Here is a 71,450-nt window from a genome sequence, read left to right as displayed (position 1 = left end):
ACAATATCAGAGTATGCAATACAGATCAGCTATGCAAATGAGGAGTCATAGAGAGCCAAATATCAGATGTCAAGGGTACAATGCAATATGTAAATCCTGTTAAGTCCATCTAGGCCATATAAGTACAGAAAATATAAAAACTCAAAATGTCATATGCCTACGAATGCAATATGCGATGCAAATGAAATGACCAAGCTGGAGTGTGAGGTCGGGATGACAGTACGTAGTATCACAGGCTACGGGGTCCATTACAAGTGACTTCTATCCAAACCAGTCCCATACCTAAATTTGGATAGTCAGACTCAATGTGGTAAACTCCTAATCTCAGGTTAGTCGCACGCCCAACTGAAATCCTGGCTATGCGAAGGTATACATAACAAATAGTTGCGCACCACCAGCGCGAGTGAATAGTGAATGAATGAGTATGCAATTCCTGCTCAATAAGTCCACATATCAGTACGGTTCCTCTCTGGGATCATCAACGGGGTGTAATACACTCCACACTGACTGTCGCCTCCCTAGCCGCACAGCCCAGCAAGCGGAATAGACCACACTATCTGCCTGATCAGTAATCTGCTAATACCTATCCGGCTCATCAATAGCGGACCCATTTGCGTGCTGGTTAAACTCAGCCTAGCTTACAGCCCCCTCACTTGGGCGTATAAGGCCACACCCCCTCCTAACCGACCACGACACAGTGGGAGACGCAGCCTACTGGTATTTGGCACTCATGTATTCACTCGATTTAGACGTTGGGGCGTCTCTTGGCCTCGGAGGTTTAGGGACTTTCACCCATGAACATCTTAAGTGTTCAGATGCTCGAACTAAACATTTTCGATGTCCCATCTGGCCATCCACGACATGCCTGTGGAGGCTACGGCCCTGATGTCGATAGGGCGTACAACGATCATGTCACACATATGCGAGATGCATGAGTCACACCGTCCAGTCATGCAGCAATCCTGCGCATACCACGCGCTTATGTGGGTAACTCCTATCAATGAGTCCCATAAATAATCTGCCCAATGGCATATGCTATGATCAGTCACTACTCATATCAAGCATATATATCATGTATATGGCATGAGTCATAGAATTATACTAAGCATGTTATATGGTAATGAACTATCCTCACAACGAAGATGGGCCTAGACGGCCTACACACAACAAGTATGGGCCTATCAATGGGCCCTAGGGAGAGTCATAATGCGAACATTTAACCAACATTATTCTTACAATGTGGACGTCAAACCATCATTGCTCCCAAGGCATGGCCCACCATAAACATCATTACATAAACCATGGTGGAATCGCACATTACAATGGACCTTATATGCATCTCATTGGGCCTTAACCCATGGGCCTCAAATATATCAAATGAGTCGTATCACATGGGCCTCATATATATCAAGGTGGGCCTCAACGGATGGGCCACAAATACATCAAGATGGGCCTCATCACATCCCAAAAAGAATCATATTGAAGGATCATTTGAACCATACCTTAAATAGTAGTGGGGATAATAATTCCCACTGTTAAACAAATCACAAGGCCCACTATAAAGTTTATTTTCCACCCAATCTAATCATAAGGTCTTAAGGACCTAGATTAAGAGGGAAAACAAATCTCATATTGATCCAAAACTTACATGGCCCCAAAGGGTTTCAATGGTAGACGTTCAAATCCCACTATTTCTTTACGGTGTGGTCCACCTGATTAAAGGGCTGGACACATCACGGTGTGGCCCGCCATGATGTATTTGAGATCCAACCTATTCATAAGTTAGCATAGTGATAGATGAAGTGAAAAAAATATCGGCTTTATTGGAAACTACTATGGCCCTTAGAAGTTTGAACGGTGGATGTCACTGTCCACATTGATGGCGGGTCCACCTGATCCTAGATCTGTCTTATTTTTAGTCTCAAGCCTTGAAATGAGCTTTCAAAATGGTTGGACAGTTTGGATGCAATACATGCATCATGGTGGGTCCCATAGATGGATGGCGTGGATGAAACAGGTGGGACCCATGGAACTTGGTGACGCCACTACAACAGCTATGTAGCTGGAGTGAGGTACACCAGCCGTCCCACCTCCACACACAGGGACGGTGTGGGTAAAACCCTGACATCAGTGGGTCCCACGTGGGGCCCACCATGATGTTTATCTGCCATCCAATCTGTTAACAAGGTCACACAAACCTGGATAAAGAGGAAAAACAAATTTCATAATGATCCAAAACTTCTGTGACAACCCAAAAGGGTTCCAATGGTAGACGTTTAATCCCTCACTGTTTCCTGCCATGTGGGCCACCTGAGTTCCACATGCGGCTGATTTTTGGGGTGGCCCACTGCCCTAAGGGGGCCTACCAAATGCACGGTGTTGATGTCCAACACACCTCACGGTGGGGCCTACGCATGGGACCCACGTCCCTGCCCTTCTTCATGTCCCAGCGCAGCAGGACGCTGTTGCGAGTCCTCTCGACGTCAGCAGCAGCACCTGCTGCTTGTTGTTTTTTTTTTAATGGATTTTTTTACGATTTTTCATAGGTGGGGTCCACATCTAGAGAATCTGACCCAACCGTTGGATTCTATGGCTCAAGACAGCCTGAATGAGCCTAATATTCGATGTGTTTTGGTATATAGAAACATCAAAGTGAATTTTAACAGTAAAAACTACTGTTTTCTATGCTATGGCCCGCTTGAGAATCAGATTAGCTTCATTTCTCGGCTCAACGCCTAAAATGAGCTGGGGAATGGAATGAACGGTGTGGATTAAATCCATACATCATGGTGGGGCCTGTATGAGCAGTCCACCCAAGTCTTGGAATCCAACTGATATTTTTATTTCACTGGACGGTACACCACACCGTCAGTCACACTTTACTGACATCCAGCGTCCAGGGACGCTGGACGGTTTTGGATACAACACATATTAAGGTGGGCCCCACCTTCAGACGTGTTGCCCAAGTGGGCCACCATATGCACGGATGGTGTGGATAAGACATACACCAAGGTGGGGTCCATCGGAGTGGGCCACACGGCCACATCATCACACAAAGAAAAATGGAAAAGAGAGGGAGGGAGGGAGAGAGAGAGAAAGAAGGAAGTGATGGAGGGACCCCGGCACTATGGACCCTTCCTTTCCATGCATTCAATCATACATCAAGTGGGTCCCAATACATGTGGGCCCACCAAATCAAAGATCAACGGTGGAGATTCCTTCTCCACCAAAATGGAAGGTCTAGATGACCTCTTTCAAACTAGAAATTAAACATCATGATGGGGTCCATGGAGATTGGCCCCATCATGAAATTATCATGAGAATCATAGTGGGCCATCGGCCACATCTAGGGTCCAAAGTGAAATTCATACCATCAATCGGTGGGCCCCACTTGACTCATCATCAAAAGAATGAAATTTAAGCCTATAGACACATCCACTATTCGATCTTCTTGGTCCGATGGAATACCAATCTTCTGTGTCCCTCTTTGATGGAAGATGATGAGAAATGAAGGGCTAGGATGGTGGATCTTAAGATAGGAAGTGGGCCACACACATCACACTTTTCTCTCCATAGAAGAGCTTGAACGTCCGCCATTTTTTGTTGCTTGGAAATTGTGAAGAGAAAGAGAGAAAGAATGGATGGTTGTAAGAGAGGTGATGGATGTGAGGTGATAGTTGTACTTGACATGTATAGGTGTGTAAGAGAGGGAGAGAGTTGACTTTGGGGTTGCTCTTGTACTTGATATGAGGTGATTGATTGATGGGACATGATGTAGAGATTCTCTTGGGATTGCAAACACGCGGTGTTTTTCTCAAACTGAACGCGGGCCCACATCTCCTGGCCAGGGTATCGGATCGGTATGCAAGACACGACGTTAGAACCGCAGCGACGGTGCGGTTGCAATGATACAGGTCTCAGATTGAGCTGACTCATATCTACGGGATACGACTTAGGGTCGCATGCAAATGTTGATTATAGGTCGCAGGTTGCCGAAATTCGACGGGAATGATCGCGGGAGTCTACAAAATAGTACGGATTAAGATACGGGTCTTACAACTCTTCCCTCCTAATAAAAATTTCATCCTTGAAATTTAAAATAGAACGTGACCAATACAGATCTCACTAAGGTGGGAAATCCTATCAGAACACAACATCCCAACATAGTCAAACACCTAAGAGATGGGGACAACGCCCATGAATCTCAGCCTCATGCTCCCAAGACGCCTCATCAACACTACGATGACCTCATTGAACCTCAGATCTTGGATTAAAAATGATCAAAACTAGAATACTATACAGCCTCATAATCTCAAAGGTAAGGAGCTATATCAGAAATTCTCTAAGTTATTCAAACTCGGTGATCTAACCATTCTAAGTTCTCAACAATCATAGAGTGAAGGGTAGCTATCAGCAGATATGTGATGTTATCTTCAAGTATTCCCAAGTTATGCTATGATACTATACAGCCTCATTGTGACACCCTGTCACTATTGCACATGTGGGCAGGCACACATGGGTGGACGCTGATGTGGGTGGGGCCGAAGGGCCTGGGCGAGCTACCAGTAGTTGGCAAGCTATTGTGCTGGCAGGCTATTGTGTATGCAGTGAGGGTTGAACTTGTCCCATATCGGAAGAGTCGTAGGAAGTTGTGGTGGTTATATGTGGGGTTCGCATCTTAAGGATACAACGTGTTTTGGGGGCAACCTTGAGAACAAAGTCATGAGCCCTCTGCGCAAAGTGGACAATATTGTGTCCTTGGGTGGGTTGTTTCATTAATGCATTTATCTCGTCGCTTTAGTCGAATCAATTGAGAAGGAATAACGGTGGGGAATGTACATATACAAAAGCATTAATTGTTAGGGGAAGAATGTTTGAGCAAGAGAAAATAAAATCACGATCGAGGTCTATGTCGAATAACAATGTCAAGTTCAAGTGCTGGAATTATGAAAAGTTTGGGCATTTGAAGAAGGATTGTCGGAACCTCAAAACTTATAAGGGAGATAAATCAAATGATTCACCGAGAGAGGCCAATGCAACAGAATCCAGTGAGGATCGTCATTCTTTGTGACATTAATTAATGATTTATCCATAAATGTGTGGGTTTATTTTCTGAAAAATAAATTATATGTTTACGCCACTTTCAAGATGTGGAAGGTGATGGCAGAAAAACAATCAAGGCGGAAGTTGAAAATGTCGAGGACAAACAATGGTAGAGAATTTACTTATATTGAATTCAATTAATTTTACAAATATAAGGGGATAGTAAGGCATAATACAGTAAAGCATACATCGGAGCAAAACGGTGTGGCAGAACGAATGAATCAGACTATCTTGGAGAGAGCCCAATATATGTTAAGCAATGTTGTATTAGGGGGAGGAGCTATGGACTAAGGTTGTCAATACAGCTTGTTATTTAGTGAATCGGTCCCAGTTTACAGCCATAAATTATAAATTTTCAAAAGTGCGGAGTGGTCATAATGTAGACTACTTAGGGCTGAGGGTATTCAGTTATGATGATTACTCTCATGTACTGTCAGTTGAGAAGGATAAGCAAGACCAAAGAGAGAATAATTGTATTTTTATTGGTTATGGAAATGGTGTAAAGGGATACAAACTGTATGACCGAGCCACATGGAAAATCACAATGAGTCGTGACATTAGGTTTAATGAGGATTCATTGTTCTGTAAGGATGAACACCATAAACAGAAAAGTCAGTGGTAATTGATGTTGAAATAGAAAAATGTGAAACATAGGTAGAAGTTGAGTCGCATGAAGAGGTACAGGAGTAGGTGGAGCAGCCACGTGAGGAGAAATCCATCGAGAGATCATAGATTACCAATAATATATAGAGATGACTCGAATATTGCATTTGCTCTTATTATGGATGAGGGAGATCCGTTTACCTTAAGAAAGTACTGGAAGACATGAATGCTTAGAAGTGGATGGCGACGATGCATGACGAGATGGAATCTTTATACAAGAATGAGATGTGAGAGCTTGCGGAGCTTCCCGTTGAGCGTAAAGTGATCGGATGTAAATCAAAAGAAACACGATAGATACAAGGCCAAACTAGTATTAAAGGGTTACGCACAAGAGGATGTCGACTTTAGTGAGATTTTCGCACCTGTTGTCAAGCAGGTATCTATCAGATTTGTGTTGGTGCTAGTTGCTCAATACAATATGAAACTGAAAACTGGAACAAATGTATGTAAAGACTGCTTTCCTATATGAGGAATTGGAAGATAAGATTTATAGGTTAAGGAAGTCGTCGTACGACCTGAAATAATTACCCAAGTAGTTGTATAAGAAATTCGATTCTTTCATGGTGAATCAGCGGTTTACCAAAAGTTAATATGATCATTGTGTTTACTTCAAGGGCACTGAGTGATGAAGAATTCATTGTCTTGGTAGTGTATGTTGATGGCATGCTTATCGCCAGTCATAGCATATATGAGATTAACATATTGAAGGCTTAAAGAGATGAAAGATATGTTGGCTGCAAAGAGAATTCTCGTCATTGATATATGCAGAGATAGGGAGAGGAGCAGAGTACAGTTGTCTCAGACAATACCCTGAGAAAGTATTGGTCAAGTTTAGGATGGACAAGGGTAATTGGTTAGCACACCCCATGCTGCTCACTTCTGACTTTCTTCATATAAATGTCCTATTACAATATAAAGAAAGCAATTTATGTCTTGTGTGTCCTACTTGAGTGTAGTTGGTAGTTTGATGTATGTCATTGTTCATACGAGATCGGATATTTCACATACAGTTGGTGTTGTGAGCAGATAAATGTCAAACCCCATCATGCAACATTGGAAGGCAGTAAAATGGCTACCTTGTTACATATGAGGTACAAAGGACTACGTCTTGACATTTGAGAAATTATTGGAGAAATTTGTACGATATGTGGATTATGATTACGTGGTAAACATGGACAACAGAAGGTTGACTTCCAGTTACTCGGTTGTATTAACGGGTAGGGCAATCAGTTGGATGTCGAAGTCGAATATATGACAATGACAAAGGTTCGAGAAAGGTGTTTGGTTTTGAGGAATGGTGAGCGAGCTTGAGCTTTGTAGGAGGCCTTCCCGATAAATTATGACAGCGAAAGCGTAATCAATTTGGCAAATAATTTGGTATATCATTCTTATACTAAACGTATTGATGTTCATCGTCATTTTATTCGATAGGTGCTTGAGAAATGCAGTGTTACTCTTGAGAAGATCCACACGAGCGTGAATCCGGTGAATATGCTTACAAAGGTGGTTTTGATAGAGAAGTTCAGGTTTTGTTCAACTTCTTTGAGCTTGGCAGAAGGATGAATGAAGACGGAATGTGCATGAAAAATGATGATGATGTTGATACTATGATGAAGATGATCAGTGATGGAGCTTGTAGCTGTGGATCATAATGATTGAAGCCATGATGGATATTGTTAATTGTATATCTTCAATATGTGCAGAAACCAAGGGGTTTTGATCGAGTAAACAAGTTGCTCGATCAATCGAGAGAATCCCAGATTAAACAGATTGGTTTCTGGACAGTTTTGGACAAGTTCAATCGGTTGAACTTGGAAGATCAATTGTTTGAATTAATTTGAAAAAATCAAGCTAACTCTCTGAATACTTTTGAACATGTTTGATTGATCAAACATGGTGGCTCAATCGATTGAAGCTTAGATTGACAGCATGCGCGGTTTTGTGTTATATATATATATATATATATATATATATATATATATATATATATATATATATATATATATATATATATATATATATAGGTGTAATGTTGGTTTAGAGTATGATTTATTTTTGTATTTTTGCATGAAAGTTAGTTCTAATCTCTTGTAATTCATTTTCATAGTAGATTTCTTTGCAGTTTTGTGCCGTAAATTTTTTTCACAAGGGTTTTTTCACGTAAATTCATGTATTTTCTATGATGTTTTGTTTGCATTTATCTTTCACTTATGTCATTCTATTTGAGGTTTGCGTCCACTGTTCCGTTCCAGGGCTCTCCACATAATTATTTAGACATAAGGTGTAAAAATAAATGCTATTTACACATGCTTTTTTATGAGAGAGAGAAGGGAGGTCCACTCGTATTATTAGTTTGCACTGTTTAGAAAATAGTGGTGACCTATCTTCCTCCCATGTGGGATTCATGCACATATCTAGATTACCCAAATTGTGGGTCCCATTGTGGATGGAGCATATTTTTAAATACACATTAAACTAATGATATGACCATCAAATTAATAGCCATCAAATGAATAATTAAAAGTAGAGCAACGAGTGATCCCAAACTGCTGATATTTCCTTCTCAGTCCAATTTCTTGGTAATGCTTCATCTGCAGTTGAATAAGAGATTTGACGGTATGGATTGCCGCATAACCATGCCATGTGTAGGTTTGAAGAGTGACCACCATTTTTAAAACAGTACAGAACTGAAACACAGTAGCCCAGCACATTATTAAGATGAAGACGATATCCCATCAAATGACCGGAATCGTATACACCACCTGTTCCACACAGTGCCTAAAACACCTAAACTCTGTGTGGCCCATCATATTGTAATTGTAAATCCACTCCGTCCATCAGGTGAGAAACCTTATTTTAGCCCTACATAAAAAATAAAAAAATAAAAAAAATTCAGGATGATATAAAACTCCAATTAACCAATGGAAAATGTGAAATTTGTAAACAAAGAGAAAACGATAAAGGCTTTGAAGAAAATGATTCTTCTTTGCTTTTCTATGTATTTGAGACAACCCTGAAGGGTTGAATATATAGAGCTTTACAACAACTATACAAGATATGATGATAAATACAAAATCTTCTACTTATACATCGTTTATCTATAAAATCGGTTATACAAGGCATGTGACCTGTCTAACATCCCTCCTCAAACTAATGCAGGTCATCGACAAGTAATATTTTGCTAACTAGAAATGAGTGTCGTGCAAAAGTGAGGGACTTCGTGAGAATGTCTACAATCTGATCATGGGATGCAACATATGGTAACGAAATGAGCCGAGACTGAAACTTCTCACGGATAAAGTGACAGTCAACTTCAATATGCTTTGTCCCTTCATGGAAAACCGAATTAGAGGTAATCTGAATGACACTCAGATTATTTACATGGAGTGGAGTAGGATCTTGTAGATAAACGTCCAAGTCAGAAAGAAGTCCACGTAACCAGATAATCTTACTACAAGCAGCCGACATTGCTCTATACTCGGCTTCCATGCTTGATCTGGATACAGTGGCCTGCTTCTTACACTTCCAAGAGATGAGAGAAGTGCTGAGAAAAACATAGTAGCCAGTGGTAGATCTGTGTGTGAGAGTACAACCGGCCCAATAGCATCTGAATAAGCACGAAGGTCCAGAGGGGCCGTGGAGGAGAAGAACAGAGATCGATCCAGAGTTCCATGTAGGTACCGTAAGATGCGCAATACTACAGTCATATGAAGAGTCCGAGGAGCAAAAACAAATTGGCTGACAACTTAGACCACGTATGCAATATCAGGGCGAGTCATTGTTAAGTAAACCAGACTCCCAACCAAACGGCGGTATCATGTGCAATCCGCAAAGAGTTCACCATCGTCACGTCCATATTGAACGTTAAGTTCCAAGGGAGTCTGAACTGTCTTCTGATCTGTCAATGAGGCTAAGGCGAGAAGATCCTTGGTATATTATGTTGGCTGACCAGGATTCCACGAGTAGAGCGCGAAAATTCAAGTCCAATAAAGTATGTCAGATGTCTTAGGTCCTTCATCTTGAAGGATGACTTTAGAACTTCCTTTAGTGCCAAGATGTCAGTACTATCGCTGCCAGTCAGAAGTAAGTCATCAACATATACGAGAAAAATGACGATTTCATGCTCAGTGATGCACAAGAATAAGGATGGATCATGACTACTTTGAGTAAAGCCAGATCCTGTAACAACATCATGAAATCATTGGAACCATGCCCGAGGGGCCTGTTTAAGACCGTATAGAGCTTTCTTCAGGTGACAGACTTTATTGGCAGGGATTAAAGATCTAGGAGGAGGTTTTAAATATAATGTTTCTTAGAAGTCTCCATGAAGAAAAGCATTTTTCACGTCCATCTGAGTGAGTGGCTAAGAGCGAACTGATGATATTGCAAGAAGAGTACGAACAATTTTCATCTTGGCCATAGGAGCGAATGTCTCATCATAATCAATTCCGTGTTTCTATTTGTATCCCTAAGCGACAAACCGAGCTTTATATCGATCCAATGATTTGTTAGACTTGAGCTTTACAGAATAAATCCATTTACTGCCAATTAATTGTTGGTCAGCAGGTCGAGTAACAATGTCCCACGTATGGTTATCATCCAATGCTGCAAGTTCTTATGTCATAGCCTTCTTCCAACAATCATGACTGGCTGTCAGAAGGTATGAAGTAGGAATAGAGACAGTATCAAGGGTAGTATTTATGGCAGACATAGAGTATATCAAGCGATCAGGCTGTCGATGTACACGAGTTGAACGACATACCAAGATAAGATTTAGATCGGTTACGGGTACAGTAGGGAGAGTCGTAGGTGATGGATCTATACGTGGTCGTCGTGAATAAACTTGCAATGGACAAGGAGGTGTACTCGAGGCAACCGAAATGTCAGGAAAAATAGTAAGACCAGGAGAGTCTGGTGTGGGCGAAGGAGCAACAAATGAATGGAAGGCAATATGCTCAGGAAAAACAACATGCCGTGATACTCGTACACAACAAGAGTCCGGATCATAGCAACGAAAACCCTTATGAGTTTCTCCAAATCCCAAGTATGTACTTTGACTGATTTTGAGGAAAGTTTGTTACGTTCACGTGATGCTAGATGAACATAACATACACAACCAAAAACACGAAATGTGGAATATGCACGAAGTGAACCAATGAGAACAAAGTAGGGAGATTTACTATTCCGGACTGTGGTTGGCAACCGATTAATCAAGTAGACTAAATGCATCATAGCTTCTGCCCAGAAGGAATGAGGAATACTCATAACTGTTATTAAGGTATTGACAGTTTCAACAATATGTCGATTTTTTAGTTCATCCACCCCATTCTGTTGTGGAGTATCAGAACAAGTGGTCTGATGAGTAATCCCATGACCCTGAAGATATGTACGAAATTTTGTGGAGAGATATTCCCCTCTTGAGTCAGAGCGGAGAGTTTGAAGTTTTACTCGAAATTGAGTGTCCACCATAGAATGAAATATTTTAAAATTTTCAGCACGTACAAACATCCATGCCGTCTACCATTCGTAAGTACCGTCCCCATTGTCAGATCTTGCATAAAACAACAATTTGGAAGAAATATGACTAAACAGTTATTGAATATAAGTTGACCAATAGAAATTAATTTTGAGGAGAGTTTAGGGACATGAAACACATCATGAAGGGGTAAACTGGCAATGGTCAGAAGGAGAAAAAGTTAATGAACCAATGGACTGAATGGGTAGTTTAGTGCCATCTGCAGTAGAAATAGCCTGATTGCTAGAATAGGGACGAATATCGCGAAGATGTGATATATCACCAGTCATATGATTGGAAGCACCGGAATCGAAGAACCATGGAGAAGATGAGGTTATACTTGACACACCGACCGCAGAAAGGGCCTGCATGATCTGCTGGAGCATTGCAAGAGTCAAAGGTGAGGAAAGACTTGCAATAGAATCAATGGAGGCAATATCACTAACAGAAGGTTTGGAAGAAGTCACAAAAGTAGCAAAAAAAACACGACCTCGACCACCACGTCCATGGCTGAATGAGGATGCATAGGCATGTGAACGACAGTCTCAAATACCATGACCAGTCCTTCGACAATAAGCGCACCAATCTTTGCACTGAGCGATGAAAATTAATGTTACCACTTTCCAAATACATTAACTTTATACCTCTATCATTAATTGTAACCTTTTACATCGTTTGTACGATGCCTAACAACCCCTTATAAAAACTGATAGACAGAATAGATGTTATACACAACATGTTGGGTCCTTCTCCCACTATCACTGCTGCTTCCTATGGTGTGGTCCACTTAAAGCCATGTATGTGTATCAATTTTGAGCTCATATTTTTAAATGATAATGAAAAATTGAATGAACAGTGATAAAATACTTCATGGTGAGCCCCATAAAGGCATAGGCCTTGATGGACTCGATAAAGGCAGGGCTCACAGAAGTTTTGATTAAGATGATATTTATGTTTTTCCTTCCTTACAAGTAGAGTTGTACACGAATCAAATTAGCTTGGTTAACTCGCTCGACTTGACTCGAAAAAGCTTGATTTGACTTGGTTCGAAATTGAGTTTGAGCTGAGTTGAGTTGATTTTTGGAGCTCGAAAAAATTTCAAGACGAGTTCGAGCTTGTTCGAGCTCAAAACCAACTCGATCAAACTTCAACCTGAATCGAACTCGGATTGAATCAGTTTGGTGATTCGATTATTTTGATATTGATGTTACTCACCAAGTGTGTGTTTGATGAAATGACTTAACGAAGCATTGTTTCGAGTGCATACATTATCTACAATATCAGCGGGTGGTGAGGAAGGTGTGATAAGAAATAAATCACTACAAAAAAAAAAAAAAAAAAACTTTATATGATAAAACTACTTTTGTATTTTGATTTTGATGTTGCCTATGGAGTATTTGATGAAATACATGTAAATTAATGCTGTTGTTTTGCATACTATAAGAAATTGAAGGTGCACTTCATGTGTTTAAGAAAATGTCACACATGCTTGAACTTAGCTTGAACTGCCTGGAGTTGCCGACCGAACCAAGTTGAGCTGGCCAGTCAGGCTCAGAAACTAAGCCAAGTTGAGTTCGAGCTGGGGTCAGCTACTGGCCGAGCCAAGTAGAGCTTGGGTTAGACTTGTGTACAGCTCTACTTGTAAGATTATTTCACCTTAGGAACAGGTTGGATGGCAAATAAATATAATGGTCGACTTAAGTAAGGTTTCAAAGGTGGGAGTCACTATTAGCACTCATTCCTATGGTGTGGTCCACATGAACGTCAGATGTGCCTCGTTTTAGGACTCATGCCCTGAAATGATCTGGAAAAATGGATGGACGGCGTGGATAAAACCCACACGTCAGGGCCCCACAGATTCCCCGCCTGTACCGAGGTCCTCTGGGCCGGGGCCTGCATACAATCGTTTCCATATAACAATAAAGGAGAACGCGTATCTGATTCGAGAAGAGAGAAAGAGAGGAAAGGGAAATGCTGCAAGCGGATTTACGCTCCGCCCTGCAATTTGCAGCGACCGTTTGTTATGTGAATCCGATCTTACCATTCGGGAGAGATCCGAATCTGAGGACATCTTCCTCTTCCAAATCCTGCCATTATTTCCTGCCACGTGCACCCTCCATCAGGCCCATCTCCTTGTCACGTGCGGCCGTCGAGAAGAAGCAGCAGGAGAAGCCGTCCATCTGTACGGCCGACGAGCTTCACTACGTCGCCGTTCCCGCCACTGAATGGAAGCTCGCTCTCTGGCGATACACGCCTTCCCCCAATGTCTGTCTCTCTCTCTCTCGATGGCTTTTTCGTAATTGTTTTGATTTTATTGGCTTGTTTTGGGAAGATGCACGCCTTACTCCATGCTCTCTCTCTCTCTCTCTCTCTCTCTCTCTCTGATCTCTCTGTGGATGACATTTTCGTAATTTTTTAAAAAAAATTTCGATTGGCTGCAGCATGACGTCCTCTCCTGGCGATGGCGTTTTCGTAATTATTTTGATCTAATTGTCTTGTTCTGCAAACATTTGGGAATTGCAGGTGCCTCCGAGGAATCATCCTCTGTTGCTTTTGTCGGGGGTAGGAACGAACGCCATCGGATTCGATCTCGCTCCTGAGGTTGGTTTCTGTCTTTGTTTTTTTGTTTTTTTTTTTTTTTGGTTGATTATGTTGAATTTTCTTTAATTTTGATTTCCTCACGTTTTGGCACTGGAATTATATATTACACGGCCTCCATCTATCAACGGGATATGCATGTTTTCAGTTCTGGCAAGTGGGCACCATGGTTCAGTAATCTAGATCATTGTTCTGTTGGGTCCCACCATTGATGGACCATTGAATGAAATTCTCCCTGCTTGGCAGATCTGGATGGCAAATTTGGAGACTTTTTTAAAAATGTGAATATGGACCATTGTTATATTTCTCTTCTAAACTGTCTTGTCTTATTGAGGGGAATTTTGGGCCGTATTGCATATACAGTTGGTCACCATTCTTATGAAAAATCTGGAAGATGGAAAACACTTCATCTTTGGGCTTCGTATGGTAGACCGGAGTATTTCAAGTCTGATCTTCAATGAATGACCCATAATGTTTATACCCAAATGCAAATAGGCTGGAGAAGGGCCCCAAAATATTGAATGAAGAAGATCAAAATGAGAAGGAGATTGTCCATTGGTAATTTGGTACTATTCGGTTAGGATGACCTACAATGTTTGATGACTTGATATGTTTTACATAATAACATATTCTCATTCTTTGATTGAAATAGAAATGAAACAATAATCTCAAGTTACTCACCAGCATGTGTATAAGATGCAGATGCTAAAACATTAATCTATCCGTGTTCTAATTTTCTTGATTTGACTTCTGGAATGCAGATCCAACATCGTTTGACAGTTGAGGAGATGTAATCCGTTGCTCATGGCTGCCTCAATCCTTTGTCCAGTCACTAGGTCCTGAAATCACAATGGAAAGGAAAGAATGTCATACCATAGTTAAGAGACTTAGTAAGGCTACTGACAATAGTACTGAGTGTAAGACAAGACGAGGATAATGATGGAGACACATTAATAGTACTGATCCCCTCATCCTAAGTGCAGGAATCATTAGCAACCTGACACCACTATTTGACAAAGATAAAGAGGAATAGGTTTGATATTGAGTGTTCTTACTAATATGATTGGAGGCTCCAAAATCAGTTATATGAGATGGACTAGTGGAGGATGTGGACACTAAGTGAGTGGATGTGGATATACTTAACTGATGAGTGGTAGGCTTATGAGAGGAGAACCCTTCTAGAATAGTCATGCGACGATGGAGATTGACAATTTCATCCATTGAAGACTTGGTAGAGCCACTTGGGAGTACCAGACTATGAGAATTAGCATGTGCACCATTATAAAATTCCATAGTAGTTATACATGACTTCTTTGACTGATGACCAACGAAATCCCAACATGTCAATCTCATATGACGGGTATGCCTACAATGAACGCAATGCAATTTATCCTTCCCATCAATAGGTACACTACCACAACCATGACTAAAGTCATTACGGCCAAAACCAATGTCAACTACTTTCTAACCATTATCAACATCCCCACAACCAACACCATATGTACCTGATCCAAATATACCACTCAGATCAGATTGTCCTAGAATACCATCATCTCTACCAAGTGTCCCATGTCCAACATTGTAGGAATGTGTGAGAGTAAAGCGCTTGTGAGTACTAGTTGTGGTATCTAACATAACCTTTTGTCTGCTTTCTTCCCATTGAAGGAGTGAAAAAACTGTCCCAAGAAGGGGAAGAGGTGATGTAGGCAGCTTACCAACATGCACGGGCTGCCGGCAATAGAAGTGGCAATGGTGACAAAAGCTGCCGAAAGATGAACAAACTACCAAAAAAAGTTTGGGGACAATACGTGGCATTCAGTCTGGACTTTGGCATCCATTGAATGTCTCAGAAGTGGGGAACCCAAAACTGGAGAAATCGGGATTTCAATGTGGGAAGGAAATCACAATCTCATATCAAATGTATAGTGCAATATGATTTTCAGCAAAACCAAAGACTGGGGCTCTCTCATAAGGAGGCCTCTTTATTAAAAAAAGAAAGAAAAGAAATTCAATGAATCCTCTCTATTACAACCGACTATAATAACTACTAAATCGAGTAGACAAATATCTAAATCTTCTACCAATCAAATCTCAAAATCTATGAACCAGTCAAGAAGGGGGGAAAAAGAAAGAAAGAAAATGGAAACAACTAAGACAACAAGAAACAAACGTAAGAAAGGGAGGTGGGAGGAAACATAAGTGATCCTTTATTGGAGGATTCACTACGTGTGGGGTCTGTAGCTATCTTCCAACCATTCCCATCTTGACATGTGGCTAAAGTTGTGTTGGCAAGATATATTAGAAACAAAACGAATTCCAAAGGAAATAAATTGTAGAGGTGGGGATGCATGTGCATCGGTTTTCAAGGAAGGCAAGTAGTTGGTGAAGGACCATCGTCCCCAACTTGGCTTATCTAGACGAGCGGTCCAAATTCTCTAGTCTGACATAGGAAGGTAGTCTTCACTCATATGATCTGATGGGTCACCTTGGGACGTTGATCTGCTTTTTCTTTTCGCTCTCTTTTTGTATTGCCCAACCGATGTGGTTGTGGTCCATTTGCTGGCAGACAGTTAGGTTGTCATAGTATAGTAATCTCCTAAGGACTTATCCCCCTAACGAAGTTGACAATTTCTCGTTTTAACTGAAATACCATATGTACCTTTCAAATACACACACACACACACACAATAGTTGAAACACTATAGGTACATTCTTCTTTTGGGGAATATGAAGCTGCAACGGAATCCCATATTTCTTTTGATGTTTTTTTTTTTTTGCAATACATTAAAGTCCCACTGATTTCTGGCTTCATGGATAGAAGCAACCAAGACATAATGGTCATATTGTCCACTTCCCAATTGCATGAATGGGATCATCCTTGGAAGGCTACTGTTCGAACCATCCAAATACCCTAACTGCTTCTGACCATCCATGAACATGTGAGCTGATTTGGACCAAGCTAAGTAGTTTCTACCATCAAATAAGGTGATTGTGATATGCCATCCCGGGTTATCGCTCATCCAGGAACACCAACTCTCCTAGGTGTCATTGGCGGGCTAGAAACAATGCTGGTTCTTGAAGAAGTACCCTCCATGAAGCCTTAACACTAATCCTACTGCTTGCACACCACTACAATCGGCCCAAGTGCACACCGTTACATGACAACTACATGAGCACATCATCAGCATGAAGATACAACTTACTTCACAGCCCCACAGCTTCAGACCATGAAATCACAAGGAAATTTCAGCATAAAGAACTCAAACAAGGTTTATGCAACAACTATACCTACAAAAGAAAAACATCACCACACCCCCAAATCTCAATGGAATTCTGCGATTCTTGTTTATGGTGATGGTAAATGGCTGACCACACCTAATACATGTGAAAAATAGATATGGATAGATAGATAGAAAGGGGCAATAAGATATTGAGTTAGCCCATGGACCAACGCTCACTTTGTATATAGGATAGATATGATACTCCACAAGCTTACGATAGAGTCCACAGACGCACCACAAACAGATAACAAAACTCTCTACAGTTAGATCCTCCAATTTGTGATTTTCGGGATATGCTTTATCCATTATCTGGACAGTTTGGATTGGGATGCATTTTTACCACGTTCATGTTGGATAAAAATGTGGAAAATGCATATAGCAGTCTGGGCCATGATCTATTTGTTCATTTTCATTCATTGCTAGCTATTTACTTTAATGGCAAGATATTGTCTTTGCTCTCTACTCTTTCTTCCAACTTTCAACTACAAGATACTAGCAGATTTTATTTTTTTTTGAAAGGTAACGGTTTATATTAAAAGATAAGAGGAAACAAAAGCAGGAGTGAGAGACTGCTGAGAAAGCAGAAGCAACCACACTCCAAGGAAAATAAAATCAAAATCCTTAAGAGCATCTACTTGAGTAGCCCATTCAATCAACAAGCGTTTAGCTTTGTAGGACACCACATCAGCGGGATTGGACAAATTCCTAAAGCATCTACTGTTTCTTTCCTCCCAAACGGCCCACCAAATAGCAAGTATAGCCATTCTCCATAATCTAGTCTCTCTTTTTCCTATTCTGATGCCATGCCAGGCTTTTAGGAGAAGATCTATCGAATCGGAGAAACACCAACTGATTCTAAAGCGCACTAGAAAATCTGCCCAAATATTAGCTATAAAAGGACAATGAATGAGGAGATGGTCAACCGATTCTTCTTCCCCCATACAGCAAATGCAAATATTTGTTAAAACCATCCCCCTTTTTCTCAGGTTGTCAACTGTTAGAATTTTTCTTTTCCCAACCAGCCATCCAAAGACCAAAGCCTTCGGAGGGGCTGAATAGTACTAGACATGGTGAGATATGAGATCTTTTGGAGGGCTGTGGTTGTGAAGGAGCATCTTGTATAGAGATTTGACCGTAAACAGAAGTGATTTTTCCGATCTCTAGATGATCCTGTCGGCCTTTAACTGATTTGGACTGGATTCGTACACGTAGCGAAGCAGATTCACGTACTCCTCGATCTCCCAATCTTCGAGATTCCTTCTACGTTGCAGGTTCCACACCGTCTTACCATTCATAACCGAGAAGTAGTCAGCAACACAGATATCCTGATTTGGAGCCAGCCGAAACATATTTGGAAATTTATCTTTAAGAGGGAGCTCTCCCATCCACTTATCTTTCCAAAAACGAATTCTATCTCCCTTACCTAGCTCAAAACTAATCCCTTGGATTGTCTTTTTTTTCATCTGGAGAATACCTTTCCATATAGCGGAGGCCCTATATGAGGATGAATCTTTTGTCCACCAGTCCCCTGCAGAACTGCCATACTTATACTTGATAATCTTATTCCATAGACTTTCACTTTCCGTACCCAGTCTCCAAGACCATTTGCCAAGAAGAGCTTGATTCATCATCTTTAAATCTTTAATGCCCGCTCTGCCTTCTTTAAAGTGTTTACACACTTGTTTCCAATCCACTAAATGAAATCTCCTCTTATCCCCCTTTCCATGCCAGAGAAAGTTGCGTCTAAGCTTGTCTAAAGCAGCTAATACAGATGCCGGGCACCTATAAGGACATGAAATATAGGGGCAAGTTAGAGAGGGCGGCCTTTATAAGAGTTAGATGCCCCCCTATGGATAAGTATCGACATTTCCAACCTGGCAGGTATTTCTCAAACCTGTAGATGACCTTCTCCCATAGGACTTTAGTAGGCGGACCGATACTAGCAGATGTTTTAACCATGAAGTGAGGAAAAACTGTTGATTGTGTATCATTTGCTCTCTTCAATCGTTAATCTGTTTGGTAATTTTTTACAACAAGCAGCCCATCTTTACTAATAAATGTGATCTGCTTTGCAGTCTTCATTTGCACGTTACATGTCTAGCCAAGGATTTGATACATGGATTCTTGAAGTACGAGGTGCTGGATTGAGCACACAAGAAGGCGAGTCCAAAGCTATTGAGCAGTCCACCAATAGTTATGTTACATCTGAGCTGGTAAAGTCCATCAATAAGAGTGTCACTGGTGGTGCTTTTTCCTCAGAAACAAGCACCACTGCTTTATCAGAGTCTGGAAACTCTATTGTCAAAGCAAACAAGACAATGACAGTGAGGGATGAATCACAACTGGCATCAAGGCTCACTGACACTTTATTGCGTTTGGCAGAACGACTCTCAGGCTTTCTCAGCGAAGGTCAATCAAGGGTTATGTCAGCTAAACTATTTGATCAAATATCGAAAATTTTAGAAGATGCCCAGTTATCTGAGCGCTTTAATGAGATCAGAGGAAAACTTTCAGGTTTACTAGAAACAAGGCAAAACTCTGCTATTGCCAAGCAAATCAGAGAACTGAGTCAACGACTTGTAAATAGTATTGAGGAAGGTCAACGCTCCGTTTCACCACAGTTCTTTGACTTGCAAGAGCGTCTTCTTACAACCATTGAGGATTTCCAGAAGCAGCTTGACCTGATTGTGAAGTATGATTGGGACTTTGACAACTACCTGGAAGAGGACGTGCCTGCTGCGGTGAGGTGACATTTCCTCATGCTAAAAGGGCCATTTCTGTTCCTATTGTCTTGATTCGATTTGCCCTAGTTTTGATTTTTTTTTTATATATTTATTTATTACAATCCTTTGTTACTGTATAAAATAGTTTTCTTAATTATCAAAGCTATATTTTATAACACACCAATGTGATCAACATAGATGGAATATATAAGGGCTCAATGCAAGCCAAAGGATGGAAAGTTGCTTGCGATTGGTCACTCCATGGGGGGAATTTTGCTATACGCAATGCTGTCACGACGTGGTAAAGTGTTTTTGAACCTGATTGTATTTTTTCCCCTTCAATGAACTTTTGTTTCTAATAGCTTTCCCTTTAATGAACCTTTTTCTAAATTTTGAAACAAAGATCAATCCATAATTTCTTTTTCTTTCTTTTCTTTTTGCTTTTTGTGATTTACCCAAAATCTGTATTAATTTCTAGCAGTTTTCTTTATTTCATTTAATGATTTTTCCACTTGATAGTTGTTAATTGCTGCTTATTATTCTTTTCAATTTTTTCCTTTTTTATTTTGCATCCTTTTGGTTTCAGAGATAGACATGGATGCTTGCCTTTATAATTTGCCATTGTGCTAAATCACTAAAATTTGTAGAAAAATCAGTCAAAGCATGATATTTATTCATCATCCGTTCCCCATCCACATCCATCAATTAGAAAACAGGTATGCATGTCATCATATGAATACAATGAGCCACTTGGCTCCTGTTTAGAAAGAAGTATATAAATGAAAAAGCCTCTTGATGTGACATAAAGGGTGATGAATCCCATGTTATCATTTTGCCTCCACCTTCAATGCAGGATGATACGGAGAAAATATAATTTGGGCATGGGTGGAGGCCATAAGAAAAAACTTGATGACCTAAGGTCTAACTGAACTGAACTTGTGGCCCTTGATAGAGTGGAATGGCAGAAAAGGATTCATGCAGCCGACCCCAGTTAGTTGGGATAAGGCTTAGATGATGATGATGATTGTCTGATTCAAATTGCGAATTGTGCAATTCTTAAAACATTGCTTCACATCGCCTTGGATTTTTGGTCCATAGTCTTTTCCATTAGAAGGGAGACTTATTCTAAAGTCTAAACACAGGTCCTTAAACTAGCAACTTCTTCGTGTGAAAAGTTCTAGTTATTGACTTTGGAGTATAGAGTGCTCTATAAATACATGCCGTGCTGCTTTGTATGTATCTTAATAAAGCCTACATGTACTTGCTGGAAATATTTTGGTTGTATTATTTAGTTCTTTCCCTATCTCCTTTCTGGCTTCAGAGCTATAACCTAGGTTGTCTCTGCAAGGTTGGTTTCTTCATTTTGCTTTCTATATTATTTATAGGATTTTTCTGATGGTAGCAAATGAATATTCAGCCTTATGACAAATCACATCTTGTCATTTCATTTATGAGAAATTATTGCTGAAATATTCGACTTCCCATCATCTTTTAAATTGCATATCCGTTTTTGTCATTTAAAAAAAAAAAAAAAAAAATTCAAAATTTGCATTTGTGGTGCCATGGAATTGCGGTCATGTTATCAGCACTAAGTTTATTCATTTTTAAGATTAAACTGACCATGACTAATTTAAAAAATGCATGATGGGATAATCTATTGTCTCACTGAGGATTCTTACTGCCATGTGCTTATAAGTTTCTTTCGTGAAGGTTATGAAGGAGGACAATCTGGATTGGGCGCAGTTGTTACTTTAGGATCATCTCTTGACTATACTTCTTCAAAATCTTCACTCAAGTTGTTATTGCCTCTTGTAAGTGATAGGAATCCATTTGAATGACTCTTTAATATTCTTGTTGGACAATTTGCTACTCACTAACGTATTTGTACAAGTGCTAATGCGATTCGACTGCATCATGCAGGCTGATCCTGCGCAAGCTCTTAATGTTCCTGTTGTCCCCCTAGGAGCACTATTGGCGGCTGTTTACCCACTTTCAATTCGCCCTCCTTATGTTTTGTCTTGGCTTAATCCTCAGATTTCAGCTGAGGACATGATGCATCCTGAGTTGTTTGAAAAGCTTGTTTTGAACAACTTCTGTAAGTGCAGACTTCTGTTGCCCATTGATTTTCATTTGCCTATTTGGTTGCTTCATACTTGTTGAATGTACATGTTCACATCTGGATGGATTGAAGAGATTTACAGTAAATGTAATTGTAAGACATATCAGACAACAGCTGCTTTCATTTTATTTTAGTTCTGCCCTTCCGGAGTTTTTCATTAATGGCCTGTTTGGATACGAGGAATCATGGGAAAAACAATATGTTTTCCCCTGATTTGCCGTTTCTTTTTGTTTGGATTGCAAATTTATCATCATCATCATGTTCCGATAGGTCAAGAGCGATGCGAGAAGCTGTCCAAGGGGGGTGGATGCTTGTCCGGGGCATATGCGGGCGCTAGGTTCGGTGGCCAACTGGCCATTGAGTAGGCTCAAGCAACGTGGTACAAGATGGTAGGTTCAGAGGAGTCGGATGCTTGTCCGGGGCATATGCGGGTGCCAGGTTTGGTGGCCGTTGCGTAGGCTCAAGCAACGTGGTACAAGATGGTAGTTTCGGAGGAGGTGGATGCTTTACTAGCTTTGGAGGCGTTTACATGTGAGATGGCAGGGGTTCATGTAGCAAGATTAGCATGTGATAGCTCTCCCGTGTGTGTGGATTTTCTTCCTGTGACACCTATGAGAGTCAAAGTAATATTTGGTGGAATGCTTGTCCAGGTGACATGCGGGTGCCAGGTTCAATGGCCATTGAGTAGGCTCAAGCAACATGGTACACGATGGTAGGTTTGGAGGAGGTGGATGCTTTACTAGCTTAGGAGGCGTTTACACATGAGAAGGGTTCATGTAGCAAGATTAACACGTGATAATTCTCCCACTCGTTTCGATTTTCTTCTTCTGACATGTATGAGAGTCGAAGTAACATCCAGTACGTGTGAGATTTCGTCTTTTCATTTGCAAGAGGCTTGCGACCGTGCTTTCACTATTTTGGAGACTGCTAGGAGTGAAGCTACAGGGAGATTAGAGACGGGGGCACTATGGCATGTCGCTTTCACTATTTTCCAAGTAACACCTCGCTTTCTCGAAGCTTGCTTCTCTGTTGGCCGGCCCAAGTATCACGTTATAGTGCATCTTGCCATCTATAGTGGAATTTCACTCTAACCGGGGCAGTGTTCTTGTTCATGGTTCATCTAGTAGCGATGATTGCGGTTTGTGTGGAAGAAGTTATTGTTGAGGGGCTTAGTGCAATTGTCAGCAGCTATTTGAGGCACGGAATGTTACTCCTATTCAAACTACAGGGGGTAAAGGTATCAAGGCCAACAAGGGGGGTGGATGCTTGTCCATTCGGTGGCCATTGAGTAGGCTCAAGCAGCGTGGTACAAGATGGTAGGTTCGAAGGAGGTGGATGCTTTACTAGCTTTGGAGGCGTTTACACATGAGATAACAGGAGTTCATGTTGCAAGATTAGCACATGATAACTCTCCCACGTGTGTGGAATTTCTTCGTGTGACACTTATGAGAGTCGAAGTAACATTTGGTGGAATGCTTGTCCGGGTCATATGCGGGTGCCAGGTTCGGTGGCTGTTGAGTAGGCTCAAGCAATGTGGTACAATATGGTAGGTTTGGAGGAGGTGGATGCTTTACTAGCTTAGGAGGCATTTACACATGAGATAGCAAGGGTTCATGTAGCAAGATTAACACGTGATAACTCTCCCACGTGTTTCGATTTTCTTCTTCTGACATGTATGAGAGTTGAAGTAACATCTGGTACATGTGAGAATTCGTCTTTTCATTTCCAAGAGGCTTGCAACTGTGCTTTCACTATTTTGGAGATTGCTAGGAGCGAAGCTATAGGGAGAGTGGAGACGGGGGCACTACAGCATCTCGCTTTCACTATTTTCCAAGTAACACCTCGTTTTCTCGAAGCCTGCTTCTCCATTGGCCGACCCAAGCAGCATGTTATAGTGCATCTCACCATCTATGGCAAAATTTCACTCTAACTGGGGTGGTGTTCTTGTTCATGGTTCATCTAGTGGCTGGTGATGATTGCAGTTTGTGGGGAAGAAGTTATTGTTGAGGGTAATTGTTGGGGGGCTCAATGCAATTGTCAGCAGCTATTTGAGGCACTGAATGTTACTCCCATTCAAACTATGGGGGATAAAGGTATCAAAGCCAGCAATTGTATTGTCTGCTTTGGGAGTGAAGGTAAATATTTTCTGGGGAAGGAGGTCATATTTCTATGCCGAGGGGCTTGAGGTGGATTAAGGAGGTTGTTAACCATGTGGGTAGGCTGGTAGGAGTCTCCTTCAGAGAGCAAAGACAACCTCATTATGTTGTTCCAGTTTTTGGAAGATCGTGGAGCACATCATGCCAAAACTGGTCAGTGGGGGAAGGTGCAAAAGTCTCCTAAAGGGCAAGGAGAGCTGGTGAACCTCCTTTCCTCTATTAATTACGATGTCAGGGTGATTTCTCGATGTGAGAAAAAGGGTAGAGGGGCAAGAATTGTGAACCCATGAAGCTGCTGAGTTGGAATGTTAGCGGTATGGGGTGTTGGTAAAATACATCACAGATTAAAGACATCTACAAGAGGTCTAAGGCTCAGATAGGCTTGCTGCAGGAGACCAAACTTCAAGTTGTCAATCAGAAGATGATTGAATTTCTTTGGGGTGGGAAGTCAAAGGATTGAGTTGTTCTTGATGTTGTTGGCGCAGTTGGAGTGATAATAATTATTTTAGATTTATTAGTGTGGATGAAGGAAGAGTGGTGTTGTGGTTCCTTTTCCCTTTCTGTGGTGTTAGTTCAGGGTTCAAATGGGTGTTTAGGGCAGTCTATTGGCCAAACTAGCTTGCTCAGTGTTCCTTATTGTGACAAAGTTTGAGTTTTGTCCATGGTGCTTGGGAGGTGACTTAAACGTGGTCAGATTTACGTTTGAAAATCAATTAGTACAACAATTTCATGAAGCATGAAGGACTTTCAAGATGGATGGATAGACATGAACTAGTGGATATTCCTTTGGGTGATGTGAAATTCACCTGGACTAATGGGCAACAAACAGCGTTATATCTAGACTTGATAGATTCTTAGTGTCCCCTAATTGCGTGGAGAAGTTCCCCCTTGTGCATTAAAGGGACTTCTCGTGACCGTGTCTAACCACTGCGCAATTCTCTTGAAAGTTGAGGAGGAAAACTAGGGTGGGGGCATAACGGGCCGTAACGGTGCAAAAAAAAATTTTTGCCAAAAAAATATTTAAAAATATGGATTAAATCCGGAATATTCTAAGCATTCCAAATATGCATTCATTTATAAATTGGAACATGTTTATGGTGGTGTAACGGTCCACTCTTTGGTGAGAAGTTGTATCGAACTGTCTGATGAATTTATGAACCAGATAACCTGAATTTGACTATAAAATTCATATATTTAATTTTCTAACTATCTACTATCAATGATAGATATATTAGAATGAATGTAATATGAAAATATCTTACATTTAGGTGTTTGCAATTATTTTTGAGGGCCAAAATTCATGCGTAAATAGAAAAAAAATATTAAAAAAATATAAAATGGCACCCCAAATATGTAAAATGCACATTAACATGTTCTACTATGATTAACACATCATATGGCATCATTAAAACAGCAAAAGAATCATTAAAAAATGATTTTTCGAATTTTCAAAAAAAGGGCCGAAATAAATGCGTAAATAGAAAAAAATATAAAAAAAATATAAAATGGCACCCCAAATATGTAAAATGCACATTAACATGTTCTACTATGATTAACACATCAAATGGCATCATTAAAACAGCAAAAGAATCATTAAAAAATGATTTTTTGAATTTTCAAAAAAAGGGCCAAAATAAATGCGTAAATAGAAAAAAATATAAAATGGCACCCCAAATCTGTAAAATGCACATTAACATGTTCTACTATGATTAACACATCATATGGCATCATTAAAACAGCAAAAGAATCATTGAAAAATGATTTTTCGAATTTTCAAAAAAAGGGCCAAAATAAATGCGTAAATAGAAAAAAATATTAAAAAGATATAAAATGGCATCCCAAATCTGTAAAATGCACATTAACATGTTCTACTATGATTAACACATCAAATGGCATGATTAAAACAGCAAAACAACCATTAAAAATTGATTTTTCGAATTTTAAAAAAAGGGGCCAAAATTCATGCGTAAATAGAAAAAAAATATTAAAAAAATTATTAAATGGCACCCCAAATCTGTAAAATGCACATTAACATGTTTTACTATAATTAACACATCATATGACATGATTAAAATAGCAAAACATATTAAAAAAGTATAAATACCTATTTTTGACGAATTTCTAAAAAACGACCCACAGAGCTTTGATTCAAAAAAATCTGTAATATAATGTGTTTTTATCTCAAATACCTAGCCAAGGTTGGTCGAAATTAGTAGTAGGAGTGAGAAACAGTTTGGAAGCAAGAGGTTTAAAAAAAATTTAGCAAAAACAGAACTTAAAATGAAAAAAAAAAAAAGTTACCGTTACGGGCCCGTATCGGCCGATACGACGCCGAAACGCATAACGGTTCCCACCGTTACCGTTACGTATCGGCCGTTACGGCCGATACGTAACTGTTTTGGCACACCATGGTGTCTAACCACTGCGCAATTCTCTTGAAAGTTGAGAAGGAAAACTAGGGTTTAAGGCCTTTCAGGTTCAAGTTAATGTGGCTAGAAGTGGAGGGCCTTCTAAAGCTTATGAAGGGTTGGTGAATCCTTTGAGGTGGTGAGTTATGCAAATTTCTAGTTGAACTAGAAACTAAAGCTTCTAAAAGGCAAAATTAATTGTTGAAAGGAGGTGGATTTTTTTTTTCAAGAGATAACAAAGCTTTATTGGAGAAGCGCCAAAAAGAATACAACCCAACTCTACAACTCCAACACGGGGGAGAGAATAGCAGAATCAACTGCCATTACAATAGAAGCCTAACTTGCAACATTGGATTTTATATCATTAATAACCTCATTGATCAAAGACCTTCTATTCTTAAAACATCTTCTATTATGCTCACCCCAAATGGACGAAATTATTGCTAAAAACAGAAGATGCCAAACGACTTTCCTATCCTTGCCCATCCCTCCTTGCCACGCCCAAAACAGATCCGTGATCGAGCTCGACATCACCCGAGCAGGAAGGAAGATATGGATAAAGGAACCCCAAACCTTCTAGGCAAACATATAAGAGGGCTTGTTTGGTGCATGGTATTAGATGAGATTAGGTGGTATGGAATTGCATTTGGCCTCATGCGAATTCCATCCGGTCTTTGATAAGAACAGGAAGGATTGGATTAATCTCGGTATCACATATCCCAATGCCAATTGTGGATATTGCAGGACTTCCAGTGGATTTCGAAATCCGCTACAATTGTGGGGCCCACGTTAATGCGCGTGTTTTATCCACACTGTCCATCCATACGTGCCTTTTACATGTGACATCAAGCTGCATATGCACACAGGTGACCAAACTCAGTTGGGAAATGTGGTCTGTTCATTACAATTCAACGGTCCACCAAATGCAAACTTCACATAATACAATGTACTTCTCAAGGGATGAATTTGATCCCAAACATGGGATTGGATAGTGAAAATACCATGGTATTTCTAGACATGTAATCATTTTGCAATAAATGATGTTAATTCCATCTAATACAATTCCATCCGATTTAATACTGCAGTCCAAACAGGCCCTAGTGAATAAAGATGATTGGTCGATTCCACATCTTCCATGCACATGAAGTAGATGTTAGGAAGGACGAGGGCTCTTCTTTGCAGATTATCGATAGTTAAAATTCTTTTCCTTCCCACTAGCCACGCAAATGTTGTCACTCTTGGAGCACAATATGCTGTCACTCTAGGGAGGTGGAAGTTGGTAATATCCTTGAAATTCAAGCCATCGACTAGAGAGTACTCGAATCAGCCTAGGAAGGAGATAAATGAAGGTGGCGATCTCAAGCTACGTGGTTAAAAGAAGGTGATAAGAATACAAAGCTCTTTCATAGCATTGCAAGTGCCCAGGCAAGGAAATAATAGGATTCAGTGTATTGATAGGCGGAAGAAGGGTAAACAATAACGCTTAAGTCTATCCATCAAAGGATGGAAGTGGCCACGACTAGAGAATTTAGCATTTAACCAAACTTCGAAATTAGGTGTTGAATCTCTTGAAAAGCCATTTTTTGAAGAGGAAGTCAAAGTGGTAGTGATATCCTTGGGTAGGGACAAGGCCTTGGGTTCATACGGCTACCATCTTTCTTTTAAGTATTTTAGGAAGTGGTGAAGGGTGACTTGATGAACCTCGTATTCAAGATTTTCAAATGCCATTTGTCGAGGGACCTTGGATCCTCATTTATAGCCATTATTCTGAAGATTGAAGGCGCGAAAAGTTTGCAAGGTTTTTAGGCCAATCAATCTTATTAGGGGCCTTTATGAGATCTTAGCCAAAATTCTTGCATCCAGGTTTCTGGTGGTCCTTGAAAGTGTTATTTCAAAAGGCTTAAGGCGCATTTGGGTTGGGAAGACAAATTCTTGACAGTGCTCTCATGGCTCATGATTGTATTGACGACTCTCGACATGGGAATGGTAAAAAAGGCATCGTCTGCAAGCCAGATATTGAGAAAGCTTATGATCATGTTGATTAGGACATTCTCGACTACATGTTGGGATGTGGGCAAAAATGGAAGAAGTGGACAGTCTCTATTTGCTCTCCTCCTGCTTGATCCCATTCATGTAGTCAAGAGATAGTTGGCACTTGTAGCTTTTTCCTCCTCAGACAAAAGACTCCCCTCTTCCTTGACATTAAGCGATTAATTGGCCATGAGGATTCTACCAACTTCAGCCTTCTTGTTCCCGAAGAAGTCCTTCCTTCAGTCAACAAGCTTCCCTTTTAACAGCTTAAGTTTTTGGCTTAATACAAAACCTGCAAATCCTTCAATTTGGAAAGACTCCCACCACCTCTTGATCTTGGTAGGAGAGGCTTTCTGTCTTGAGCTCGAACCTGAATGGTTTGGGCCCCAGATCTCTTCCTTGACTTCCAACAAGACTGGCCAATGGTCAAACATAGGGCGGGGGAGACCTCTTTGCTTCACAAGGGGCAACTTCTCCAGCCAGTTGTGGAGACGAAAAATCTATCAAATCGAAATAAGATGGACCACTCCTGGCTATTTGTCCATGTGAATCTTATGTCTCCAAGGAGCAAGTCCACGAGCTCATTCCTGACTACCCAATCAGAGTTCTTCATGCTACAGGAGATGTGGCCACCATTTGACTCGTTGTAGGTGAATTTGATGACATTGAAGTCACCTCCTAGGCACCACGGCTTCGACAATCTGGCTCGATGGAGTTGAGCTTGTCCCACAAGAGGTGCTTTTAACAACCTGAGTTGGCTCGTAGACCACTGTGAAGAGCCACCTGAAACCTGTGGCGGATTCCTTGAGGACGACGGAAACAGAGGAGCCTAGCCACGAGTCCTTTTTAACCCAAGTTCTGGTATTCCCTAGCCACTAGACAAGCTAAAGGGTTGTAATCTCCTTTTCCTTGGAGTGTAGTCGATCCGCTATCTCAGTGGCCCCGCTCCCTTGTTTTGTTTTGTATCTTGTTTTCTTTCCTTTTAATATAATTCTCGTGACTCTTCAAAAAAAAATAATCCCTGGCCACTAGAATACTTTCCACATAGCCTTCAACGTTGAGTAATAACCAGTTTTTGGAATTAGGCCCCAAGATGGAATCTATCACTTGCCAATTAATAGACTGGAGCTTAGTCTCCTTGAGGGAAATCAGTTGAGGCCATGCCACGAGGGCCCACACTTTAAGGCTGAACATCTTCAAATCTGACCCAGGGGGGTGGGGGTGGGAGAGACCTTCGTCAAAGGAAGTTACAGGGGCTTTGCATGTGGGGGAGCACATGATAGTCAGGCACAAATTGCCCGCAGCATGTGCAAATGAGGTTGGACTCATGCGTCATAGCTGACAAAGGGGAGGACACATGGCGGAGACTAGATCCTACAATTGACACTCGTCTCAATGGTAGGCTCTATCAAGCCATGTGTAAGCAAAACCCTCTCATCTTTGACACTCGAGCCTGCCTCGCCGCTGTCTCTGACATCGATCAAGACTGCTGCAGTGATACATGGTGGGATCTCCACCTAGCTTCGGAGCAATGATATGCATGTCCTTATCCGACGGAGAAGCTCCATTAGAGCTTATTCAAGTAGACACGTGTCGAGGGCGGTGAGGCTCTGAAGACAACTGGCAAGGGAGAGGCGACAATGCCCACCGCTACTGTAGAGTAGCTGACAACAACACCACGCATCAACCAAAGAGGCGGGGTCTCGCCACCTACCATTGTTTGTCCTTGTGGTGTTTCGCCAGGCCATTGAGAGGCGTGTGCACTATCATCACCATCCACCGCAACAATGCTTCTCTCAAGCGCTACAGCATCCCCTAACCTTTGTCGGAGGTCCTTCCAGAAGGTGGCTTGGTCCCCTTTCGCCTCCCACACCATCCTGACTTGGTGGTGCTCTTCTCCCAGGCTATAGGAATAAGAGTGGGCTCGGGGATGAGCTTCCTCTTCCTTTTTTTTATTTTTTTTAAAAGCAACTGAGAAAATATAAAAAAGAGAAAAAGAAATACAAAGAGGACTGCTGAGCTAGCAGCCAAGAGGCAAAAAACTAAGAACCTAAAAAAGAAAGATCATCGTCCTTTAAGCACGAAACAGTAGACACCCATTCAACAATTAACTTTTTGACAAAAGATCCTACCGATCTAGCCGAAGCCTGAGAGTCGTTGAAGCATCATTCATTCCTCTCCTTCCAAACTGCCCACCAAATAGCAATGATCCCCATTCTCTAAAGTTTAGTTTTCACTTTACCAAGCTTTGGCCCCTACCAGGCTGCAAGCAAAGATGCTGTCGAATTGGGGACACAACCAACAATATTGAAACGAGACCAAAAGTCCCACAGAATTAGAGAAATGAAGGGGTAGTGGACAAAGAGATGGTCTACTATCTCCTCGTAATGCATACAGCAGCAGCAGACATTGATAATCTGCATACCATGCTTCCTTAGATTGTCTATAGTGAGGATACGATTCATAGCAGCAAGCCACCCAAAATAGAGAAACTTAGGAGGGGCGGCGCATTTCCAAATGAAGGGCACTGTCTGCTGAGAGGGAGGAGTCGTCTGAGCTAGGGAAGAGTATAAAGATTTCACTGAGAAGGTGCCGGATCTATGACCATTCCAGCGCAAATCATCAATAGAGGACGGGTCCGGAGAAACAGTAGAAAGGCAATGCATCAGTTGGACATATTCTTCAACTTCCCTATCGTGCAGATTTCAAAAGCAATTGATTTCCCAGGTTCTACTGGTCCCTACTTGGGAGAAGTTGCTAGCAATCACACTTTGTTTATTGACAGCGATGCGATATATACCCGGAAATCTACTGCTAAGGGTGGACTCTCCCAACCATTGATCTTCCCAGAACCTGATTCTCATTCTGTTACCCAAGACGAAGCCTATTTTGGACAACACAATTGATTTATGGCGGAGGATGCCTTTCCAGACGGAGGAGGCCCTATAGGAAGAGGTGTCGCTGGTCCACCAACCACCAGCAGACGTGTCATATTTCCCTTTTATGACAGTGTTCCACAGAGCATCGGTTTCCTTTCCTAGGCGCCAGATCCATTTACCCAACAAAGCCTTGTTCATAAGCTTGAGATTTTTAATGTGAACTCCCCATTCCTGACGTGCGTGCACACAACCTTCCATTCCAATAAATGAAATTTGTTATGATTATCTTTACCGTTCCAAAGAAATTCCTTTCTGAGTGTGTCTATTCGATTCAAAACTGAAGTCGGACATCTGTAGAGATACATATAATAAAGGGGAAGGTTGGACAACGCTGCTTTGATAAGGGTGATTCTACCTCCAATCGTTAAATATCGGCATTGCCAAGTTGCAAGTTTTTTTTTGAATTTTAGCGATAATATGATCCCACATCGCAATCGGGGGGGCGCCAACGGAGAGAGACCAACAAAAGTCGTAGGGAAGGAAGCTCAAGAACAGCCCAATATAACAGCAAGAGCTCGTAGCTCATGATCCGATAGGTTGACACCATAAAGTTTAGACTTGGCCATATTGATTTTCAGACCGGAAACCGCCTCAAAACATCTTAATGTCGCATGGAGATTGTTAATCGAAACCTCATCTGCCTCAATCATAATGAGGGTATCATCAGCAAACTGAATATGGGAGAGACGAGGAACATCATCTGAGAGGGAAATTCCACGGAACAAACCAGCGCTCTGACCTCTGGATATCAGTTGAGATAGAGCCTCTCCAATGAGAATAAACAACAGAGGGGAAAGAGGGTCTCCTTGGCGTAAACCTCTCGAACCTGGAAAGAAACCTTTAGGGGAGCCATTTAGCAGGATAGAGTAATGCGAAGACTCCACACACGCTCTGATCCATCTTCGCCATTTGTCACCAAAACCCATACGAAGCATCATATAGTCGAGAAAGTCCCAGTCGACGTGATCGTACGCTTTTTCGATATCAAGTTTATAAAAGATTGCCTTCCCTCCTACTTTGTGAGATGTATGCAAACACTTGTTGGCAATTAGCGCTCCATCAATAATCTGTCTCCCTTTAATAAATGCATTTTGGTGTTTAGAAATGAGAGTCCCTATGACTGCAGCAAGCCTAGAGGAGAGAATTCTAGCAAGAATTTTGTAGGGACCTCCAATGAGGCTAATCGGCCTGAAATCTGAAAACGAAGAGGCGCCTGAAACTTTGGGGATCAAGGAGATGAATGAGGCTCCTAAACTTTTTGAGAGTTTCCCTCTCCCGTGAAACTCATGAAGAAATTCCATAATATCTTCTTGGATCATATCCCAGAAGGCCTGGAAGAAGTACATCGTAAATCCATCTGGACCCGAGGATTTGTCCCCCGACAATTCAAAAACTGCAGTTTTAGCTTCTTCCACTGAGAAGGGGGCTTCTAGAGAGTCCAACTCAGACCGTTGAATAGCCGAGAAGACAATGCCATCCAACCTCGGACGGGACCACCCTTCAGAAGTGAGGAGAGAACGAAAATGCTCAATTGCATACTCCGCAATCAGATTTTTGTCTTCGATCTGACACCCATCTACCATGATACTATGGATAGCTTTTCCACAAGCTCTGATATTGGCGATGTTGTGAAAAAATTTAGTATTTCGATCACCTTCTTTCAGCCACTTCACCTGGGATTTAATCTTCCAATTAATTTCGTCTTCCAGCGCACGGGCAGACAAAGATTGGATGATTTGAATCCGCCTAGTCAGAATTTCAGTCGGGATGTCATCTACATTCGCTGCCGCATCTATCCGTTGAAGTTCAATCATAAGAGACTCAGTTTCGTTCTCCCTTTTTTTTTTTAATTCTTGTTCCTTCCAATCCTTGATTTTTGCCTTGAGAAGCTTGAGCTTACAAGTCAATCTGTGACCAGCGTAACCAGCTACCTGAAAAGAACTCTACCATTCCACCACTTTTTCCTGGAAACCTTCAACTTTAAGCGAAGCTGGGTTAAATTTAAAAGGGATCGGGCCCCAGTTAACTTCCTCCATCGACAACATTATCGGACAGTGGTCTGAAGTCGTCCTAGGAAGAGCCAGCTGATGAATCGCGGGGAAAGCCTCCATCCATTCGGTGGAGAGAAGAAACCTATCTAGTCTGGATTGAATCGGAGACCTCCGACAATTGGACTAGGTGTATGTGGCGCCTGACATGGGAAGATCAATAAGCTCCTGAGCTTGGATCCAGTCGGAAAAGCTTTGCATAGCAGAAGAGGTGTTCCGACGTCGAGATTGTTCATCCGGAAACCGAATGACATTGAAATCACCACCGATGCAGCATGGACCTGGAAAAGACTGTCTAGACGAGGTCAGCTCTTCCCAGAAGGAAGACCTGAGAGAATCATCATTAGGGCCATATACTGAAATAATTAAACAGGAGAAACTGGAAGACTTATCTTGAAGCAAAACGGAAACAGAGAAATTCCCGATCAAGGAGGAGAGCAGAGACCATCTCAAAGATTTCCAAGCGACTAGAATTCCACTCGATGACCCCGCCGCATCCAGAGTGATACGATGGACGTCATTCACCTTCCAAATCGACCGCATCAACTTGTCGGAAAAGAGAGGAACTTTGGTTTCCTGGAGACAGACAATCTCCGGATTCTTACGACTGATAGAGTCCCTAATCAGCCCCCTTTTTTGCTTGGAACCCTAGCCCCGAATATTCCATGAGATTATATTCATTGGGAGACTATGTTACCCCGGGTTTCCTTGCGACCACGCCGACCCACCAGGGGAGTGGCAGTGTTGGAGCTCTGCTGGAGACGGATCAATTCTTTGTTGGAGGACCTCGGAGATGGAGAAGAAGATGTTCTGGACGGAGGGAGAGGCCTCCCACGGTTTTCAATAAACTGGAAGAGACTAATGTAGTCTTCAGGTCTGTTGCCGAAAGAGAGGCCAAGGGATCTACCAACATGCCCTATCGCATCGCGGATCCATTTCTTATTTTGGATCTCTTGAAATATGTCGTCTCTACTCTTTCGTTCCTGATATTGGTTGGGATGAGGATTTGGAGTGGGGATCATGGAGGCATTGTTGTTGTCCTGCTGCTGTGGCAGACGATGAGGGAACACCTGCAACGGTTCGGCTTCGAGAACTTCACTGGAGACATTCTCTTGGAACAAGGTGATTGGGCCCAATTCGGTCCAGTCGAAATCCTGGACGGGGAGCTCCGACGGAGATGCAGGACTAGAAGGGAGAGTTTCCGATAGCATGCTTTGGGAGTCAGTCCCCACTGATGAGTCGTTGCCCCAATTGCGAGGAAGAATAACACGAACCGGAGGACCCGACAGGAGAGGAGGGGGAGGATTATTGGGGATTGAGTCAATAATTTTAAGAGGGCCCCGGCTATCGAACGAACGAGTGCAGCGGTTCGAACCCAGACCTGGGTCCGAGGACCCAAAGAAAGGCGCTGAGCGGGCCTTTGGTCTGGGACACAGTCAGGCACATGTACAGTAAGCTTGGGAGCTGCAGGAGAGTCAGCTGGCACATGGGGTGTCTTAAAAGACACGCCACCCTCATTAATGATAGAGAGAGAAGAGTGGCTACGTGGCCTTTCTGGAGACGACCGAAGCGGTGGAAATCTCTTCGTACGAGATATGGGTACAGAGGGCGAGCCACGTGTCGAGCTCTCCGATAATCTCATTACCGTGGCGGCTCGGTGGAAATCATCTTCTGACGCCGGGGGCGCTAAATGAACAGATAGAGAGCCACGAGACTCCGTAGCTGTTCGGTGAGGATTATCTTCTGACGCCAGAGGCGCTAAAGCTGCGGAAAGGGAGCCACGCGTCTCCATTAGACAGCTTACAAGAGGACATTGATGGGTAGTTTCATAATTACCCTCCTCGCTATCTTGTGGTAGTCCGCGGTGGATTGAAGAGAGAATGCCATCTTCTTCTCTCGACGCTGCCATTGCAGACGAAAATACCTTTTCTCTCAGGCTCCATTTTTCTCCCCACCGACTCAGGGGATTACCCGGGACCTCCTGTTGGACTGGAAAAAGGATGAAACGATTATCTACCTTCACCTTTACCGCAGCAGGTAGGGGAGAACCTTTCTTCCTCCTGATCCTGGCCCTGATGACCCCTACTTCGATACCCAATTTCGTTTTGGGGTCCAGTTCCAGAAGGAAGCCCAGGGATGAAGCAGCCGCAATTAAGAAATCATCGAACCAACATTCCAGGGGAACATCCCAAATGAGAACCCAAATATTTTCTTTGCCAAAGATAGAGAATTCTTCCCATTGCATAATTTTTACCTTTGGACTAGAAGAAGGCAGCGTGGAATCGTCAGAAACCTTGTCTAGGAGTAGTCTCGCACCAGCACTCACCCAAAGCGAGTGTAATCCCAGCGGCTTAAAATCGGATAACCCTAATTTGACCCCCGAATAATAAAAGATCCATTCTCTGACCAACGTTATGGAGGCACCCTCCTTCGTAATGAGAACAATAGATTTAGCGAGATCGGCCCTATTTTTTTCAAAGATATTCTGATCATCAACGATAAAAGCTTCATGAGCAGCATCGGACTCTCCATGCGAAGGAGAAGTCCGATTGGAATCCGTCTCCATCGACATCACAATAGGAGCATCAGACGAATGAGTAGGGGGAAGGGGTGACGCACCTAGCAACAGGGTTTCTTTGAACGACTGAGCACCAGTTTGCTGGGCTGCAATAGAACGGAAAACCTTTGAAGGATTGTGACGCCGAGCTCCAAAATGGTCTGAACTTTTTGGTTGGGCTTGCTTAAGCGTGCTACGAGTAGGCACTAAGGAGTTTGGTCCGTATCGCGCTCTCTGTACTGACATCTTCTTTCCTCCAAAACTCATTCCATGGATCATACGAACAGCTCTAGCCAACTCTTCTTCGCATCCCATACGAATGAGAGCAAAACCTCGATATTCTCCACTCTCTTTATCCCGCGGCATTATCACCTCCATAACAGCTCCCGCACGACCGAAAATCCTCTCGAGATTGAGAGGATACCATCCCAGAGGATAGCCTTTGACAAATAGGGTCGGAAAAGTGGAATATTTACTTCGAACCCTTGTGGAATGGGTCCTCAGATTTTTTCTAGACTGAACTTTAATCCATTCTCCTTCATCCTGTTTTCCAGTGGAGGTAATCTCTTCGACAACGGCTGACTTACCTTTCTCTTCCGCTGAGATCTTACCTTTCTCTACCGCTGAGATCTGACCTTTCTCTCTCTCCGACGACATTCCTCTCTTCACACAAAACGAAGAGAGCTCTTTGTTTTTTTACTATGGTGTGGTCCACCTGAGCTTCCTCTTCCTTCCCAACAATATCTGCAGGGTCAATGGCAAGTACCTCACCGATACAAGATCTGATCGCCAGGAACATATCATTGAACCACAGTTCTAGGGGAATCGCTCAAATCAGGAAGCAGGTGTCCTCGAGCTGTAGATCAACCTCCCTGACTATTTGCAGATGGAGACAATCTGGTTATCATTGAAAAATGCATGGCAATGACTAAGTGATCAAGGTTCTTGTTGGGCCTAAGGGAGATCCAAAGCTCAATACCCCAAGAGACTTTAGGATGCAGTCTTCCTCAAGGTTGTAGTAGTCTTCCATCCACACCGTCAGATCTTTAGCTGAGGTCCCTCCGTCACCTGGGCAGGAAGACTCTATTGCAGTGCCTGTGCTAGTTTCTTCACAACCAACGGGTGGACTTTAACCTCTGTTCCCGATGCAGTCTCCTCCTTCCAGATCTAGATCTCCTCCATGCACATCTCTTCCCCTTCCTTTGAGCCAGCTTCCAAGGCCTAAGACGGTCAACTTCCATGTATGATTGATGTCTGTTGGATATAGCTTTGTCTCCTCCTGCCTTTTCTGGGGGCTCCCCTTCTCTCTAACCACCCTTCCTAGAGAGGGCCTTGCCTTTGCCTCTCTTCTCACTTTTCTTTGCTCGCGACATGGCTAATCACCTCAGGCCTGTATCGGGCCTTCTTGACGGAGAGTTTTTGACCTCGGAAGCCAGTCCCGTTGAGGAGAGACAGAACTTGGTTCACATCCTCGACCATCTCCATACAAACGAAGGCAAAACCACAACTGGTTGGAGAGCCTTTCTTCTTGGGGATGACTGCCTCCTTCACCACCACAGCTCTTCCAAAGACCCTAGGGAATTGGTACTGCTAGTCACCCAGGAAGAAAACCACAGAGGGTGGGGAACTCCAGAAGCTTAGCTGTCCCATATCCACCTGTCCTTTGATTGGTTGATTTGCATCGCTGACTGGCAGATATGCATTCTCCATCCTCCTCTCACTCTGAGCTTGCGATTTCATTAGTCGGAGCTTTCCCCTTTGTGTCTCGAGGTTCCTCCACTGTGGATTTTCCCCGGCTAAGGGTTGTTCTTCTGCTTCTGCCTCACCTTGGAGACAGAGCCTGGAGATGCTGGATGCCCAGTTGAGCTTGCTTCTGCCGAGTTGAGCCTCACCCTTCTAACTCTCCCCACATCTTGAGCCAGAGATCTTGATGCGTGCCTTCCAGTAAATACCAGGCATTATTGGATGGAGTTTGATTTGTCCTCATTCAGTAAACATTGACAGTGAGCTCAGTTTCTAAGAATATTCAATAATTTAACTACATGCAAATATCAAAATGTTGCAACTTGATAACTGTAAATGATAGCTGCTTTAAGGGGGGCCTTGTAAGCAACCTCAATGAGGCAACATGTTGTGATGCTTGAATGGTATCAGATAACCTTCACTGCATGCCATACTAGCATTGCTGCACTTCTGAATTTAGCCGGTCTATCATCAATAAGCATTGAACAAAGAAAGAGCAAAGTGGCGTGACACACATTGGAATCCTATTTCATTGAAATGTTTTAGGGCCTGTTTGGGTGTCACTTAAAAATGAGTTTTATCTTATTTTATTTGATAGTAATTATGTCTTTGAGAATTTTCCAGGGATAAAAAATAATCTTGATATTATACATAATTACTATTTACTAAAACGAGATGAACTTATTTTTAACTTTTACAATTTTTATTTTTTTATTTTTTTATTTTTTTTTAAAAAGCTCATTTTTAACTGCAACCAAAAATGGCCTTAGTTTTTACTGGTCTTGTGCTTTTCGTCCATTTTTTTTCTTCTTTAGTACGCATCCAATATTTATGTGTAGATGTTGGTGATGATGTGGTGTTCTGTATTTTAACATGGTGGGTGTATAATATAATCGTTGGCAGGCACAGTACCCGCCAAGCTTCTCCTGCAGCTTACGACAGCATTTCGAGATGGGGGGTTACGTGACAGAAGTGGCACTTTCTGTTACAAGGATCATCTGCACAAAAGCAGTGTTCCAGTCTTAGCACTTGCTGGTGACCAAGATCTCATCTGCCCACCCGAAGCTGTATATGGTAAGCTAATTAATTATCACACCCATTTTCATATGGGAAATCAATGTTTAAAATAGCATATGCTATGTCTAGCAGAGTTGGTAAAGCAGAGTTGATAAAGACATCTCCCCTCTTAGGGAGTGACCAACGCTCAAGATTGCGCTGAAGCCCCACTCTTTTGAGGGCTACCAAAAAATGGAAAATAAAAAAGCACACGCCACGTAGCATACATTTATCGGATAGTGTGGCCATCGTGCTAGTAACATATGAAAATAGCACAAGTTGCACGTAGCATACGCTACAAGTAGCTTTCGCCTCATGCTTCAGAGGGATGAACACTAGTCTATAAGCTATTCACTATTTCAAAACATGGAGGAAATCTAACCTATGTGTGGGACACCAATATCCTCGCCTGGGCCGTTTGCACGAAACTGGATGTGGCACAACAGTCCATGATATTTTTCTGTGTAGATTAGATAGGGTTGTCTGGTCATTGGTATTGCAGGTGGGATCCACCTGCTGAACAGTCCACGTCATGGTTGGCCTGTACCATGTGTTCAATTGATTGCAGTGCACCATTCATGGAAGTTGGCACACTGCTTAAAACCAAAACCATACTAATCCATATGATCATTTACTAATTATTTCCATCCTTGAAATGGGCAGAAACTGTCAAAATCATTCCTCAACATTTGGTCCAGTACAAAGTCTTTGGAAAACCAGATGGCCCGCATTATGGCCACTACGATTTAGTCGGAGGACGTTTGGTATGTATGGTTCACATTTATGCATTTGTTGTAGGAACGTTAACACGCAAAGGCATTGAGAATGTTTTTTTTTTTCTTATGCATACAGGCCATTGATGAAGTGTATCCATGTATAATTGAGTTTCTCAGCCATCATGATGAACAATGACTCGGTCCTATGAATGAAGGATGACCTTTGGATTTTTTTACATGACGAGGGCCCCAGCTGGGAAAGATTGATGCTGGAAATATACAAATGTTAACCATTGTTTGTAAATCAAACATTTTAGTTCTTTTTCTTTCTTTCTTTTTTAAATCTTTATCAATTGTTATATTAATGATGTTTTACTAATCAAAAGGAAACAAAAGGTTGAGTTTGGGGAGAATGGATTTGCAATGATGTGAACACTGCATTTCCAATGGGTTACATAACTCCCACCCTTCATTTTTTATAATAAAATCTCGATCCTTTAGGACCCATTTGGATGTATTTCTATGAGATTGTGGAGATAAATTTTTCTTGGGAACTCTATTTGTTGCATTTCCAGGTCTAAGAAAATGTTCCATTTTCACAAAAATGGATTCATGTCCCATTTCTATCCTAATGGAGGAGCACTATTTACATTTCCATTTTATTAATCAAATACGTCCATTTCTATTTTATGGGAAGGGTGTCAAGCTCACTAGATTTTAACATTTTCAAATTCATTTCCAGCTCATTAGATGTAAACATTTTCATGTGCTGCTATTCAAGCATGCCAATGTGCCTATATGCACCTTATGTGCCACCTGATTTCAAGTGATCCATGTGCCTCAGTGCCAATGTGCACATGTTCCACCTGCCACCGCCAACTTTGAGTGCTCACACACCATGTGTCACCGTCCATATCAGGAACCAACATGTGCCATGTGTCCTGACATACAATTTCAAGTGGCTATATGTGAATGGAAATTTCTCTTTTTATTTAAAATCTTCCGTATATTTAAAATGAAAGTCACAATCATGCACTTTTTGAAGGAAAAATGGAAATGTTCCCAAGCCCTTTCTCCATTTTTTTTACCAAAAAAAAAATCACTTTGTTTAAAAAAACTGCAAATTTTTTATGGTGATTTTAAACAGTGTTGCAGTTAGCGATTGATAGAATTGAGTACAAGGTGTGAATATTTAGATGAGGGATCAATTGCTTCCGAGGAAAGACTTGAGGTGCAATGAAGGATTTGTTACCTATGTTTTTAGTCCACATTTTATATATGTGTGTGTGTGTGTGTGTGTGTGTGTGTGTGTGTGTGTGAAGAACTTCTGACCATTTTAATTGAAGTTCCATATATTAATTAATAAAATTCATATGTGATCATTGGGTCCCACCTGAATAGACAGTTATCACACTAATCGGCCAGTCAGGATGTGAACTCCCTTAGGACCTGTTTTGTTTCATGGAAAGCATGAGAAAGGAAATAGTGTTTCCCATAAAACTCACTTTCGGTTATTTGTTAAGCCCTTTTTTTTTTTTTTTGTTGAAAAATCGTGGGAAACATTATTTGTCACTTTCTATCTTTCTTGGAAAATAAATCTATTTATTTTTTCATCTTCACCCCTAAGAAATACATTTTCCCACGGTTAGAAATATTATTTTCTCAAGGCTTAAAGCCCAAATGTGCTTCTGTTCATCTTCAATCGCCTCACATGTGCCACATGTACGAAATAAGACATTGTCTATCTTGGATCATACCTCATATATGCCACTATGCCACATGTGCCATCATCCATCTTATCTTGTGCCCCCACATGTGATCTCACACGTGCCACTATGCCACGGACGCCATCCATCTTATCTTGTGCCCCATGTGTAAAGAGTTCCCAATGTACTAATGTGCCACATGTCATCATCTTTTCTCATGCGCCCCACATGTACTATTGTGCTTGTGCCACGTATCACCATTTATCTTGTAACCCACATGTGCACATCATCCAGCTTTAGCATCCCCATGTCAAATTTACCAATGCATGTGGTGTGCATATAATTACCAATTTGTTCCTCGATCAGTATTTAAAAAATAAATAATTAAAAAAGAAAAAAGAAAAAAGTGAACCAACATGGGCGCCAATCCTCAACCTTAGGTAGCTAGTATGAGGTTGAGAGATCCATACCACCATTGGTACAATGAGGCTCAGCATCACCTAAATAGAGCAATACTAACCCTTCCAATCAATGGCTTGTAAAAAAGACGTTGGTCCTTTGTCAAGTCAGGAGTGACCCTATCCTGCGGTAAAGGATCATATAATTCCTCAATCCAGGTTGGGTTTGAATACATATCCAACAGAATTTTAATAACTTGATTCAAAAGTGGAATTGACCAAATTGCAATAAACTTCTTTTGTATAACCTAATTCATACAAAGGTGGTCCATCCCATATTATAAATACATTGATTCCAACTTTGGACATGGAGGGAACCTACCTGCAACTAGAGAGAGCTAATCCCCGAATCCTGACTACAGGTACAAAGGAACATCGCTGAAATAACTAATGACCTACAGGCAAGGTACCATTTGCGGTAGTGCACTATCTTTCGGCACAACATGCCACTTGTGAAGGACATCATGCCATGAAAATGTTTTGCCCCCACCCTAAAGATCACCTGGCACAAAAATCAGGTATGGTCACTTCATGATCTGACTGAAAATACAGGAATGGTCCACCTAGTGAGTGGATCAGCATGATCTTCAAGAAGGGTTATCTTCGGTGGTGGAGGGCTTATTGTTTTCATGGTACTCATTTCTTAAACAAGGGAAATGTTGGCAGGAAAGATCTCTCGTTGTGCCATTGCCTGTAGGCCATCAATCATCCACTACAACTGGGCTAATATTCACATTTCAATTCAGTAGTGCATCCAAATACAACCTCAATCACAGTTTTGAGTAGCATATGGGGAGTTGGTTTGCTGCACTGGTGGATTCTGGCAAGAGCTTTCATTGTCCTAGAAAAAGAACCATAATAGCCCAATCTTTCCAAAATGGAATAAAATAACATATTAATTGCATCCAAATGCTCCAATCAACGAATAGCGTACTGGCAAATAGCTGTTACATTATTAGTGTCACCTACACAGAATAACAGAACTCTTCTTTCCAGGTGAAACATATCAAAGTAACAATCGCATGTATTCTCTTTTCTTTCAGAACTGAACCCATCAAAACCTCAAAAAAGGAGGTGGTGCACAAACACAGTCTTCCTAGCTTGAAGGGAGAGGCATAAGAGGCATGAAAAACAACAAATGCAAAATAACAAAAGCTTCAATAGACAATGGCAGAAGAAGCAGATCCTAACTTGACTGTTGCTGCGAGCTGTCCTCCTGTGCTTTACCTTTGCCTCGGAGCATGTCACCAAAATTTCCCCTCATGATCCGCCTAAACCTTGTGTCCTCTTGAGGGGGCGGTGGGGTGGGCGACAGTGGAGCTGGAACCAGCTCGGAGGGCAGGTCTCCACTGTCTTTCTTGCCAAGAAGCCCGCCCTCACCAAATAAACTGGTCACTGATGATGCGATTCCGAGATGGGCACCCATCACCTTACTGATGGTCTCGAGCGTCCCGCCTGACCTTTCCTTCAATATAATTTCTAGGGCTTCTTTGTGCGCTGGATCAAGCGCATCTGTGTCTTTCAACATGTTCTGTATGGAGGGTAAGAGGAACTCCCGCACACTATTTGTGGGAACATCTGCAGGAAATCGCAGTTAGAGACTTAGAATCAGGCAGTGAGAAACAGACGGGGGCCCTTTTAGACAGAGGAGCTATGCACAAGAATGCATGCAAGATGTGCTCATGGAGACCACCTACTCATCCCACATGGACACAGTAATGAATTATGTATCTGGATTGTGGGTATTATATGATAAGAGAAGTGCAAAAGGGCAGTTGCAGAGCACATGCAAAACCCGGGCAGTTCATCAGGCAGGCCCAGCTACGAACATACCCTGGCACAAAAACGAGCCTTGCATGCGGATCGGGTGGGCCACATGTTAGATCTGGTATGTTGGTAAATTCGTTCGGACTGTCCATTTCTATCATACATATGTTGGTGGGTTGTCTGATGAACATTAGGATCTTAAACACATGAACTCCTCTTGCGCATCAGTCTCAGTCTCTTTGAACGAGTATCCTTTGCATTTGACTCATGTAATAGATACTAGCAATATCCGAAAATACAACAAAGATGCTTGTGCAGCAAACCTGTAGCGTCCAGAGCACGGATTGCTTCGCAGAACGCACTCGCTCTAGCACGGCGGCGTATTAAATCAGTTCCTTGTGTTGGCGAGCTTGTAAGTTGGAAAATCTTTGACAAAAGATGTGCTTATTGTCAAAGAAACAAACAATACAATAAGATATTAAAAAATATGGTGTCAGAATATAATCATTTAAAAGCATGGAAAGTTAAAGTTAGAAATTGATATTCACACCCTATGCATTTTATGCAAAGATCCCTTTCTAATATGAAATTTCAAAATTGGAAAAAAAATAAAAAAATAAAAAAAACAAAAGCGCACCATTCTAATAGCTAGGGTAGAAAATGTGTGCATCAATAAAAAATAAAAATAAAAAAAACGGGGGAGTAAATATCAGTTCCAAATATATTTTTTTTTGCAATTTTTTATCATTTCTTGAAAAGGCTGAGGATATAATCTCGCAATCTATCAGTTGTATGTGGTACAGCAACCAGCAATGCACGGACAACAGCAACAGTGGCTTCATGAGATCCATCTTCCAAGAATGCATCCATCTGGACCCGTATCTTATCAACAATCTGAAAGATGAAATTTTTTCAGCCAGTCTACCTGTTAGCAGTGTTACTTCAACAAAATTACACAACAAAGAGGGCCTGTTTGGACGTATCCCAAAATGTGGACTGCTGAATGTGCACATCTACTACTGACATGCATTTTGGTGGAACAGAACTGTGACTCATTGCCCAAAACCTAGAAGGCAGGACCCTCTTTTCTGTCCCCAAATGAGAAACTAGGCAGCTGATGAGCTATTCAAACAGCCCTAGAGTAGCTACAGAGTTCAGTACCGTATCATTTTTGAAATTACGGGCAACGGCTCCAAATGCATCAATGCTTGCATACTTCACATTCAGGTTTTGATCAGAGCCGAGAGTGACAAGGGCAGGCAAAACATGAGTTGAAGCAACTTTTTCATCAATATATGGAACCTGTGAAAGGAGTGGAGGAACAAGTTACACATGCATCATTACATACATAATTCAGAACGTGAACTTCCAGAAAGGGTAGTGCATACCAGGACTTTCAGCAGATTTGCAGCACTAATCTTCATATTTACATTGGAGCTGACAACCATTTCCCATAAAATATTAAAAATGATCCCATGATGATCTTCGAATGTACTGCATCAATAAAAGAACTCGTTAGCCTTTTGATGCCAACAAATAAAATGATCAGCAGGGAAAGGCAGGACTCATGCAAGTGGGTCTCCCCAGGGACTCATGGCTCACATGTAGAAAAGTGGCACACATTTGAGATGGCAGATGCTCGTTTGATTGGCCCTACCATATTGATGCGCTGGTAAAGAAAAGAGCTAGTCCACTTGGTGGGGCACAAATGCAAATTGAATGGGCACTAACAGTAATTGAAATGTTGCAAACGTAAGCCACCCAATGAATGAACTAGTGTGATTTTTGGGCCAGGGTATTTATAGGCCTGCCTGATGAATGCCTTGTATCGTGCTCATGTGAGCTGCGAGTCCCTTGAAAATCGCTCAAGTGACCCATTTGCAAGGCTTAAATAAAAAAGGTATAAGAGAAATTTGGTCATAAGCCAATGCGATATAACAAAATAAAAAATTGCACAAGCTACCAACCAAAGGAAGCGGACAGCGTCAATGTTCTCAGCAGTACGGTGTGTTGACCACGAACCATCCCTTGTTGTATTTTGAACCAACAGCTTCCTCAGGTATTCTGCTAGTTGTTCATGCCTACTTGGAGCACCCAAAATCCCCGCCAGTAGAAGTGGAAGGACACACATGGTAGCAAGCTTCTCATCCATAGCATTTTTAGGTCGCAAACCTGTAATCAAACAAGATCAGAGATAAATCTATGCTTTAAAACTTTATACAAACATCTCCTAACGCTACTAACAAAACAGGCAGCATTTTTAGTTCCTACCTTTGATTCTTGACTGGATAGTGGAGGGGAAAAGTGCCAAATCACCACCATCCCCTAATGCTATTAAGAAAATGGGCAGCATTATGTGTGTAAGATACTGATCCCCAAAGAGGTCAGATACATTCAACAGAAACTGCAACATAATATCCGAATTAGAAACAGCCAGTCTAGGCATCACTGTTGACCTGCAGAATATGGTGAAAAGAGAGCTCTCGAGAAATAAACACTGAATAGACTCTTGTACCTTTGTAATTAGATTCCTTAGATTGTCTTCCTTTTGAGGCAACAGGCAAGAAAGTTGAATCAAATCAGGAAAACAATCAATGTGCATCCAGTCAAATGCGGGCCACTCCACATGTCCCCTAATAAAATAAGTAAAAACAGTTCAGAAGCCCATAAAGGACTGATGCATCATGAACTTTTCAAGAACAATTTACCGAAACTATAGAGTGGCACTAAGCTCACATGCACCTCTACATGTGGCTGGCATCTTCCACATGTATGAGACATCCAAACTGTAATCAGGTGGACCACCATGTAGATATGGTGACCAAAAAATCTAGCCTGCCAACTGGTCAACTCATCAAATGATTGACCTGAATGAAAAACATAGTTCATAAGATAATTGCCAGCCATCTGTATTCAGCATACATGAGAGTCCAGCCTAATGAGAGGGCCAGTGTATTCTTTGGGCCCAGAAATCTAAATGATGGGGCCCATGCAGTTCAGATGTCCAACACTCATGTCAGGTTGGCAAAAATGGCCCCATGTGGAGGTGTGTGTGAGATTAGCAAAGCTCCAACATTGGATGTTTCTTTCCATATGACTGAAAAACAGCAGTAGAGAGATTAGCAAAGCTCCAGCACTAGATGTTACTTCCACCAAGGATTGAAAAACTGTAGCAGTTTAGAACATTAAGCATTACCCTGCATATAGTTCAAGCAAGGAGGTAGTAAATATAGATCCCCCAGGTTCTGAACTCGTAGCAGAAGGAAATGGGCAGGTTTCAATTGCCTTCCGATGCATAAATGGAAGCAACTCTGTCAGCATGCGCAGCAAAACATCGATGTTCCAGCGCTCTCGTTCACCCAAAAGACGAAGATGAGAGTCTACAGAACCTTCAACTCCTGACATAGGTGGACACCGCTGACAAATCATAAGAACAGTATCAGCAGCCAGGTCCAGAGCAGTTTCCAGAAAAAACCAAGGTTTAACAGTTAAAAGCATACATACCTGGGCAGAACCCAAGATATGAGACAGCAAAACGCGAAGGATATGGTCCAATTTGTTCCCCCAAGTTATTACTGCCGGAACTAGTTTTTTCAGTGAAGTTTCAACTACCACTCCTGAGGGGTCGCACACCAGTTGGAACATCAACTCCTCAACCTATTCAACAAACAGAAATGTGTTTTGGAAAATCTACTTCGAGTGGTAATTGTGTTATGATCAGGGAAAAGACCTCTTGGCCATTCCCAAAACCATGCATTTCGACCTGTTCTAGAGCTTACATTTATTCTGTCAAGTCAGTTTCTGCTCCATGATTGCCTCTGAGCATATATAGTGAGGCTGACCTTGAAATATTTGTCCACATTCGGGAAAAGCGGAAGCAGCAACGCCAGGTTGTGAGCAGCAGCCTCTCGCACAACAGTTGCTGAATCCTCAATCAGTTGTTGCACAATGGATAAAATGAGAGAGTCACGTATCTCGGGGCGAACAAATTCTGCTAGTTCTCCACATGATTGGGCCACAAGAAGCCTGCGCTCCTCATACATGTGATTAATCTACATTTCAAGAAGGTGGCATTTTGTAACCATTAAATTTAAACTGCAATGAATTGTTCAGTTAAAGCATGCAAGTTACCTACAGAATGAAACTTGAAGCTCACCTGTTCCCAACACTGAGGAAGCAATTCTGATTCAGTTCTCATCTCTCCTACATTCTTTGCTAGAGTAACACAGGCCTGAAAGGATAAAGGATAACCTTCAGCTTGATGTTCCCTCTATATACAGTTGCTAACATGGTATCATTACACATAGTTTTACATGGAAAGATGCATTGTCTGCATATATAATTGAGCTTGATGTTCCCTCTATATATAGTTGCTAGCATGGTATCATTACACATAGTTTTACATGGAAAGCTGCATTGTCTGCATATAATTGGAGTACTTTAGATAGGATCATACATCCATAATAATTCGTCTCTGTTGTTCATCCGGCCGCTTAATCAGGTTAAATAATGTATGTGTCAAAGAATCCCGTACACTGCTATCTGGATGCCGCTCAATAGCACACATTATTAGAGGAAGAAGCTCCTGTGGGCAGACAGAATCATGTTAGTGGAAGACTGACCACTCATGGCAGACTATCAGAGAGGAGATGAATACTTCAGAAGCAAACCTCACGATGATTGATTAGAACATATGGAACAATCTTGGGCAAAGCATCTGAAAGGATCTGAATGGTTTCCAAACCCTGTCACAAAAACTCAATTTTGAATACTAAGTACAACAATTGTCAAAATTTCTACCATATGTTAAGAACTTGTCTACATGAATGCATGCACACCAGTAAGATCTTACCATCTTTTCAGATGTGGTTTCCCTCTGATTGTCTGCTTTAACAACCTGCCCATTGCCTTCAGATGGCAGCCCAGAGTCATGTCTGCAGACATTCTCATTATTTTCAACAGTAGCATTACCATTAAAAGAACTAACTAATGGCTGACGTGCATCTTCCTTCGGCTTAGTCATGTTGTTCTCAAAGGTCTGACATTTGGCATCCTCAACATCTGGAGCTCCAGACATCAAATCTGCAGGGTGAGAGGTTACAGTTTTATCTTCATGTATCTCAACAATTTCCTCTTCTTTCTGTACATCCGCATTCTGGTGGTTGTTTAAATCTATAGTACTTCCAGCTATGGAGTTCATCTTTAAGCTTTCTATCTCCAATTTCAAAGATTTTATTTCTTCCTTGTAGTTGTCGACAGATGGTGCTTGCGTATTGTCACTATCTCCAACTACCCATGATCTAGCAGATCGAGATCCTTCTATGTGCATTTTTAGTGAAGTGATTTCAGCTCTACAGTCATTAAGTTCCTTTCTCTGAAGCTCCAGTGACTGCTTTAAATTTTGTATCTGCAAGACACCATGCATTCTGGTTCACATTTTCTACTGGCATATGACTATGATGATTTCAGATGCTACAACAGTTCAATAAATGACAACTACCAGATTCTCCCTGTCTTTAAGGTCCTTCTGGACAGCTTCCCAGGACTTCGTTAATGCAGTTATCTGACCATCAGACAGGTCCTTGTTTTTCAGCAAGGACTCCTTTTCACGATTAAGCCTCTCATTTTCTGTTACTAACGAGTCTCTTTCTCGGAGTATTGTGATCTTCTCCTGCAGAAAGACAAGCATGGGAGCATAGCTGTGTCATTTGATGTGTTATATAGCACAAGCAGCAGTTCATCTGTACCAATTATAGCAGTAATTTTTGGCAGAAAAATCAACCCCATAGACCCGATAGCCTTGGATGTTTGAGTTTCATTATGATTCTGCCAATGCATAAACAGGTATTCAACACGCTTGAAACATGTTGCCACACACAAACTACATAAAACTACAGCTAGCACTTGGTGTCTCGACTTACCACTTCATTTGGACCATGGTTCTGAATAACAATATCAAGAGGGCGGCGTATTGGCCCAGCCAAAAAACAATACAATATGGCATTGTGTATCGGTATCGGCCCATATCAGCCTATATCAGTCTAGTTATTATTATTATTATTTTTTTTTTAAACGCTAAAGAATTAAGGAAAATATCAGGGGGGTAATAGAGATATGTGGGATATCTAAGAATCCATCCTTTTTTTTTTTTTGTATTTTGGACATGCATATAATAGTGTATCAGACCATTATTTGACAAGAATGTTGTCTGTCAGTTTGACCTGTTGAAAGTCAACTAAATGGGGCCGAACTGATTTGGTGAATTAGGGTCTATCACATTGAAATACAGAGAGAGAGAGAGAGAGAGAGAGAGAGAGAGAGAGAGAGAGAGAGAACTATTTTTTCCCATAATGGTCCACTTCGCTTTGATTTGTTGAATCCCAATCAAATCATTTGTTTTGATCCCAAAATAGGTCTACAACTAGCCTAAAATGACTTTTTTAAGCTTCCTCCATGGTTTAAATGAAAAGGGACAAGGAAACATGAGTGAAAATTTGAAAGCTAATCCTATTGTGAATTTGTGGTGAGCAAGGAAAGACTGAGCAGGGAGTAGGACTGATAACAATTTGTGGATCCCAGTTCTTCAATCCTTTTATGATAAAAGATATGTTGCAAACATGAAGGGAGAAAGTTTCTCAAATCATTGAAGTATGCTCGTCCCAACTAACAGCCAAAGAAGTACCAATTCTACTCATGCATGAAAATATAAAACTATAGGCATGAGAGTAAACCTTGGTCAGCATTTATTTAGTGAGATTCTGAATTTCAGATGGAATTGGACAAAGTGAGGGGTGAGGACAAACCTGGTGTTATAGAGGAAATCAATACATTTGAAAGACATTATACAGTCTCCAACAAAAACTACTGTAAAGACAACAACATATCATGCAATGCATGGTGTGTATCATGTCAGAAGTTTCACATGATACATCATTTATAAAAAGTGGGAAATATGTATGAGCCAAAAAGCATAGTCATGTGATAAACAAAGTTATGATTCCTGAAGAAGCACATTAGGATGTCTCCAATCCCTATATGTCTCCAATCCCCTATAAAAAGAAATTCCTTTTAAGTGGCACTTGCCAGTTCCTAGGGGGTTTAAGAATACCTCAGCAGCCTCTGCAGTGGTCGAAAGGTATTCATAATAATAATGACGCAAAGCATCTGGTACACATGCAGGTGTGCTCTCCCAAACATCTAGGTTTTGGTCTGTGACCTGCACAAAAGGTATTGATGAGATTATGATAAATGCTACTTCATCATTTTATTCACAATAATTGAGAAAAAAATAAGATGGATTTTGCATGATGCAAGGGTATAGCTCTGGCTCCAGTTATGAAGTAAACCTTCTCATGATAAATGCTTCATCATAAAGAGAAATTTACGAGGAAAAGGGATTAATTTTACAGCAAAGGAGACCATTTCCAATAGGACTATTAATACACCATTCTTAACAAGGCCATCTGCCTCAGAGTTGCGTTCCTTAGTACATGAGGTAAGCCACTGATCCAACTTCTAATAAGTAATGCAGCTGAAAGTTTAAAGTATGTATGTTACCTAGGAGTCATATGAACACATTATGTGATTACTCAGAAGCTCCATAAACAAGCCATAAAAAGCAACGGAGTCTGGAGCTTCTTTATAGTGCTAGTGCAGGTTCTATAGACATCGTAAAGGTTGTGTAGAATGAACCATCTATGCATAATGCATGTAACCCAGTGGCAAAAAGAGCACTATTTCAATGCGCCAGGAGTGCACAAGGGAGTTGGTTCGCACATTATCACGCCATTTCAAAGTTTGAAGTTTCAAGTCCACTTTGAAGTACATGTTAAGTTCACATCCACGTGGATGGTGGAAGATATGTCTACACCAAATCTTTGTTCACATTGAGCACCCACAATCTTTTCCAAAAAATAAATTATTGAATATCCCCTCTATCCAATTTCGCTATACCTGAGTCATTGATTTCTGTATTTGTAGTAGGGCTGCAACTTGTGTTTGGGTCAACCAGAGCCCAGTTGATCTAACCCAAGTCCAGGTCAGGTTGGGTCAAGTATATACGAATTCAGGTTGGGTTCGGGTTGGACACCTCAGGTTGGAATTCGGGTTGGGTCAGCTCAGCTTGACCCTCAAGCCAACCCAACCTGCCCGAGTTGCAAACCCAATAGTCCATGCATAGTCACAGAACAAGTGAATAGATCTTCCATCTGACAGTAAGTACTTCATTAATCACTAGATGACCACCCAAAGTCCAAAATGTACATAGATGAAAAAGTACTTAACACTGCCTAACACATTGAAGACAGTTCATCGCCCTGTCTACCATTAGCTACGGGCTCGAGCTCTTTTACGGTATGTTATATACTAATTATCAACTTGATCAACATATATGGAGTATATGAAAATACACCAATTGCATGTGCATCTGTGTATATACATTGCTGAACAGCTCTGTTTTGATAATTATAACATTATCACATTGCAGGCAACATAATTTACATTTCATACTAAATAATTGTATCATAATGTGTTTTATGTCCTAACTAAATCATTTATGCTGCACAACTAAAAATTTAGAAAATTAATTACAGACTATTTATCAGATAGTTATAAGACCAGCCATGCTTTATGGGACGGAATGTTGGGCAGTTAAGGACCAACATGTTCATAGGATGAGTTTAGCTTAAATGAGGATGTTGAGATGGATGAGTGGCAAGACGAGAAAGGACAGAAATAGAAATGAAAAATGCATTTGAGGGAACTTTGGAGTAGCACCAATAGGTAAAAAGATGGGGTAAAGCAAACTTTGATGGTCAACAGTGACCAAGAACCATGCCTGTGAGAAGTGAGTTGGTACAAGTAGAAGCCTCTGAAAGGGCAAGGGGAATGCCCAAAAAGACGTGGATGGAGGTTCTAAGAAAAGACGGAAACTTGTGGTTTAACTGAAGGTTTGACCCTTGATAGAGTGGAATGGCGAGACAAGATTCATGTAGCTAACCCAATTAATTCAGATAAGGGTTCCAGTCCTTGCCCGAGTGGTAGACTCTAAGGGCCTATTTGATTTGTGAAGTAAATGAGAATTACCTGGGAAATAAGTAATAATTACTTCCCAGGGAATTGCCTCTCGTTTCCTGTGCGCTGATGTCGACGGTGTAGCCTTTTGGCGTTAAAATCGAGGATGGCTGTGGAAGGAATATAGGGCCCACTGTGACGTACATGATGTATCAACACCGTTCATCTTGTATGCCAGCTTCATTTAGGCCATGAACTCAAAAATGAGGTAGATCCAAAGCTCCAGTGGACCACACCATAGGAAAGAGTGGAAAATTAATGTTTGCCGTATAAAAATTTTGTGGCGCTTAGATGTGTTGACTGAAGCTGATATTTGTGTTTATCCGTTATCAATTTTAGACTTAGGCCCTAAAATATTCTGATAAAATAGATGGACGGTGTGGATATGTCATACACATTACAATGGGTCTACAATTGTTAAGTCAACTTTTTCGGACCAATTTTCGAGGCAGAATTGCGTTTGAAAATCCAAACAAAGGAAAAGGTAATAATGAACTTTTGCAAGGGTATTTCCCAATTCCCTTGAAATCAAACAGGCCCTAAGGAGTTTCAACACAAGGTCTTGGGTTCTAAACCCATGGGTGGTGAAATCCCACTATGGCGTGCGTGGGTATGTGGCGGGTGCATGTGTAAAAATAAAAATAAAAATAATTCAGATAAGGCTTAGATTTTGTCCTGGTGAGGTAGTCCATATTAAATAGTTATTTTTAGATGTTTCTTAAGTGGTTCAAGTCAGCACCTCCGTGACAAATCTTTGTCGTGAGTTAATGACTGCATCTAGCATCTGCACTGAAAAGGCGTGAATACATAGTAAAAGCAAAAATGGATGAGTCAATACTCCTAGCCCACCTCCTCATAAAATGTCATAGCAGTAAGCCGGTATCCTGCAAACAGCAGATATTCCTTTATAGCACAGTTAAGATGTCTCCGCTCAGAGTCTTTTAAAGGGCCCAAATCAGAGAATGAACCATCCTTCCGTTCCTTTCGACGAATGGGACCTTCGCTTAAAGAAGCAGCTACTTCAGATCCTGTAAAATATGCCCACAGTGAAAACGGTTTTAATTTTTCATTGTTTCAAGCAGCTAACACCAATATAGCAAACATCACAGGAATACACAAGTAAACCATGGTGGATATCCAAGCATGAAACATAGGGCAATATGATCATACTACTTCGGAAAGTCCGGGCATTGCAATGGTAGATTGATGTAGAGATCCCAGAAAATTTAATTTGCATGCATGACAGCTTGCTGTGTGCACGCGCACTAGGCTGCTGGCCCGTGCGACATATGATATCAACTACAATTGCATTTTCAATGCTGATATAGGCCAACGGCCCACCGCAAGGCCCAACATGTGCTGATCTTGTGTAGAATTTGGGGCCTAAATGTCAGAGATCACATTTGCCATTTGTGGAAGATAAGGGGGCTTATGTGGAAGATATGATTGAAGATTTTGGGAGGATTTAGTAGATTTGTTTTTGTTACTTTTAGACCAAATCTTTGTTGATGCGTTTTTTTAATTACCTTAAATAAATTAAATTTGAAATCAATCTAAAAGGTGGGGTATTTTCATTAAAGATTCATACGAATTGTCTTTCCGGGGGGATGTAGGAGGTAAGCACTCCACATTTCTAAGTTTATAAGTTTTTCAAGTCGTGGTAAGGAGAAATTATAATTCCAATGAAGTTGTTCATTCCTCTCTACTTTAAACATTTTTGTGAGTGCTCTTGTCCATTCTTGCAATTCAGCTATCAGTATCTCATTAAATCAATAACCAGATTGCACCATTCTGGTATTAGAGTGGGTCGTTGGGGATTTTAGCTCTAAATCATCTCCTAATGGCTTTGAAAGGGGTGACAAGGGAAGAGTTTGTACAAGTAACCCATTTGATCATAGAATGAGCAAATCAACTCACATATGGTGAGCAATCTCACTAATCAAATGGGAGAGCTCCAGCATGGAACGAATCTGAAGACCAAAGTTGGAGCATGTGAATAAGAAGGGAGGGGAAAGTTCCCGTCAAGGTCCTAACCAACAACACGATGCAGGCTGAATTGAGCCTAAAATACATGGGTCCGGACCAGGCCTATTAGGCCCCACAGCTGGCCCATCAATAAGGAGGCCCAAGCCTCCTAATTAGGCAACTAACTATGCAAAATCAATCAACTAGCCATACAATAAAATTTCATTAGAAATTTTTATCCATCAAGCATATTTGTTATTTACTTTTCCACTTTTACAATAAGTCATTAGTTGTTAATAAAATTAAGAACCTTCCATCTTTGTATGTTTCGAAAGCTTATTTAGGGGCCTAGCTTGAGTAGTATCAATGCACCTTGGAAATGAATAAAAATTCTAGTTGTCGTTTCTACTTTGTTTGTGATTCTTGTGCTTAGTTTGGAGGTGCATACGTTTGGCGTATCCTTCCAAGTTCAGAGCAAGATTCCAATGGCTGGATTGAAGTATGGGATCAACAAAAATTTTGATATTCAGTTTCCAAGTTCTTTAATCATTATTTTTAAAAAAATTTTAAAAAATTAATTAAAAAAATCTGCATCTTTTCTTCATTGCATCTCTATTCCTCCTACATTCCTCTTCACTTTTTTTTCTTTTCTTTTAATAAGCCCAAACATCCAATTGACAAGGGGAGACTTTGCCAAAATTTAGGCAGCCATCTACTCTCCCAAAATCCAACCCATTAAAATACCGAAAAACCAGTAATATTCTAGTCCAAATCCAGGCCCTATTACAGCCCATTAACAACCCAAAATCCAGCCCCTATTCCAGCCCATTAAAATCTCCTAAATCAGACTTGTTATAGTCTAAATCCAGCTCTATTGTAGCCCATTGAAAGCCCAAAATCTAGCTCAATGACAGCCCAAATTCAGCCATATTTCAGCCCATTAAAAGCCAAAAAAAAAAAACCAGCCATATTCCGGTTCAAATCCAGCCCCTATAACAACACATTAAAGTCCCAAATCCAGCCCGTATCCAGCCCATTAAAAGCCCAAAATCCAACCCCTTAACAGTCCAAATCCAGCCCTCAGCCCAATAACAATCTTCTGTTATGAACCAGAAACTTCTCTATATTTTGTCTATTACTTTATCAACGTCACTCTTTTGATACAATGTCTACCTATGGTGGTAACATCTATCAAAGAAAACTTACTAATCAACAATGAGACAATTGCATCACCAAGCTATTCGCAAGGGTAGCTAGCTTGGAAGTTGTTGTTGACCAACTATGTGGAGAACAACATGGAGAGCAACCTGATTCCGTCCAAGATCCTGATGGCAACCCAAATCCACAACCAGGGTTCCAGGCAGAACCTTTAGTGAATCAAAATGATATAGGCCATCGGTAGTTTGTTTATGACTTCATGAAACAGCTCTTTGCAGAGAGAGCCCATGACATCTCGATAGAGATGCCTAAGAAAGACGATATCACCAACAAAGTACGAGTTGAAGTTCTAGATTTTACAAGTCGCCATGATGCAAAGGCTTTTGCCGATTAGATTGCAATGCTTGAAGATTATTTTGCATAACACAACATGGATGATGTCCAACAAAGTGGCCTTTGTTTAGGTCAAGCTAAAGGGCCTAACAAGAATCGAGTGGCAAAGCATTGATGACAACAAGGTCATCACTAGGTAGGCTAACATGAGAGAAGCTGAAAAGTAAGTACTCACCTTCGGATTACATGGATACCCGTCTCCAGGAGCTCCTTGCGTTCAAACAAGGAGCGTTATCCGTGAATGATTACATTGAAAAGTTCAATAAGCTTTCAATCCCTTATAAGCCTACAGAGATAAACCGTGTAATAGCTAACCATCATGGGTCACCTTGCTATCACGAGGTAGGCTAACACGAGAGAGAAGTTGGAAAGTAAGTACTCACCTTCAAATTATATGGATACCCGTCTCCAGGAACTTCTTGCGTTCAAACAAGGAGCTTTATCCATGAATGATTAGATTGAAAAGTTCAATGAGCTTTTTATCCCTTGTAAGGCTACAGAGACAAACCGCGTAACAGCTAACCATTATAGGGTAGTATTTTGCCAAGACATTCAACCCAAGATGGTCATGTATGATTTCGAGTTGGTCGACGACGTTCATTGGAAGGCTCAACCAGTTGAACAGTAACTGCGGTAGCATACTCTCCGATGCTTTTGCCTTCTAGCCAGAGAACCTTTTATGAGGAAAGGTTCAGATCCACATTTTAACCGGACTCTGTCGTAAGGCTACCAACCACCTTCCTACTCTTTTCAATTGCACCCACAAATGCAAACTCCACCTGTAAGGCAACCATAACCTTTGTAGCGCCCTTTGTCGTAAAATTTATACTAGGGTCGACCAATGTTGCAAGGACATGACACCAGAGGGCGAGGTCCTAATTGTAATCCTCCCCTTAAGTGGGAGTGGCAAGATGTTAACTGTTACTATTGTGGACAGAGAAGACACTTCCCTAATGAGTAATGAGTACTAGCAAGTTACGAACTTCCATTACTACGGCAATGAAGACCCCTAATACCAGGGCAGCCCTGAGTATTACAATGAGCACATTGAGAAGGAACAACCCTATGTAGAACCTGCATCACTGCCAGAGGGCCCTCCAACTGAAACCACAATCGAAGTGTACACTCTTTATCATACACCACCTCCTTATCACCACCGAGGAAGATGAAGACTAGTTAGGTTATGTAACATAATCATTGATGGCAGCAGTACAATGGACATCATCTCACAAGAGGTAATTAATAAGCTTAAATTATCAACTAAAAGGCATCCAAAGCTATACAAAGTTATGTAGGTCAATGACATTGCCATCCCCGTAACTCGAAGGTATTTGGTATCCTTGAAAATCAATATCTATGAGGACGATATTTGATGTGATATAATTTGATGAATGTCACCCAAATCCTTCTCGAGTGGCCTTGGCTCTTTAATAAAAAAGTACAAAGCAACGATAAAAAGATAACACACATACTTTCCTATGGCGAGGTCATCGGATCCACCTTCACCCATTCCAACCTACGCCACCTTCTTCATCGACGACCTCATCATTGATGTTAGTTACCCTTCCTAACTCTTATGTTCTCACCATGCGGAAGTTCAAAGAAGAGAGCAAAGAAAAAGGTGTTATGTTCACTCTAGTCACAAAACAGGTGCATGAGCCTATTACTCATTAGGATGAGCCTATTACTAATGAAGTCAAATATGTGCTCCACAACTTCCAAGATTTGGTCCTTGATGATTTGTCTAACAAGATGCCTTCGTTGCAGGATATTTAGCATGTTATAGATTTAGTTTCTAGAGCATCCATACCTAACTAACTAGTATACTAAATGAGCCCAGCCGAACTTGCCGAGTTAAAGCGTCAAGTTGATGAGTTGTTAAAATGGGCTATATCCAAGAAAGCCTACCCCCATATGTTGTGTCAGTACTTCTTACCCCCAAGAAGGATGGAAGTTGGAGTATGGATGTAAACAAATGAGCTAATAATAAAATTACAGTAAAGTATCGCTTCCCCATTCCTCAGCTTGATGATATGTTGGAATTGATATCAAGGGTTAGCATCTTCTTTAAGATTGATCTTCGCAGTGAATACCACTAGATTCGCATACAATTTGGTGATAAAATGGAAGACGACATTTAAGACGAAGGACGGTCTCTATAAGCAGTTGGTAAAAGACGTGGATGGAGGTGGTAAGAAAAGACTTGATGACCTGTGGCTGTGGTCTAACTGAACATATGGCCCTTCACCGAGTGGAATGGGGGAAAAAGATTCATGTAGTCAACTCCAATTAATTGTAATAAGGCTTAGATGATGATGATTCATTGATATTAGAGGATGGTTAGGTACTTTTTGTCTTTTTTTACTGTTTTAGAAATTTAGATCCGATGCTTTTTATTCGCTCGTTTCTAGTCTCAAGATTATCAAACATCCATGAAAATTTTAACCGATCAATGCTTATTTGAGGCTGATTATTGAAGAAGCTAGCCGTCTAATGCGTAACAGAAGCATTTTGAGTCATTTCTATCTATATTAGAGACGTTTATGAACACTTTCATATGGATCCAAAGAAGCCTTTTTACAACCAAATAAAATGGGTTCAACACTCGTAGAAAGTGCAATTTATGTATGTAATACAGACTTTTCCTTGTATTTTCATTTTTCACTTCTACTTCGATTATGTATACTCATCGAATGGAAAGTGCAGTTCTACCATGCGAGATAGTACAGACCACCACAGAAGACCATTTATCATGTTTAATACAAGTATAAAATGCACATTGTGTACATAATCGTGATCAAAGAAGGGCATTCCTAACCACTTGGTTCGCCGGAAGGGAATTCAATTCGCTTTTGTAACTCTGCTTTTAGCCTCAAAATGTCCTCGTGAGTTAAGCGAAGCTCATATTCACTGATTGCCAATTTTTCTTCCAATATTTCTTTCTCTTCTAGCAAACTCTGAGGATCTGCAACTGCAATAGTAAATAAAAGAAAGATTTTAATATTTCATTAATTTTTCAAGAGTAAATCACTGAAAAAACACAATCATAAGGCATGGATGATAAAGCTAGATATAGCTGATCAATCTGCATGAAAAGTTGAGGAAAAGACACAAGTCAATGTGATGTCCTAATATATTGCTTGCTAGCATGCAACTCCAGCACATAAAATCTGCAAACAGTGTCTCTTTACCTTATCACCTAGAAATACATGCAGAATATGAATGCAGACCAGTACTATAAAATAAGATTGAAACAGCTAAACCAACAATCTAGATGAACCCATGTCCAAAGAATCTGGGTCTATATCAGAAGTACTTCTAAATTGATTCTGCCAAACCAACAATCCAGATCCGAACTGTCCCAAAAGTGTATCAGAAATGCTTGTAAACTGGTTGCCCATCAAAAACAGACAGTTCTGCTCAGGTGAACAGTGTCCATGCGTTTAACTCTTAGTTGCCAGATCCTTCCGACCAGGTGACGCTCCGACCCTCAGTCACAGTTTCGACTCAAGTTCTTGCTTCCTAGCCATTTATACTTGATAACTTTTTGAAACACGCACTTCCCTGCTCCTGCACCTGAATCTGCTGCCGCTTTGATTCACACTCCATGCAACTATAGTATAAATTAAACGAGTAACTTCTTTCAGTAGATGCAACCAATTTTCCAAGCAGCCATTTCGAAAAGACTGCTGCTTCTGAAATTTCAAGCTGAAGTTATCAGATCATTTCTAGGTGACCTTTCATGTTTGTTAGAACTCAGAAGTACATTAAAACAACCCCCTTTTGTCGTGAAATGGTTAGCCCACATTATAGTTTCCAGGCCAATGAAAAGTCGGCTTAGAGAGTCGAACTCCTTTTAATGACATTTGAAGAACATAGAACACAGAAGTTACTTTTCCTCTGATATTGAGAGGTGGACTCCACATATAAGCTTGATTTCAAAAGTAATTGTCATACGAACGAACAAGATGTCACCCACCGTTGTTTGCTAAGTTTCTACTCTCCTATGCAATCTTCTATTCAAAGGTGGGCCCCACCTGAACAATGGTTTGAATCACTCTACACTCGTGCCACATGGACGGACGAGATGACTGAGAAGTTGAATTAATCATTCCAGCTGGTGGTCGTTAGTAACAGCAATCAGATCATCGATGTTAATTACTTAATTTCAGTAGGTCACATTATTCGCATTATGCAATACATGAATGGATCAAATTTCTTTAAGAAGATAGAGAGAAGGGCGACGGAAGGAAAAGCTTGCGGAGATCGATTACCTCGGAGGCTGTTGAAGCGGGCGATCTGATCAGGAGGGAACTGGGAAGGATCTGCAAAGAACTCCTTGAGGCGGATCGCCTGGGCATCACGGCCATCATCGAGCAGCTCGTGGAGCAGCTCGAAGGCAGAAAGCAAGTAGTTCTCCTGGAGAAGGAAATTCACGACGCAATTGCAGAGAGACGATTTCTCCACGTCCATCGATCAACTGACGATCAACAGTCGAAGATCGCCTTCCTTCGGTCTCCCTTCACTTCCGTCGGATCGATAAATAGATCAATGCATGATAGAAATTTTTGAAACCCTAGCTTGGATTTTCTGCCGGAAATGGTATGTCAGGTGAGATCTGGAAATGGAAGATGAAAGAAGGAAGGGGAGAGGGTTTTTATAAGAGGTATCGTGAAACGTTGATTTTCCAGGGAAGGCGGAGGGATTAATTCTAACGAAAGCGATGGGGTGTTTTTTTATTAACCTGCGCCCACGAGTTCCTTCTTCTTTTATCTACCGTCGACTTCGTTTTGCGTCTGTCGCGACTCAAAATTCTGCGTCTGTTGCCGCTCACTGGGGCCCACTTGCTGAGTAATCCGGTGATCGGAACCGTCCATGTTTTGGAATCTATCCACGAAGGTCTGTGAGAAGAAACATACAATCAACGATAATTTCAACTATCACTTCTGTGTAGGAGTTCAGAACAATGAAATGAAATTTTTCAATGGCTCTCGTTCAAGTCTAATATTCAAAAGTGTATACCGTCGTTGAACCGTTATTTTGGAATAGTAGCTTATCTAAGTAGTAATGATCACATGGACGGTTCTAATGATCGGATTATTTCAGCATGTGGACCCCGATGAATGGCGACACGAGATTGATCCTGAGTCGTGACAGGGGCAATTGGATCTTAGAAGTGTTTCTTGGAAGTCGAGACGTTGAGGGCAAAGGCGATTCTCGCGATCAGATATTGAAGAAAAGATTCGCGGCACGGGTGCTGATTCGGCATATTTGTGCGGGCTCTGAGCCGCCATCGAGTTTGGTCCGACTGGCCTTTCCTGAGCCCGGTATTGGGTACTACCTCCGCTGGCACCTGACTAGAGACGGACGGTGACGTCAGGGGCTTTGTGGGCTCACCGTATTGTATATGTTTTATTAAAGCTGTTCACCTATTATGATATATCATTTTATGGCATGATAGAAGACCCAAGTGAGCCACACCACAGGAAGCTCTGTGGGAATTAAAAGCCTACTATTGGAAGTTTTTTAGGACTCATCCGATTTATTTATAAGTTTACATAGGAGTTTCAACACCTAGTCAAGGGTTTGAATACCCGTGGGTGGTGAAATTCTACTAGTGTAAGTGTGTGGGGGGTGTGTGTTAAAAATATATATATAAAAATAAATAAATAAACTTAATCAATGGTTCAAAAAGTTTTTAACAATAGGCTTTCAATCCCTACGGCTTATGGTGGTGTGGTACATTTAAGTCTTGGCATGTCTAAATTTTTCGTCACATGGTCTAAAATTATCTTCCAAGACATATGAACATGACCTAAAATCCCTATTAGGTGGGCTACACATGATTATCGGTTCAAATCTAACCATCGGATTATTTATATTGAGCAATTTAGTTGACCCCGCTTCAGTTATGATTATTGTAAATAGGTTTGGGGATGCTTGAACCACAAGTCCTATTACATATTTTGGTCCCCTCATTAACACAAGCAAGAAAATTCTAATCCTATTGAAAGTTCTCCTAAAAGTATGAGGTACAGAGAATTAAGATTTCTATTGGTGAGATTGAGATATCCGAATGTCTTTCCCATCAAATACATTCATTAGTTTATGATATTAAATATTCATTATTAATGCATATATTATCCATCAATTCCGTAATTCGGATCTAACACGTAATACATAAAATATGTACATCACGATGGTTCCTATGGAGTCCCTGACACAACGTCCGTCCCTAGCTACGTCCCAGTGTCCGCCCGCCGAGTTCTGAAATTCAGGTGGCCCACGCGTACGTGGTGAATTGGGCCGCTCGTCATCTTCCATCTTTCTCACTTGCGTAATGAGCATACCTAATAAATGGATCCGATCTCGAACACGTGCCGATGTTGGTATGCGTGCGATCTTTGCGCGAATCGCTATGGCACTTCTCGGTTCTCACTCAGTGACTCGAAATGCACGAGTTTGACTTGACTTTAAAAGTGAAGATATTTTGTCGCAATTTGCTAAGCTCTCGAACTCATCTACATTTGTACATATGACGCATACGTACATCAATCTAAGCCGTCAAGATTGTCAAACCCACTGTTTAAGAAGCATTTCCCAACACCGATACTGATCGAATGGCCTTAACCAGCTGATTTTGCTCGATGAGCTTAAATCGTCAACCATTTCCTTTTAATCCATCTATTTCATGATAAACAAGTGGACGGCTAGAATTTCTTGATTGATGATACGCCAACTAGCTGGGGCCATGGTTCCAACGGTCTGGATTGGGATTTATAGATCGAACGATGACTATAGCTTCAGCTTGCTAAATTGTATCAAAAGCACTGTTTAGGCGTATGCTCCTATGTCGAGGCTTGACAATTGGTGCCGAGATATCTTTCCACGGCAATCCCTTCCGTGTCGGTGACGATCACGTGGCATTAGGAGGATGAGGACCAGAATCATCTACGCCACCTTGGTGTATACATCGCATAAAACGTTCTAAGCTCTCTGGGGTCCATCTTCATGTATATGTGAAATCCACTTCGTCCATCAGATGAGTGAGATTATTTTTACCGTACATACAGAAAATAAGGTTGATTAATAGCTCATTTGGACCACAAAAATGATAGTAATGTCAAATTGTTACCAAAACTTGTTAGTTCAGGCAGTGTGGCCTTCATGAGTTTGAATCAAGGTGATTTTTGTTATTTTCTTCACTTATGAGGTGAGTGACAGATGATTAACAGTTTTGATGAAATATATATACCATGATGGCTCACACACCAACCTATGGTTGCATCTCAACCCGTTTTAACATATGGTATGGATCATCTGAGTTGTGGATCTAGTTAAATTTTGGCATCAAGACCTAACATAGAGGATAGAATCTGATAGACGGAGTGGATTTTACATATACAACATGGTGGGTCCCACAGATTTGGGTAAAGGGGATTCCCGTCTGTAGATGCAGTACACCGCGTGGTAGCTGATTTGGTGCTACCCGGGTAACTAAGGTCTTACCGTTACTGTGTACAGATCACCTTGATGAATTTTTTGTATATCCAATCCGTCCATCTGTTTTATCATATCATTTTAGTATGTGGTACAAAACTTTAAATATATATAATTTGAAGATGGACCACACCACTGGAAACAGTGGCGAGTAACCATTAAAATATTTTTGAGGGCCACAAAAGTTTTGGATTTAGTTGGTATTTATATTTTTCCCTTTATCCAGGTCTGGTTGACCTTATCAACGGGTTGGATGGTAAGGAAACATTAAGATGAGCATTAATGTAGCTAAGAAGATTGAGTGCGGCATATGGATCACATGTAACGCACGTTGATCGACTTGCTCAGGTAGAAGATCTCTCTCTAGATATTTATAAATCCATAGATGTGAAAGTCATTGCATCATGTCATGGCCCGCCTCCATCTTATGGCCATTACGCTATTACTATTTTAATATCGGGGGTTCATTCGTCAGTACTGTTTTCTTAGGTATGGTCCACCTGAGATGGAGATCTGCCAAGTTTTTTAAGAACGTCCTAAACTAGGCTGGAAAAACGGATCAACGGTGTGGATTTACATCATGTCATTAAGGTAGACACCAGGTAAGGGTTACACGGTAGCGGATTAGGTAAGACTAGTATCCAAGAGTTTGGTGGGAACCTAACCGTGGGCCCACAGTAATGCCCTAATTTCTAAAGACCAAGTATGTGACTCGCTTCATAAATTCAGGATTTTATAAATCAGAGAACTAGCTTAAGCATAAATTAATAGTGCAATAGCAAAATGAAGCATAGATAATCATATAGGCCCAAATATTTGACTCATCCAACTAGGAGTCTTAATTACAAAATTTACAAGTCTTAAAACACTACATCACTAAAATTAAAATACTAATTTACTGATTTAGCCCAAAATATGCCGCCGCTTCTTGTTGCGGCTCTTCATCATAGTATCCTTCCTCAGACTCCACGGTTGTACCATCAAGGCCAGCGTCGTCATTCTCTGCATCCGTCCTTGCATACTTTGTACGGTTAGATAGTGGATGAATGAGTGGCCAACTCAGTGTGAATTCCTCTTAAGATTACACATCGCTACCTTAACAAACATAATTTAAAGGAAAACAAGCAATAATCCAAAACAGACAATATGCAGTCTTATTAGATGCATGAATGTAATAATACACATCAACTTGGGGATGCTCATCCAGTCGGACTTGGGCTCGTCACCCATGCAATCATCGACCTGGGAATGATCATCCAGTCGGAACAGTAGATCGATAGTCAATGGTCTGGGAGCTAACAAAACGATACCTTGACGAACCTAAGGGCACGTACTCCAGCATCCAGAATTAACCACCCGTCATCGCCAATATGCTATGGATGCATGATTAACCAACCCATTATTACTCCAGTTACAATCAGCCAATTTAAGTAAACTCAGCGGTCACTACGGGGGGCTCGTCACCCAGCGTAGGCAACAGCTCGAATATAGTGTCCTATGACCACCATCCTCGGCTCATGAGGTTCTCCACCTTGGGATGTTTTAATAAGATCCCTTGATTAAAAAAATGACACTAGTTCAAGGGTCCTATTTTTCCACACATTCTGTCTAATTACATCCCAAGTGTGGCTTGCGTACAATTATGGAATCCTTCACGTGTAGCATTATGAGATTATATAAAGAGGCAATCATGTTAACATGTGACAGCATTTGACTTTAAATAAAACATGCAAGGAAGAATCAAAATTTTAAATAATGATTATTGACGATGTGTTACCAAGACATGTGAATAGTAATCATTTTTCAAGAGTTAGATAGCATGTGAGCCTATCATATAGTGTGAGCATGGTATCACAATTTGATATTTGCAATGAACACAATGACCTTAAATTAATGATGGCAATCTAGTACAAAAGATGTTTAGGTAGCTTGGAAACGGAAAGCCCAAGGGAAAAGTCATCACCTGTAGGGTTGCGTTTGCGAACTCGATCCAAGTCTTCTTGCGGCCCAAGGTCACTCAAGGAATCTCCTAAAATTACAGTTTATATTTGTCAGTTATTTCTACAGCTTTGTCCAACTAACAAGAAGGTTCCAAGGAATGTGACAACAAGTCCTTTTAGGCTTGTGCTAGGCCCACCATGTACCTATCCAAGTGGAGGTGGGCAGATCTGACCCGATCCAGTGAATCCGACCCGTTCTGACCCGATCCGACCCGTTCCGAACAGAACCGACAGCCTAGATTAGGCCTGATCGAGTCTGTCCTTATAGATCCGATCGTTTTTCGGATCAGGTTCGGGCGGAGGTGTATCCGGACAGAACCGATCCGAAAACTCGAACCGAAATGGTCCTAACCGACCCGACCCAGGATGTAAATATATTTCTAACTACAAGTTTCGCTCATTCGCCGCCTAGGCTTTTCGTTCGGAGCCAAAAAATCCCGCCCCAACTCTATATCTCTATTTCTCTCTATCTCTCTATTATATCTTCTATCTCTCTCTCTATATCTGTCTCTTTATTTCTGTTGAAGAAGAAGGCAAGAAGAAGGCTAGCTAGATGTACTGTGATGTATCTATCAGCGGCATTTGTATAGACTTAGATGATCCGATGGTAACCCTCGCGGATAGGGAATGCTCCAAAAAATTTCTCCAAACAAAAGATTATTGTAACCCTTTTGATACGTAGTCTACAACCATGGTGAGTCCAGAATACAGCAACGATCTAGATTGGATGCCACAGATGCTGGAATATTTACGAGTGCCCATCATTAATGGACTGCGGCCATCTGTCCAACAGCTCCGATCACTCTGGAGATGCTTCTGATCACCTGTTCACGGCCTCGAAACGAACGGAGTCATGAGGACACGATCACTCTGGATATGTCTGTTGCAGAGAAATAAATCTGAGAAATGAGGTATAGGTGTGTACGAAAGAGAGAGGGAAAGAGAGAGACTCGCGGCTGAAGAATAGTCAGCATACAGCTGTTTACAGGCTGTTGTCAAGTTGAAGGAAGCAAATTGTCGGTGTATGAAGCGGGTCGGCTGGTGTAATGGGTCTGATCACGAGGTAAGTGTTATATCCAAACCGTCCATCCATTTGGCGAGCTCATTTTAAGGCTTGAAACAAAAAATAAGATAGATCTAACCATCAACTGGACCACACTTCAAAAACTAGTGGGAGATTGAACGTTTACCATTGAAACCCTTTTTAGGGTCATAGAAGTTTTGGATCAATATGAAATTTGTTTTTCCCCTTGAAATTTATTTTTCCTATTCATACAGTTACTTGTGACCTTATAAATAGATTGGATGTAAAATAAACGGTATAGTAGGTTCTACAAATTTTTTAATGGTGAAAATCATTATCTCTACTGCTATTTATGGTGTGGTCCAGATGATCTTTGGATATGATTATTTTTATTGCATAATGCTCTAAAATGATCTCTAAAATTAGATGAATGGTGTAGATATAATAAATACATTACTGTGGGGCCATGTAAGATGTAACTTTGATCTCCTTTGAACCGTTCTCATAGCTCGAAGATCGAGGAGCATCAGTGTTGTCTCGCATGACACGTGCTAAGGCAGCTATATAGGTTAGCTGTGGTGCTAGCTAAATACATGTAAAGCTTCTTCAAGAAGCTACATATTTGGTGTAAAACTTATCTAAGAAGCTACATACGAAATCGGATTGCGTACGGAGTAACGCTTTTATCGTACTGAGTAAACTCAGTTGGGGCCACTGTGAATGTATGTGGTTTATCCACACCGTCCATCCATTGTTCCGGATAATTTCAGGCGTTGATCCCAAAATTGAAGTAAATCCAAAACTCAAGTCGACCATGCCACAGGAAAGAGTGTGGAATAATGATTTCCACCGTTGAACCTTCCTAGGGCCCACAGTAATGTTTATTTTTCATCAAAGTTGTTAATATGATCATAAAGATATACATGAAGATAAAACACAAACATCAGCTTGATCCAAAACTTCCGTGGCCTCTAAGAATTTTTCAGTGGTAGAGGTTCAATAAAACTGTTTCATGTGGTGTGGTCCACTTGAGCTTTGGATATACTTAATTTTTGGTCTCAAACCCTAGATTTATCTGTTAACATGGATGAACGGAGTTGATAAAATAAATAAATAATTGTGGACCCCAAAGAGTTTATTCAGTACGCTAAGGGTATCGAGTTACTCGGTACGCAATCCGCTTCCGTTGTATACCTTTACGTTTTTATCCTGCTGAGTAAATTATGTGGGTCCATCTTGAATTTTTTTTTGGTTTATCTGCACCGTTCATTAGTTTTTTCAGATCATTTTAGAGGTTGATACTAAATTTTAAGTAATTTTAATAATGATTTCTACACCATTGAAGGAAATGAAAGATCTGAACCTTTCCCAATCCGATCCGACTTGGTTTTCCTGACTGAGTCGGACTCGGATCGGTCCAGGGAAGCATGTGATAGAGTCGGATCGGGTAAGATGGCCTAGACTCGGTCCCGGATCTGTCTGAGTTTGGGTCAGTTCATGCAAAACACGGATAGGGTCGAGTTGGACCCAATCCGATTCGACTCGGTCCGATGCCCAGCTCTATATCCAAGCAAGGTGGTCCAACAAGGCTGAAGGTCATCCATACCAAGGGTTGAACTGGTCCTCACACATGGACCTCATATGTATTAGGTGGACCCCATGGATGGCCCTAAGTGAGAGTTTGGATTACACCTAAAAGAAATTTCTTCAATAGTTGTAAGTGTAACACGCGTGTCACTGTACACTATCATCTCTTTGGGGCACATGGCTGGACGGGGTGGATATTCAGTAAACACGTCAAGGTGGGGCCCCCATCTGCTGCCAAGACAGATGAATGGTTTGAATCAAAATGCGTGTCCGAGGTGGGTGCCCACCGTCCAGACCTGTTGGACGGTGCAGGTAAGGCCCATGCATTGAGGTGGGGTACACGGTGAGGGCCACATGGTATTAGATGAGGCCGGGCGCACCTAAGGGTGCATCGAATGCATGTGGTCGATCCATTGTACAGTTTGGTTGGGCCTACCACAAGTTGTGGTGTCACTGGTACCATTGGAAGGGACCCACAAACAAAAGTCTTTCGATGAGAGGCTAGGATGATCTGATTGGTGGTGCATTTATTTTCATTGTGGCCAAGGAGATTAACAGTTAGGATTTGGTATACGTGTACCATGCGTATGGAGATGAAAAAGTTTTGATATGGGAGTGGCTTTAGTGGATGGTATTCACATCCATCGCTGGACGTCCACTGATGGATGGTCTGGGAATGCCCATAGATGGACGGAGTGGATGTACGATACATACACTAGAGTGGGTCCCACGTAGATGGGCCACCCCACTCCTTCCAACACATACATATATAAATATCATATTACAATATTTTTATGATATTATATATATATATATATATTATTATTTTTTTTTATTGCATGGAGCATCGTCCAGGGCCGGACGTCCCCTGATGGACGGCCTGGATGATGTCCATTTGTGGATGGCCAAGGACAGCGTCCCTAGATGGACGGTATGGATCTTGAATACATCCATCGAGTTGGGGGGTCTTGTACATGGGCCCCCATCTGATGCAGGGTGTGGCCCACCTGCAGATGTAAGGTGCGGCCCACCTGCGTTTGGTGAGGCCCACGGCCAATGCAACCCACCAGCATTTGGTGAGGCCCACGGATGGTACAACATACCTATGGTCAACGTGCATGGTCGGGCTGGTTTGGAGGCCATTTTCGACCTGATTTTCAGCTCAAATGCGGCTCTTTTCCGGGCCATTTTTCGACCCACATCAGTGCTCAACCAGAGGCACGGTGGCTGCCACTTTCACCATCCAAAAATGGCCCGAACAGGGTTGTTTTCACCTCCATTTTCGGGCTAATATCAGCCTGCGTTACAGCTCAACAGAGCTCATTTGTGAGTTGTTCCTAAATTGGGTTTCAGCCTGATTTTTTTGGGGAGTGACGTGGTTCAAACGGAGCTTGCCTATAGGCTGCTACTACACTGTGTTTCAGCCCCCAGCCGGGGCCATTTACATGTCACGGTTTAGCCCCAAACAGGGCCTAAACTCAGGCCATGTTCGGCCTTAAACAGAGGTGTGTTTTGCCATAAAACAGGGGCTATATTCAGCCCTTTTTAAGCTTCATTTTGGGTGGATTTTTGGCCCCTAACTTCGTTCATATCAGGGTCTATTTGTAAGACCCGTGTCCTAATCCGTACCATTTCATTAGCTTCCGCGGTCCTTCCGGTCAAATTCCGGCAACCTTCGCACCGTATTCGGTGTTTACGCACGATCCTAGGCCAGGTCCCGCGCACCGACGTCGGCTTGATCCGAAAGTTTTATCATAGCGACCGCGTCGTCACCGCGGTTCCAACGCCGTGACTTGCGCACCGAACCGATACCCAGGTAAGAAGATGCCGATCAGCGTTTATTCCGAAGAAACACCGCGCGTTGCGGATTTCGAGGGAATCTCTACACAATTAGTCCCACTAATTAACCATAAATGCAACCATACCTCAAAGTACTACACCCATTCCCTCTTTTTTCAAAAGTCCACCATTCTTTCCACCTCACCACTCCTCTTTTCCAAATTTCAACAACAACCATACACCTTTACAATTTTTCAACCCAACCCATCACTCCATCACCTCACCTCACCCATCCATATCTTCTTTCTCTCTCTCATTTCTCATATCTCTCCAAGCAACTCCAAGCCTCAAACGTCCAAGCCTCCTCTCCCTCTCAAGTGTGGCCCACCTTCCATCTTCCATCTACACCCTCCCATCTCTCATCCACACCATTAATCCCCCATCATCCTCCATTAAAAGTGAAGGTAAGGAGCTAAGGAGTCCAAGGGAGCAAGGAGAAGGAAGATAAGGTGGGTGATTTTTCACTTGTTGGTGGGACCCATTTGGATGTATGTGATTTAATCAAGAGGGCCCATAGTGGCGGGGTTCCTCTATCTCACCGTATATCTCTCTCTCTAGCTCTCTCTCTTTCTTTGTAATGGTGTGGATCCCACCAATATGTGTTATATCTACCCCGTCCATCTACATCAGACGGTGTGGCCCGCCCTATTACAAGTGATGATCCACACCATCCACTGTTTGGATGGGCCCAATGCATCTTTATATATGTATATGTATATATTTATATGAGCATATTTTATAATATATATATATATATAATATAATATAATATGTATTTATATATATATATATAATATAAGATATATTATAAGTATATGCATAGATAGTGGTGGGCCATGTCTACGTGGGACCCACCACAATGATGAGAGATTGTAAACGCTGGACGTTGCAACAGAGGAGTAACTGGCATGGGTGATTATTTTATAAAAAAAAAGAGAGAGAGAGAGAAAGAAGTGGTGGGCCCCTCATGCAAGCCCCACCTTGATGAATAAGTCAAATCCAAGCCGTTCATTTTGTTCCCCATCTCATTTTAGGCATTGAGCCGAAAAATGAAGTTGATCCCTTTCCTTGGCGGGCCATACCATAGGAAACAGTGTTCCTACCTTCGGTTTACTCCCTAATGCTCCTGCATATAAAAAATAACCCGATATTGGACTCTATGGGCTTATATCAAGCCATAGGGACCCGTGGCTGGAGTGGATCTTGCGGATGTGGGCCCCGTTTATGAAAATCCATAGAAAAACTGTTTTTCAAAAAAAAAAAAAAAAAAAGGGACAAGGGAGGCAGCAGCAGCGTCAGCCGTGGACGGACGGACGGTCGGGCTG

At 41.4% G+C, this 71,450-nt stretch overlaps 2 protein-coding genes across 4 annotated transcripts; one reads left to right on the top strand and one right to left on the bottom strand.

Moving 5' to 3' along the window:
* Positions 1-13,206: 13,206 nt before the first annotated feature.
* On the top strand, positions 13,207-40,161 carry LOC131235704 (uncharacterized). Of its 3 annotated transcripts, XM_058233007.1 has the most exons (10): positions 13,208-13,546; positions 13,805-13,882; positions 19,236-19,569; positions 19,675-19,901; positions 20,082-20,184; positions 21,594-21,694; positions 21,804-21,978; positions 38,788-38,958; positions 39,604-39,704; positions 39,793-40,161. In XM_058233007.1, exons 1-10 carry the CDS (start codon positions 13,253-13,255, stop codon positions 39,850-39,852), a joined length of 1,644 nt encoding a protein of 547 aa, XP_058088990.1. In that variant the 5' UTR covers positions 13,208-13,252; the 3' UTR covers positions 39,853-40,161. The 3 variants fall into 3 exon arrangements, with proteins under 3 accessions (XP_058088991.1, XP_058088990.1, XP_058088989.1); XM_058233006.1 differs by having other exon boundaries at positions 19,236-19,901; XM_058233008.1 differs by lacking the exons at positions 38,788-38,958; positions 39,604-39,704; positions 39,793-40,161 and adding an exon at positions 27,652-29,789 and having other exon boundaries at positions 13,207-13,546; positions 19,236-19,901.
* A 2,518-nt stretch (positions 40,162-42,679) lies between these two features.
* Positions 42,680-61,129, bottom strand: LOC131235710 (uncharacterized). Its single transcript, XM_058233019.1, has 20 exons — positions 60,450-61,129; positions 58,994-59,146; positions 53,509-53,687; positions 50,696-50,803; positions 49,088-49,258; positions 48,440-48,994; positions 48,258-48,332; positions 48,044-48,172; positions 47,744-47,818; positions 47,430-47,639; positions 47,092-47,244; positions 46,784-47,004; positions 46,103-46,220; positions 45,859-45,991; positions 45,555-45,759; positions 44,976-45,081; positions 44,749-44,889; positions 44,358-44,481; positions 43,911-44,027; positions 42,680-43,398 (listed from the first exon to the last, which is right to left on the bottom strand). Exons 1-20 carry the CDS (start codon positions 60,646-60,648, stop codon positions 43,007-43,009), a joined length of 3,564 nt encoding a protein of 1,187 aa, XP_058089002.1. The 5' UTR covers positions 60,649-61,129; the 3' UTR covers positions 42,680-43,006.
* Positions 61,130-71,450: the final 10,321 nt, after the last annotated feature.

Source organism: Magnolia sinica, chromosome 19, assembly GCF_029962835.1.
Source record: "Magnolia sinica isolate HGM2019 chromosome 19, MsV1, whole genome shotgun sequence".
In the NCBI taxonomy this organism is placed as follows: domain Eukaryota; kingdom Viridiplantae; phylum Streptophyta; class Magnoliopsida; order Magnoliales; family Magnoliaceae; genus Magnolia; species Magnolia sinica.
The sequence above is the reverse complement of the archived record's forward strand: the minus strand, read 5'-3'. Positions and strand labels throughout refer to the sequence as shown.

Coding starts and splice junctions, on each gene's coding strand:
- LOC131235704 (XM_058233006.1), top strand. CDS start 13,253: ATGCTGCAAGCGGATTTACGCTCCGCCCTGCAATTTGCAGCGACCGTT. Junction 20,185..21,593: donor CGCAATGCTGTCACGACGTG/GTAAAGTGTTTT, acceptor TCTTTCGTGAAG/GTTATGAAGGAGGACAATCT. Junction 21,979..38,787: donor GCTTGTTTTGAACAACTTCT/GTAAGTGCAGAC, acceptor AATCGTTGGCAG/GCACAGTACCCGCCAAGCTT.
- LOC131235710 (XM_058233019.1), bottom strand. CDS start 60,648: ATGGACGTGGAGAAATCGTCTCTCTGCAATTGCGTCGTGAATTTCCTT. Junction 49,259..50,695: donor CCACTGCAGAGGCTGCTGAG/GTATTCTTAAAC, acceptor GTCTTTCTGCAG/GAGAAGATCACAATACTCCG. Junction 48,995..49,087: donor TTAAAGACAGGGAGAATCTG/GTAGTTGTCATT, acceptor GGTGTCTTGCAG/ATACAAAATTTAAAGCAGTC.